At 38.5% G+C, this 72,089-nt stretch overlaps 1 pseudogene; it reads left to right on the top strand.

Moving 5' to 3' along the window:
* Window positions 1-21,898: 21,898 nt before the first annotated feature.
* Window positions 21,899-69,602, top strand: LOC136322386 (lactosylceramide 1,3-N-acetyl-beta-D-glucosaminyltransferase-like; annotated as a pseudogene).
* The last annotated feature ends 2,487 nt before the right edge of the window (window positions 69,603-72,089 follow it).

Below are 72,089 nucleotides of genomic sequence, written 5' to 3'. Positions count from 1 at the left end.
CCAGCTGCGGGCCGCCTGCAATTCAGCCTGCGGAGGAAGGGTGGAAACCCTGGAAGGGGTGGAGGAGCAGAGCCCTGCCCTGCCCACAGAACCCAGTCTTGTGGCCTGACTTGGAAGCCGGCTCCTCCCAGAGGGGTGGAGCCAGAACAGGTGAAGTCCCATTACTGAGCATTTCCCCCCAGCCTGTGGAGCCAAGGCTTGCAGCCTTCCCATGAGCGGGCTCCTCCTGCAAGGGTGGGGCGAAGGCCCAGAACCAGGCGGAGACTGCAGCTGAGCAAAGGTGCTCACCCCTGCCCTCAGGGCTGAGCATAATGCCACCTACATGGGGATGGGGTGAAGGCCAAGTCCACTGAGGCTTGTATACCTGAGCATGTGATCACAGCCACTCCTGTGAAGGAGAGGCAGAAACCACAGCAACAGCCCCAGTGGGAAGGCACCGGCAATGCCCATACCTGAGTGCCCTAGGCAGCAACAACAGAGGGGGTGGTGGGTCTGCAGACAGACCACACCTAAGAAACACAGAGGACACATCCAGTGGACTCCAGTGGCCAAAACTTTCTTTTACACAGACAAAATGAGAAGACAGAGAAATCAACACAAATGAATCAAGAGAAATCCCCAGAAAAGAACCTGAATGATATAACCAAATTACCAGATGCAGAGTTTAAAATAACAATTGTTAGGATGCTGAAAGATATTAGAACAATAGATAGTCATTACAAACACCTAAATAAACAGATAGCAAATATAAAAAAAAATTAAAATAATAAAAAAGAATTAGTCTAAAATGACAAATGCAATATAAGAAATGAAGAACACAATGGAAAGAATTAAAAGCAGGATGGAGGAAGCTGAGAATCAAATCAGCGAGTTAGAGGACAAGATAAATAAAGGCACAGAAGCAGAGCAGAAAAAGGAAAAGAGACTCAAAAAGTCTGAGAAAACTCTAAGAGAGCTCTGTGACAACATGAAGAGAAATAATATCCGCATCATAGGGGTTCCTGAAGAAGAAGAGAAAGAACAAGGGATAGAGACTTTGTTCAAACATATCATAGCTGAAAACTTCCCTCAATTAAGACAGAAAAACATCTCACAAGTTCAAGAAGCACAGAGAACTCCATTAAAGAGAAACTCAAAGAAATCTACACCAAGACACATCATAATTAAAATACCAAAGCTAAGTGATAAAGAGAAAATAAAAAACCTGCTAGAGAAAAACAAACTATTACTTACAAAGGAGCCCCCATAAGGATGACTTCCAAATTCTCAACAGAAACATTTGAGGCCAGAAGGAAATGGCAAGAAATATTCAAAGTAATGCAAAACAAGAGCCTACAACCAAGACTACCTTATCCAGCAAGGCAATCATTTAAAATTGAAGGAGAAATAAAAAGCTTTTCAGACAAAAAAAGAACCTCAAGGAATTAACTACAACCAAACCAAGGCTGCAAGAAATACTAAGGGGCCTGTTGTAAACAGGTCAAAGGAGAAAAAGAATATAGCAAAAGAGGAATACAGTTTTAAAGAATAAAATGACAATAAACAATTACATATCAATAATAATCTTAAATATAAATGGATTAAATGATCTGATCAAAAGACATAGGGTAGCTGAGTGGATTTCTTAAACAGGACCCATACATATGATGTCTACAAGAGAAACACCTTAAAACAAAAGATGGCCTGACCACGCAGTGATGCAGTGGATAGAAAGTCGGACTGGGATACCGAGGACCCAGGTTCGAGACGCCAAGGTCACCAGCTTGAGCAAGGGCTCATCTGGTTTGAGCAAAAGCTCACCAGCTTGGACCCAAGGTTGCTGGCTCCAGCAAGGGGTTACTCGGTCTTCTGAAGGCCTGCGGTCAAGGCACATATGAGAAAGCAATCAATGAACAACTAAGCTGTTGCAATGTGCAATAAAAAACTAATGATTGATGCTTCTCATTTCTCCGTTCCCATCTGTCTGTTCCTGTCTATTCCTTTCTCTGACTCTCTCTCTGTCTCTGTAATAAATAAATAAAAATAAAAATATAAAAACCAAAAGATGCACATAGACAGAAGATAAAAGGATGGGAAAAAATATTTCATGCTAATGGAAATGAAAATAAACCTGGGGTTGCAATATTTATATCAGACAAAATTTACTTTAAAACAAAGACTATAGTAAGAGATAAAGAAGTCACTACATAATGATAAAGGGAGCAATCCAACAGGAATATATAACCGTTATAAATACCTATGCACCTAATATAGGAGCACCTAAATATATAAAGCAGACTTTGATGGTCATAAAGGTCGAGATCAACAGCAATACTATAATAGTAGGGGATTTTAATACCCCACTAAAATCACTAGATAGATCCTCAAAAAAGAAAATTAACAAAGAAACAGCAGACTTAAAGAACATACTAGATCAACTCAATTTAATAGATATCCTCAGAACCTTTCACCCTAAAGCAGAAGAATATACATTCTTTTCAAGTGCTCATGTTACATTCTCTAGGATAGACCACATGTTAGGGCACAAAAGCAGCCTGAAAAAATTTAAGAAGATTGAAATCATATCGAGCACTTTCTCTGATCACAATGGCATGAAACTAGAAGTCAACCACACCAGAAAAACTGAAAAATACTCAAACACTTAGAAACTAAATAGCCTGTTATTAAATAATGAATGGGTTAACAATGAGATCAAAGAAGAAATTTAAAAATTCTTAGAAACAAATGATAACAAGTACATATCAACTCAAAATTTATGGGACACAGCAAAAGCAGTCCTAAAAGGGAAGTTTATAGCATTACAGGCATACCACAAGAAGCTAGAAAAAGCTCAAATAAAAAACTTGACCCTGCATCTAAAAGACTAGAAAAAGAACAGCAAGTAAAGCCCAGAGCTAGAAGGAAGGAAATAATAAAGATCAGAGCAGAAATCAATGACATAGAGTCTAAAGAAACAACACAGAGGATCAATGAAACCAGGAGCTGGTTCTTTGAAAAGGTAAACAAGATCGATGAACCTTTAACCAGACTCACCAAAAAAAAAAAGAAAGAAAGAGAGAGGACTCAAATAAATAAAATTAGAAATGAGAGTGGAGAAATAACAACTGACACAACAGAAATACAATATATTATAAGAAAATACTATGAAGAACCATATGCCAAAAAACTAGACAACCTAGATGAAATGAACAGATTCCTTGAAACATATAATCTTCCAAAAATTAATCTGAATCAGAAAACATAAACAGCCCATTTACAACAAGTGAGATTGAAACAGTTATCAAAAAACTCCCAAAAAAAAAGAAAAGTCCTAGGCCTGATGGCTTCACAAGTGAATTCTACCAAATAATCAAGAAGAATTAACTACTAAGCTTCTCAAGCTATTTCAAAAAATTCAAGAGGAAGGAAGACTTCCAAGCTCCTTTTATGAGACAAGTATAATTTTGATTTCAAAACCAGGCAAAGACAACACAAAGAAAGAAAATTATAGGCCAATATCCCTGATGAATTTAGATGCTAAAATCCTCAACAAAATATTAGCAAACCGGATCCAACAATATATGGAAAAAATCATACACCATGATCAAGTGGGATTTATTCTTGGAAGGCAAGGCTGGTACAATATTCGCAAATCAATCAATGTGACTCATCACATAAACAAAAGGAAGGAGAAAAACCACATGATAATTTCAATAGATGCAGAAAAGCATTTGATAAAATCCACCATCCATTCATGATCAAAACATACCTCAACATGATAAAGACCATCTATGACAAACCCACAGCCAACATCATACTCAATGGGCAAAAATTAAAAGCAATCCCCTTAAGATCAGGATAAGGCCCTGGCCAGTTGGCTCAGCGGTAGAGCATTGGCCTGGTGTGCGGGGGACCCGGGTTTGACTCCCGGCCAGGGCACATAGGAGAAGCGCCCATTTGCTTCTCCACCCCCCTTCTTCCTCTCTGTCTCTCTCTTCCCCTCCCGCAGCCAAGGCTCCATTGGAGCAAAGATGGCCTGGGCGCTGGGGATGGCTCCTTGGCCTCTGCCCCAGGCACTAGAGTGGCTCTGGTCGCAGCAGAGCAACGCCCTGGAGGGGCAGAGCATCACCCCCTGGTGGGCAGAGCGTTGCCCCTGGTGAGCGTGCCAGGTGGATCCCGGTCGGGCGCATGCGGGAGTCTGTCTGACTGTCTCTCCCCGTTCCCAGCTTCAGAAAAATACAAAAAAAAAAAAAAAAGATCAGGATCAAGGCGGGGTGCCCCCTTTCACCACTTATTCAACATAGTTCTGGAAGTCCTGGCCACAGCAATCAGACAAGAAGAAATAAAAGGCATCCAAATTGGAAAAGAAGAGGTAAAACTATCATTATTTGCAGATGATATGCTATTGTATATAGAAAACCCTAAAATCTCAGTCAAAAAACTACTAGACCTAATAAATGAATTCAGCAAGGTGGCAGAATATAAAATTAATACTCAGAAATCAGAGGTATTTTTATAACTAACAATGAACTGTCAGAAAGAGAAATTAAGGTAGCAATCCCCTTTACCATTGCAACCAAAACAATAAAGTACCTAGGAATAAATTTAACCAGGGAGATTAAGACTTGTACTCAGAAAATTATAAAACAATGATAAAAGAAATCAGGGAAGACACAAACAAGTGGAAGCATATATCATGCTTATGGTTAGGAAGAATAAACATCATTAAAATGTCTATATTACCCAAAGCAATCTATAAATTCAATGCAATACCTATTAAAATACCAATGACTTACTTCAAAGATATAGAACACATATTCCAAAACTTTATATGGAACCAAAACAGAGCACAAATAGCCATAGCAATCGTGAAAAGGAAGAATAAAGTGAAAGGTATCACACTTCCGGATATCAAGTTATAGTACAAGACCATTGTACTCAAAACAGCCTGGTACTGGCATAAGAACAGGCATATAGATCAATGGAACGGAACTAAGAACCCAGAAATAAACCCACAGCTCTACGGACAACTGATATTTGACAAAGGAGGTAAGAGCATACAATGGAGTAAAGACAGCCTCTTCAACAAATGGTGTTGGGAAAATTGGACAGCTACCTCAAAAAAAATGAAACTAGACCACCAACTTACACCATTCACAAAAATAAACTCAAAATGGATAAAAGACTTAAATGTAAGCCGTGAAACCATAAGTATCTTAGAAGAAAACATAGTCAATAAGCTCTCCGACATCTCTCAGAGCAATATATTTGCTGATTTATCTCCACGGGGAAGTGAAATAAAAGACAGGATAAACAAATGGGACTATATCAAACTAAAATGCTCTGCACAGCTAAAGACAATAAGAACAAAATAAAAAGACAAACTACACAATGGGAGAACATATTTGACAATACATCTGATAAGGGGTTAATAACCAAAATTTATAAAGAACTTCTAAAACTCAATGACAGGAAGACAAACAATCCAATCAAAAAATGGGAAAAAGAAATGAATATACACTTCTCCAAAGAGGACATACAAAGATGGCCAATAGGCATATGAAAAAATGCACATCATCACTAATCATTAGAGAAATGCAAATTAAAACCACAATGAGATATCACCTCACACCAGTCAGAAAGGCACTCATCAACAAAACAACACAGAATAAGTGCTGGCGAGGATGTGGAGAAAAGGGAACCCTCCTGCACTGCTGGTGGGAATGCAGACTGGTACAGCCACTGTGGAAAACAGTATGGAGATTTCTCAAGAAAATAAAAATCTAACTGCCTTTTGACCCAGCTATACCACTTAGGAATATACCCCAAGAACACCATAGCACAGTTTGAAAAGAAGAAATGCACCCCCATGTTTATGGCAGCATTGTTCTCAATAGCAAAGATCTGGAAACAGCCCAAGTGTCCGTCAGTGGATGAGTGGATTAAAAAGCTTTGGTACATATATGCTATGGAATACTACTCAGCCATAAGAAATGATGACATCGGATCATTTACAACATGGAAGGACCTTGATAACATTATACTGAGCGAAATAAGTAAATCAGAAAAAACTAAGAACTGTATGATTCCATACATACAGTGGGACATAAAAATGAGACTCAAAGACATGGAAAAGAGTGTGGGAGTTATGGGGAGCGGGGGAGGAGAGGGAGGGGCTGGGGGAGGGGAGGGGCACAAAGAAAACCAGTTAGAAGGTAGACAATTGGACTTTGGGTGATGGGAATGCAGCATAATCAAATGTCAAAATAACATAGAGATGCTTTTTCTGAACATATGTACCCTGATTTATCAATGTCACCCCATTAAAATTAATTTACAAAAAGAAAAAGAAATATTTGAACCAAAAAACATAGTGTCTAAAGAGTTACGGTTTATGTAAGGGAAAAATGTGATGAATCAAGGATCTTAGAGGAAACCATATTGTTGGGCCCAAAGAATATTTTTGAAAATATATGAAGCAATGGTGAAAATCAAAGGGGGAACAAGGGAACATCGATCATAAAATGTTGTCCATGATAAAAAAATAAAGTAACATGTGTAATAGTCCACTTCAGTATAATTAAACATGTGTGTGTATGTGTATGAAGAAATGCTAGTACATAAAATACGCTCATCAAAATGTGAATGGTGCCCAGTGCAGAGCAATCCAACCACAAGTAATCTCTTCTTCTACATACATTTATGCATCTTAGTTTATAATAAGCATATATAATTAGGAAAAAAAAACTTCCAATTGTGTCATTGAGATTTTACACAACTCTCTGTAGTCCCAGCTACTATTGAAATTTGAAAGATGTGGCATTGCTGGGCTCACATTTTCCCCTAGCAACACTGGAGCTAAATCTTGGCTGCCTCCTTTAAACATAGAGGATAGTCTTTAATCTATTGTTCTTTCTACTTGACATTTTTCACCCCTTGATATTTAGTACCTAGACTTGTTGAGGTTTAAGAGACTGCTCTTTATAGAAATGTTACACAGACTTGGCATTGGCAGCCAATGTGTTATGTGAAACCTAGAAAGGCCATGTAAGGTAAGATAAGCCATGAAAGCTTAGGATCTAGAGCAGTGCCATCTAAAAGAACTTTCTGCGATGATGAAAATGAACACTTGAAATGTAGCTAGTGCAACAGAGAAACTGAACTTTTAAGTTTAATTAAGTTAATTTTAAATAGCCACATGTGGCTTAAATAGTATAGATAAAGTTTTGAGATTGTGAGATAAAGAGAAGAAGAGATGAGAGAGTTTGTTGAGGATGGAGATATTCTGAAGAAAGTATCTATATAAGAATTAATAATAGGTGGACCAAAATCATGTATAGCCTACATTCAGACTGTATATTAGAAGAGAGTGATAAGAAAAGGGTACAAGACCGTCTCTTTAGAGAGAGCTGTCAGAGTGGTGTATATTTCTCTCCCTTTCCCCACCTGCTTCAAATGAAGTAAAGGAGGGTTCAAGAGGATTGCACAGATAGGTTACATATCTCCTGAGTTTGCAGGGCTCAGAAATAGGGGCTTGGCTGTCCTTGGGAAATGTCAAAAGAAAGATTGACTGGAGATGCCCCTGACCTCAGAGCAAGGAGATAGGTTTATAATGGGAGGCTATTGAGTTTGGTAAAAGAGTATCCTTTCTGCTGGAGAGGACTCTGTAGAAAGTAGCAGATAAGATGTCTGCAACAAGAAGGAATCTATGTCCAGAAACTGCTGCTAATGTGAAGGAGTAGAAGATCTTAAACACGTCCCTTGAAAGAGGGATCAAGCATCATACACTGCCATTTAGAGGATACCAGCCTCCAAAGACAGAGGCACCCCTCACAATAATGCCCTTTCTCCCCCTTTACTTCCCTTGTTTGCCCCTGCCTGGTGAGGAGATGAAACAAGAGAGCAAAGACAAACATCATCTATCTCCACAGAAGGTTTCCAATAGGAAGAATGGGTTGTCATTTACCTAAATGGACACTACTAAGGAAAATAATTGACTTGGGGTGGGGGGAGAATCAAGACTTTAGTTTGTTAATGTGGATAAGATTAGTCAATCAAGTGGAGATGTTGAGGAGACAGTTGCATAGCAATCTGGAGTGCAAGAGCAAAAGGAGATAGTAACTTGGCACTTGGCATATCAATGGCACTTAAAGCCACAAAAGTGGTAAAGCTCACTTAGGATATGAATTCAGATAGAGTAGAAGGCCAAGGACTGAGCCCTGAGTCACCCCAATGTTTAAAGGCTGGATGTAGGTGGATCCATGTTAAGTGCTTAGAATAAGGTCTAGCACATGGTGAGTACTCAATAGCTGCTATTATAGGAAGCAAACTCTTACCCTTGGCCTAAATGACTTGTTACAGCTACAAAAGGTGCCAGTGTTCCCCATAGGAAGAATAAGTGGCAAATTTGCTAATTCACGTTCTTTTTACATCCTTATTCCCAAGGCTAATTTACTCAAGGACATGTCCTATTCAAAATGTTGTATCTGGAAAGAGGAAAGATAAGGATGTCATCATAGGAGGCTAGCTGATCACCTGGACAAGCCTGGAGAGATAGAAGCTGAGTGTAGAGGTTCTAGTCCAGAGTGTACCCCTCAGCTTTTGAGATGCAGAACATAGTATTTTGACATTGCAGTCACAGTTGGGCATGGAATCCTTGTGGCCAGACTCTGAGAGTCTGATGGATAAATTGCACTGCCATGTTAATAATTTCTAATTGAGGATGTCTTCTCTCCATCCTGGCTCACGGCATCCTTACCTCCCACCTGGACTTCTACAATAGCTCCCAACTTGCTGCCCCACTTCCGCTCTTTCTCCTCTCAGTTCTTTCTCCACAGGGTGACCTGAGTGATCTTTAAAGATCATCAGTTGGAGCTTGTCCCTCTTAAACTTTTTTTTATTATTTTAGAGAGGCAGAGGGGAGGGAGAAGGAGATAGAGAGAGAAGGAGTAGGAGCAGGAAGCATCACCTCCCATATGTGCCTTGACCAGGCAAGCCCAGGGTTTCAAACCAGCGACCTCAGTGTTCCAGGTCAATACTTTATCCACTGCACCACCACAGGTCAGGCCTGTCCCTCTTAGACTTTAAATCCTCTTGTCTGGTCACTATGAGAATAAGTCTAAACTTTGAGAAGTTTGGCTTCTATGGCCTGAGCCTTGCCTCTCTCTCCAACTTCATCTCAAGCACCACTCCTCTTTTCTCCCTTCTCCTTTATTCACACTAGTTTTTTTTCAGATCCAGTTTCCCATGTGTTCCAAGCCCTTCCTGCTTTTGGTTCCTCTGACCTGCTGTTCCATCTGCCACTGATGCTTCTTCCTGGCCCTTCACCTGCTTATTGCATGTCTCAAATGTCAACTTAAACATCTCTTACACACAGAGAGCTTTTCTAACCTTCCAATCCAAATTAAGTCCTTTCAGTTATTGCTTTTTACCTTTCCTATGTAGCATTTAATAAAATTTATAATTATACATTTGTTTATATATCAATTTGTTTAATGTCTGCTCTCTGGCTAGACTTCCAGTCCACAGGGTAGTAGTTCACTACCGTGTGGCCCAGTGCTTGGCAGGGTACTTGATACATAGAAGTTTATCAATTAGTATTTGTTGAATAAATGAATGCCAGGGGGACCAGAATGCTAACTGTGTGGTTCAACAGTTGCTTCTGTAAAAAATTTGGAAAACCAAGTTACACCCCAGCAGAGGTAGCAGCATGGAAACAGAGTCAGAAGACTGACTGGTCAGGTGACTTTAGTGCCTGGCGTCTTTGAATTATGAGATCCTGGTGCATTGACCTCTACTCTACAGAAGTGTCTGCCAAGGGTTCTGGGCGCTAAATTTTTTGCATTTTTCTAGGCATCAGGCTTATTCTTCCACTAACACGTTCTTTTTGTTTATTTGTTTTGTTTTGTTTTTTGTATTTTTCTGCAGTGAGAAGTGGGGAAGCAGAGAGACAGACTCCTAAATTAACCCCGACCAGGATCCACCTGGCATGCCTACTAGGGGGAGATGCTCTGTGCATCTGGGGTGTTGCTCTGTTGCAACCGGAGCCATTGTAATGCCTGAGGCAGAGGCCACGGAGCCATCCTCAGTGCCTGGACCAACTTTGCTCCAATGGAGCCTTGGCTGCAGGAGGGGAAGAGAGAGACAGAGAGAAAGGAGAGGGGGAGGGGTGGAGAAGTAGATGGGCGCTTCTCCTGTGTGTCCTTGCTAGAAATCAAACCCGGGACATCCAAAAGTTGGGCAATGCTCTACCACTGAACCAACCGGCCAGGGCCGCTAACATGTACTTTCACCATGCAATTAACCATGCTGTAAATATAATCATGAGATTCGGAGATTATAACTTGAATTTGGGGTACTAAAACTTTTCAGCCATCTTTTTTTTTTAGAATATTGTTTAGAGTAGGTTACCTTTTCTGACAATTTATTTTAGTTATTAATCTTTTTCTAATTTCATGTTTAGCCTTATCTTCAAGTTATGGAAATATATTCTTGCTAATATGCCAATGACATAGTGGTATAAGACTTAGAAACACTTCCTGCTTCACCTGACCAGGCCATGACACAGTGGATAGAACGTCAGACTGGGACGTGGAAGACTCAGTTTCGAAACTCTGAGGTAGCTGGCTAGAGCATGGGCTCATCTGGTTTAAGCAAGGCTCACCAGCTTGAGCCTAAAGTTGCTGGCTTGAGCAAGGGGTCACTCAGTCTGCTGTAGCTCCCCTCCCCCAGTCAAGGCACATATGAGAAAGCAATCACTGAATAACTAAGGAGCTGCAACAAAGAATTGATGCTTCTCATCTCTCTCCCTTCGTGTCTGTCTGTCCCTATCTGTCCCTCTCTCTGTCTCTGTCACACACACACACATACACACACACACACACACAAAATATTTGCTGCTTTTGAATTTCTGAAGTAAAATTCAAATTTCTTTAATCTCTTGATTGATTCAATCAAGAGAGAGGTCTTAATTTATAACTCAGACCGTAACATACTTTGAAAATAAAAAGCTAAATAGAGGCATAATAATGCTTTTCTTAATGTTTCTCCCTTTCTATTAATTATATTTTCAGTCATATATAGTCTATAGCAAAAAAGTCAATTCTAGTTAAAACAGAAACTAGCTGGTCATTCTGGTGTATATCAAAATACAGAACTTACCATGTGTATTTGCTTAAATTTCCTCTTGCAGAAAATTATTTGAATACTATTACAGTAAGGACTATGGAAAAAGTTGGGGAGAACCCAAATAAGAAAATCATCTTTAAAGAAAATCTTAAGACTATTATTTCTATAATCTTATAAATATTTTTACATAAGACACACCCAGTAAGCTTTGCCAAGCCATGGTCAATAGTGGCACTATGTAGTTAATTCCTGCATACTGCATTTCTCACAGTTTGTGAATTATGAGATGCAAAGTGACAGAATTTATGCAACTTCATGAAACATGCCAGAGCAATGTAGCATTTAAGCAAAGGCATTTAAATGGCCCCATTTGTTCAGCCTGTTTAAGGATAAAAAGTGACTTCATAGGATTTATTACTATTAATCACTACAACCCTAGTAGTTAGTAGATTGTGGGCAGGTGTTTTCAGGATTATACTAATAACAAAAAAAAAGCAATAGACATGATTTTAATAGTTAAATTATAATTATAAATAATTAATGTAATAATTTTAATTAGAATGAAAGGGAAATGTTTGCATATTATAAAATATTTAATGGGTTAAAGGCAGACAATAATATTTCATCATTTTGCAATTATTTATTCTGCTTATAATAAGTAATTTGGTAACAGAGTCAGACTGAATTTCGGATAAAATGAAAGGCATCATTGCTTAACTCCTGGTGTCTCGAAAGGAGAGAGAATAAGCTACATTTTAAGAGACCTCTGAAATAAGTTCATTTAAAAAAATACCAGGACTCAGATTTATTATTACTTGCCTGGGGCACATACTATGAAATGATACTTTTTCTACAAGGTGGAGTCTGAAATTTGAATCCTGTCATAGCCACAAAATGCTGAAAGCTCAGATCTCACAGGGAATAACATTTAAATATTAAAAGTCATGTCCGAAGCAGATGTGACAAGAATAAAAATAATCCCATTTCACATGAGAACTCTGTCCTCTTTGTTTTTAAAACTGGGTTAAAATAGTATTTTTGTTCAGTTTGGTCTGAAAGAGTACAATATAAATATGATAAGGAGCAAAGGGTTTGGAACTATAATGTTTGTATGGTTAAAATTAGTCTCCATTTCCTGAATGCCCTCCTTTCCATGGAAGCATAAGATTGTTATTTATAGGCTGTGGGGCCAAAATGTCTGGTGCATCAGTCAAACTGGATGCTTATTGCAGTAGAAAAAATTAAAGAAATGATTAACTGCAATTTTTACTTTGCAACAAATTGTTTTGGTGCTAGAGAAGTAGTCTTACTGTTTGGTCCTTTCCTCCTTTTTTTTTTTTTTTTGTATTTTCCTGAAGTTGGAAACAGAGAGGCAGTCCGACAGACTCCCGCATGTGCCTGACCGGGATCCACCTGGCATGCTCACCAGGGGACGATGCTCTCCCCATCTGGAGCGTTGCTCTGTTGCAACCAGGGCCTTTCTAGTGCCTGAGGCAGAGGCCATGGAGCCATCCTCAGCACCCAGGCCAACTTTGCTTCAATAGAGCCTTGGTTGCGGGAGGGGAAGAGAGAAACAGAAAGGAAGGAGAGGGGGAGGGGTGGAGAAACATATGGGTGCTTCTCCTGTGTGCTCTGGCCGGGAATCAAACCAAGGACCCCTGTGCACCAGGCCAACGCTCTACCACTGAGCCAACCGGCCAGGGCCTCCTCCATTTTTAAGACCTATATCTCACTGGGTGTCCAGAAGAGCTTCAACCTACAGGGCTACCCTTTTCTTAAACATTTAAATAAGATTAACCAGAGTCTCACATTCCATGTGTTAGAGTATTTGAAAAGCACATAGTAGAGTGACGTCACGGAAATGGCGCCGTGAGAAGCACGTCCGACAGCTCTCCCCTAAATCACAACAAATTTATCAACTAGAAACAGAAAAATTTATCCTCGGAGCATTCCGGAGTTCCACACAAACTGAAAGCAAAAGGACTGTTATCACTTGAATCTGAGAGACGAGGGTGTGGAGGAAGCTACCGCAGCGATGCTCATTCAAGCCGCGAGGGAGTGCGCCTGCGGTGAGTCAGCCCATATACTTGGGAACCGCGAGCCGCCGCGAGCGGCCGACGCGAGCCGCCACCGCGAGCCGCCTTGAGCCCCCGCGAGCCGCCACCGAGAGCGGCCGCTGTTAACCGCCGCAAGCAGCCGAGCGCGCGCCCGGTCCGGTTGAGCACCGCTGACGTTCCCAGCAGCCCGCACACTGCGAGTGGGGGTCGCCGGCCACCGGTGCTCGGAGCACCCCATTCGTGTGCGTGCCTTGGGCATTCCACGCGCCCAGGGCGCCCTGCTGGCCCGCACACCCAGGGGGCTCCATTATCCTGCGCCTGGTGCGGTCCAGCCTCCAGCGGGGGGCGAGCAGGAGAGGCTTGGGAGATTCTCTCCGTGGGCGGAGCACCTCACCCAGCCATTCAAGCTAACAATCAAGCATTGGGGGAGGGGCGCGCGCAGGCAGCCTAAAATACCTTTGGAAGCACAGCTGCGACCCAATCACTGAAATTAGCTTAACCCATAAAATCTGCGCACCCTCGGTTCTAATTGATAAGATCTCACTCAGTTCAGCGATCCAAGACAAGAGGCGTGATATTTTTTAAGTGCCTCTCGCTAAAGGGGTGGGGGCAACTTCTGATTGATAGAGCCTCCATATTCAGGGATAAACGCTAACAAGAAGGACTTGGCAGATAATAAGGTCTATACTACACTAGTCATAAGCAGAAACTAGTGCCTCTTCTTCCCTGCAAAAACAGGCTACAAAGTGTGGAAAGCCTGGGTTGAGAGGTCCAACTAAATGATAGGCGCTGAACAGTCACCTTGACAACAATTGACTCCCACCCCCGCCTGATTACACTGGAGGCCCTGACTCTCAGAGCCTTTCCCAAAGCCTTGCACTGAGTGGGGATAGAGTGGGGATTTCTCAGCTCTTTGAGCCTCTTACTCCCCAGGCAGAAGCAGTTGCAGCCTTATAGCTGGATCACCAGGCTGCTAATTCAGAAAGGGGGGACTAGGAGAGAGAATCCAGGAAAGCAAACTCTCTCATCGTTGGACCCTGCAAACGCCAACAAGCCTTTACTTCCAGCAAGACTAAAGCCAATTATATGACATTGCCATAGAATCCCATCAACTGCAAATCCCTACCTAAGAGTGACACAGGGGCAGAGCCTGGGGTACAGAGTCACCGACTAGGAAGAGGGAGAGAAAAAAAAAGGAAGAAGTTAACCTCTCAAAATCAAGAAAAACCCACAGACTTTACAACTTGATCCACTAATTTTTTGTTGTTGTTGTTGTTGTTTGTTTCTTCTATCTTTTTGCCTTTATTTCCTCCACCTCGGTCCTTCTATTCTCTGCCCATCTTATGCTTCCCCTTTCTTGAACTACACTACCCATGAGTGTTGCATTTTATTTTTCTTCTTCATCCTCACCCTCCTTTAAGGTTATACTCCAAAACACTTAACTCTCACTCTCTCCTCTTTTGTTTTTTTTTTGTTTTTTTTTTGTCTTGCTTTATTTTGTTTTTTTCTCCTCCTATTTTATTTCTTCCTTCGTTTTTCTCTTTTTCTTATTTTTTCCTTTCTATTCGTTTTTTCTTTTCTCATTTTACTTTCCTCCCATATAATCCTCAATCACAAACAAATTAGTTAATTTGGGACTCAAGGCTTTTTTTTTGGCTTTATTTCTCTTTTTTGCTTTTGTTTTTATTTTTTTTTCTCTTGTTTGTTTATTTTTGTGGCATTTTGGGTCCTCCCAACCCAAGGTCTCCATTGTATTTAGTCTTCGCTCCACTTAATACAACAGATTTTTACTTATTATTTTTATTTTTTCTTCTTTATTATTCTTTTTTGGTCCTTTTTTCTGATTCCCTCTTATCCCTCTCATTATATCTCTTAGTTGACCATCACTTACAAGCAAATCATCTTATGCTTGTCTAAGATTTTCTTCCTTTTTTTTTTTTTTTTGCATTTAGTAGGTCCCTACTCCCTTTTTTTTTGCCCCTTGAACTCTTCACCCCAAATCAGGCCCTCCATTATAGGCACGATATTTCCCTGAGGAGGGGAGAGGGGGGAAAGAGAAGAGAGAAAAAAAGGGGGAAATAATAAATTATTATTGTTTTTTTTGTGGGGTGTTTTACCCTTTTTTTTGTTTGTTTCTTTTTACTCTTTATTAATTCTAATTAGTGCTATCAATAAGACCACCCTCAGATGCCGATAAGAAAGAGGAAATCGAATATTATGGATACAAAAGAAAGAGAGGTAACACAAATAGATGTGGAAAAATCTATGGAGAAAAGACTTAACATATTGGAAGCCTTGGAGCTAAATGACAGAGAATTTAAAAGAGAAATCTTAAAAATACTCAAAGATATACAAGAAAACACAGAAAGGCAATATAGGGAGATCAGAAAACAACTCAATGAACACAAAGAATATATTACCAAGGAAATTGAAACTATAAAAACAAATCAAACAGAAATGAAAAACTCAATTCACGAGCTGAAAAACGAGGTAACAAGCTTAGCTAACAGAACAGCCCAGATTGAAGATAGGATTAGTGAAATAGAAGACAAACAACTTGAGGCACAACAGAGAGAAGAAGAAAGAGACTCAAAAATAATAAAAAATGAGAAAGCCCTACAGGAATTGTGTGACTCCATCAGAAAGAATGACATAAGAATAATAGGTATATCAGAGGGAGAAGAGAAAGAAAATGGAATGGAGAATATACTCAAACAAATAATAGACGAGAACTTCCCAAGCCTGTGGAAGGAACTAAAGCCTCAAATTCAAGAAGCAAACAGAACTCTGAGTTTTCTTAACCCCAACAAACCCACTCCAAGGCACATCATAATAAAGATGACACAAACCAATGACAAAGAAAAAATTGTCAAGGCAGCCAGGGAAAAGAAGAGTACAACATATAAAGGAAGGCCTATTAGATTATCATCAGATTTCTCAGCAGAAACTCTACAAGCTAGAAGAGAGTGGACCCCAATATTTAAAGCCCTGAAAGAGAGGAACTTTCAGCCAAGAATACTATACCCATCAAAACTATCCTTCAAGTATGAAGGAGATATAAAAACATTCACAAATACAGAAAAGATGAGAGAATTTATCAACAGAAAGCCCCCACTCCAGGAAATACTAAGGGGGGTTTTCCAACCAGATTCAAAGAACAAAAGAAAACAACACCACAAGTAACAGCTCCACCAAGAACACAATAAAACCAAACTTAAACTGTGACAACAAAGGAAAAAAAGGGGGGGAGAGGATGGAGATTAACAGTAGCAAAGGATGATGAAGTGCAGAAATACTTATAAGATAGGGTACTACAATGAATATGGTAGGTACCCTTTTCATTACTTAATGGTAACCACCCTTAAAAGAACCACCACAAAAACACTTGACTTAAAAAAGGTAGCAACAGAGGAAAGAAGTATGGAACACAAACAAACAAAAACAAATGATAGAAAAACAAAAGAGAAGAATCAAACTAGATACAAAACTAACAGAAAGCAATTTATAAAATGGCAGTAGGGAACCCACAAGTGTCAATAATTGCACTAAATGTAAATGGATTAAACTTACCAATAAAAAGACACAGAGTAGCAGAATGGATTAAAAAAGAAAATCCAACTATATGCTGCCTACAAGAAACACATCTAAGCAACAAGGATAAAAACAAATTCAAAGTGAAAGGCTGGAAAACAATACTCCAAGCAAACAACACCCAAAAAAAAGCAGGTGTAGCAATACTCATATCTAATAATGCTGACTACAAGACAGAAAAAGTACTCAGAGACAAAAATGGTCATTTCATAATGATTAAGGGGAAGTTGAATCAAGAAGACATAACAATCCTTAATATATATGCACCAAAACAAGGAGCACCAAAATATATAACACAGCTAATTATTGACCTTAAAACAAAAACTAACAAAAATACAATCATACTTGGAGACCTCAATACACCGCTGACGGCTCTAGATCGGTCATCCAAACAGAGAATCAATAAAGATATAGTGGCCTTAAACGATATACTAGAACACCTGGATATGATAGACATCTACAGGACACTTCATCCCAAAGCGACAGAGTATACATTTTTCTCTAGTGTACATGGAACATTCTCAAGAATTGACCATATGTTGGGCCACAAAGACAATATCAGCAAATTTAGAAAAATTGAAATTGTACCAAGCATATTTTCTGATCATAAAGCCTTGAAACTAGAATTCAACTGCAAAAAAGAGGGGGAAAAACCCACAAAAATGTGGAAACTAAACAACATACTTCTAAAAAATGAATGGGTCAAAGAAGAAATAAGCGCAGAAATCAAAAGATATATACAGACAAATGAAAATGAAAATACGACATATCAGAATCTCTGGGATGCAGCAAAAGCAGTAATAAGAGGAAAGTTCATATCACTTCAGGCCTATATGAACAAACAAGAGAGAGCCGAAGTAAACCACTTAACTTCACACCTTAAGGAACTAGAAAAAGAAGAACAAAGACAACCCAAAACCAGCCGAAGAAAGGAGATAATAAAAATCAGAGCAGAAATAAATGAAATAGAGAACAGAAAAACTATAGAACAAATCAATAAAACAAGAAGCTGGTTCTTTGAAAAGATCAACAAAATTGACAAACCCTTGGCAAGACTCACCAAGGAAAAAAGACACAGGACTCAAATAAATAAAACCCAAAATGAAAGAGGAGAGATCACCACAGACATCATAGAAATACAAAGAATTATTGTAAAATACTATGAAAAATTATATGCCACCAAATACAACAATCTAGAAGAAATGGATAAATTCCTAGAACAATACAACCTTCCTAGACTGAGTCATGAAGAAGCAGAAAACCTAAACAGACCAATCAGCAGGGAGGAAATAGAAAAAACTATTAAAAACCTCCCCAAAAATAAAAGTCCAGGCCCAGACGGTTATACTAGTGAATTCTATCAAACATTCAAAGAAGACTTGGTTCCTATTCTACTCAAAGTCTTCCAAAAAATTGAAGAAGAAGCAATACTTCCAAACACATTTTATGAGGCCAACATAACCCTCATACCAAAACCTGGCAAGGATGGCACAAAGAAAGAAAACTACAGACCAATATCTCTAATGAATACAGATGCTAAAATACTAAACAAAATACTGGCAAACCGAATACAACAACATATTAAAAAAATAATACATCATGATCAAGTGGGATTCATCCCAGAATCTCAAGGATGGTTCAACATACGCAAAACGGTTAACGTAATACACCATATCAACAAAACAAAGAACAAAAACCACATGATCTTATCAATAGATGCAGAAAAGGCTTTTGATAAAATACAACACAATTTTATGTTTAAGACTCTCAACAAAATGGGTATAGAAGGAAAATATCTCAACATGATAAAGGCCATATATGATAAACCATCAGCCAACATCCTATTAAACGGCATAAAACTGAGGACTTTCTACCTTAAATCAGGAACAAGACAGGGTTGTCCACTCTCTCCACTCTTATTCAACGTGGTGCTAGAAGTTCTGGCCAGAGCAATCAGACAAGACAAAGAAATAAAAGGCATCCATATCGGAAAAGAAGAAGTAAAGCTATCACTTTTTGCTGATGATATGATCCTATACATCGAAAACCCGAAGGACTCCACAAAAAGATTATTAGAAACAATAAACCAATACAGTAAGGTCGCAGGATACAAAATTAACATACAAAAGTCCATAGCCTTTCTATATGCCAACAATGAAATAGTAGAAAACGAACTCAAAAAAATAATCCCCTTCACGATTGCAACAAAAAAAATAAAATACCTAGGAATAAACATAACAAAGAACGTAAAGGACCTATATAATGAAAATTACAAAGCATTGTTAAGGGAAATCGAAAAAGATACAATGAGATGGAAAAATATTCCTTGTTCTTGGATAGGAAGAATAAATATAATCAAAATGGCCATATTACCCAAAGCAATATACAAATTTAATGCAATTCCCATCAAAATCCCTATGAGATTTTTTAAAGAAATGGAACAAAAAATCATCAGATTTATATGGAACTATAAAAAACCCCGAATAGCCAAAACAATCCTAAGGAAAAAGAATGAAGCTGGGGGCATTACAATACCTGACTTTAAACTATATTATAGGGCCACGATAATCAAAACAGCATGGTATTGGCAGAAAAATAGACACTCAGACCAATGGAACAGAATAGAAAGCCCAGAAATAAAACCACATATATATGGTCAAATAATCTTTGATAAAGGGGCCAACAACACACAATGGAGAAAAGAAAGCCTCTTCAACAAATGGTGTTGGGAAAACTGGAAAGCCACATGCAAAAGAATGAAACTCGACTACAGCCTGTCCCCGTGTACTAAAATTAATTCAAAATGGATCAAAGACCTAAATATAAGACCTGAAACAATAAAGTACATAGAAGAAGACATAGGTACTAAAATCATGGACCTGGGTTTTAAAGAACATTTTATGAACTTGACTCCAATGGCAAGAGAAGTGAAGGCAAAGATAAATGAATGGGACTACATCAGAATTAAAAGTTTTTGCTCAGCAAGAGAAACTGATATCAAAATAAACAGACAGCCAACTATATGGGAACTGATATTTTCAAACGACAGCTCAGATAAGGGCCTAATATCCAAAATTTACAAAGAACTCATAAAACTCAACAACAAACAAACAAACAATCCAATAAAAAAATGGGAAGAGGACATGAACAGACACTTCTCCCAGGAAGAGATACAAATGGCCAACAGATATATGAAAAGATGCTCAGCTTCATTAGTTATTAGAGAAATGCAAATCAAAACTACAATGAGATACCACCTCACTCCTGTTAGATTAGCTATTATCAACAAGACGGGTAATAGCAAATGTTGGAGAGGCTGTGGAGAAAAAGGAACCCTCATTCACTGTTGGTGGGACTGTAAAGTAGTACAACCATTATGGAGGAAAGTATGGTGGTTCCTCAAAAAACTGCAAATAGAACTACCTTATGACCCAGCAATCCCTCTACTGGGTATATACCCCAAAACCTCAGAAACATTGATACGTGAAGACACATGTAGCCCCATGTTCATTGCAGCACTGTTCACAGTGGCCAAGACATGGAAACAACCAAAAAGCCCTTCAATAGAAGACTGGATAAAGAAGATGTGGCACATATACACTATGGAATACTACTCAGCCATAAGAAATGATGACATCAGATCATTTACAGCAAAATGGTGGGATCTTGATAACATTATAAGGAGTGAAATAAGTAAATCAGAAAAAAACAAGAAATACATGATTCCATACATTGGTGGAACATAAAAATGAGACTAAGAGACATGGACAAGAGTGTGGTGGTTACCAAGGGTGGGGGGGGGAGGGAGGACATGGGAGGGAGGGAGGGAGAGAGTTAGGGGGAGGGGGAGGGGCACAGAGAACTAGATAGAGGGTGACGGAGGACAATCTGACTTTGGGCGAGGGGTTTGCAACATAATTTGATGACAAAATAACCTAGACATGTTTTCTTTGAATATATGTACCCTGATTTATTAATGTCATCCCATTACCATTAATAAAAATTTATTAAAAAAAAAAAAAAAGAAAAGCACATAGTAAATAGCCCCTGTTTTCTTACTTAAGTTCTAAATAAGTGGAGAAAAAATATAAGTGACTATATATCATATGTATATTCAAGTGATTGCAAAAAGGGATCAAAATATCACCCAGAAAAAGAGAAGGCTGGGCATAGGTCCAGGTTGTTATGTACAGCGCTCATCCATGTGACCCAGTGATCTGGTGGTACTTGCAATGTCTGTGTATTTTGAGATGTGTATGGAGTCTTTGCAGGCCCCTACAGCTGAGTTACAGTGCATACCTCCATTAGAATTTAGATCAAAACTCTGCCATCCTTTGTAGATGGCTGTTCTTCTTTCGAGAAGCTTGTGGCTTGCTACTGGGCCTTCAAAGATACTCAATACTTGGTCAGGGGTCACCACATCAACATGAGCTGCCTATTATAAAGTGGGTGTTGGCTGACCCACCAAACCATAAAATTGGGCATGAAGTACAGCTTAAACAGGCCCTGAAGGCACAAGTAAGTTGAATGAGCAATTAACCAGATGTCTATGGCCCCTACTCTTGCTATCTTGCCTCCTCTTAACCCACACATATGGCCTCATGAGGAGTTTTTGATGGCAAATGTTGACTGAAAAAGAAAAAAAAAATTCAGACTTTATTTATAGATCTATATGATATGGTGGCACATCCCCAGAGCGGATAATCAGTACTGCTGGTCAACTCTGAGGTGGCTCTGAAGTACTATAACAGTGAAGGAAAATCCTAGTGTTGGAGAGTACTTCAAGGAGTGTATCTAGCTATTTATTTTTTCTTGGATGAAGAGATTGCCCAAGATATGGCTCCACACTGATTCATAGTGACTAATGGTTTGACTACATGGTCAGAGTTATGAATTGAATGTTTGTCTACACTCAAGAAGAAACACAACTGGAAAATTGGAAACAAGGTGGTGTGTGGATAGATTTTTCTGAATGGGCACAGAGCATGAAGAAGTTTGTCTCATGTGGCTTCTCATCAAAGAACAATCTCAGTATAGGAAGGTCTGAATAATAAGATGGACAAGATACCCAGCTCTGCAGATGTTAATAGATTCTTTCCCTAGCCACTCCATCCTTGCCTAACAAATCCTTAAACAAAGTGGCCATGGTGTCAGCTTTGGAGCTTATACATGGACTCAGCAACATGGTTTTCCACTCACGAAGGCTGATCTGCCTGGCTACCCAACCTTCCAACAAGCAGAGACCAACTCTATACCCCAATTTGGCACCATTCCTCAGGAGAATGAGACAGCCACCTGGTGGTAGGTTGATTGCAAAGGACCATATGCATCTTGGAAGAGACACTTGCCCTCAATAATTTTGCCAAAACCACCATCTGTGGACTTACATAATGTAATTCCCATCAGGATATTCTCACAGCATTGTCCCTGATTAAGGAACTCATTTAATAACAATTGAAATGCTGCAATGGACTCATGCTAATGGAATTCACTGATCTTACCATGTTCCCCATCACCCTGAAGTGGCTGGTTTGACAGTATGCTGGAATAACCTTTTCAAGATTTAGTTTCCATGCCATCTGGGTAGCAAAACCTTGCAGGGTTAAGATAAATCCCTACAAGATGTGGTATATGCTCTAAATCATTGACCAATGTATGTGCTATTTCTTGTATTACCAAGATCCATGGGCCCAGGAAAACCATGTGAAAATGGTAGTGATTCCTTTCATTATTACCCATAGCGAGCCACTATTTGTTGAAGTTCAGTGTGGGGTAACACTCACTCTTGGAGTTCATGCATGTTGGCACTGATCTGCTGATGCCTCTTGTTGGCATAAGGCAGCCAGGGTCACAGCTGCTCTAGCTCCTATTGGATCACCTCCTTCAGTTTCTTTGAATCCTAAGTCAGGTGTGTGTGCAGCTCTATGGTGCCAGCTCCTTCTGTACATAATCTGTGATGTCGAGGTTGGAGGGAAGGATGAAGGGATTGGGGGGGGGGGGGGGAGAGAGAGAGAGATAGGGGCTCAGTTTATCTATGATCTCCCCTTTCCATGTCTATTTTTTTCCCAACTGCTAGTCCTGAAGCTCTACAGACTTCAGACCCACAACAGACAAGGAGGCAATAGCCTTCCACAGAATTTCTAAACAGCTTTCACAATTTAGTAAGGTGTGATCCCAATAGTAAATTCCATATAATGGTTCTGCTTGTCTGATAACATCTAAGTGACACAGCATCCCTCTAACATTTCAGGGATTTCCAGGAGAGGACTTGTTCTTCTTAATCATTTATTGGCCAAATTTTCTGCTTCTTAGAATTTTCAAATTTATTGTCATCTTGGCTCCTGTGTCTGTTCCCTTGTCTATGCCTTGAGTCAATCAAAATGTGGAACACCATCTTTATTCCTTCATTTACTTCATTCAGATAACACTCATGAAAACAGAGAATTTTATAAAAAGTTGATGGTAAAAACAGCAGTTTCATTGAATCAAAATACCCACAGCAGATTACTTAAAATTGAATGTTAGTTTCCCCTGTTTTGAAAAGTCTGGCTCCCAGCCTTGCCAACTGCCAGTGTTCTCTCCCTCCTTCTTCTTCCATCTGTTTGTCTCTCTAACTTGCAATTTCTTCCTTGCTCTTGGCAGCTCAAAATTCCTCTTATAAAACAATGTACAACAATCTGGCTCTCTCATTGTCTTTTCCTTGATCATGCTATTGTGTGCTTTCTCTTTCATAACCAAAGAGACCATCAGAGAAAAGACAAGTTTCTCCTGAAGAGGAAGTTTACTGCCAGTGAAAAAATATAGTCCCCTCCTTCCCATCTCCATATCTTAAACTATCTTCCACTAGATCTCAATGGAAAGGGACACCATATTTTTTGTCATTCTGTCACAAATTTACTCTAAATCAGCTTTATAAAACCAAAACCTTAAAAGAAAGATTGGCAAAAGGAGTGTATTAGGAGATGTAGTTCCTGCTAAGACACAGCTTTGAGAAAGTTTTAAATGACATGCAGTTTGTGATAGCTGTGGATTGCAACATTTTCCCTGGTGAATTGTTTAAGGTGACCTTGTGTATATATTTTAAGCTTTATTCTATAATAGAAACTTTCATTTAGAAAGTTGGTAGTTCACTTATTTAAGAGCAAAAAGGAAACTGTAAGCTCTCTCTTGGTATGTAAAATTGTGGGCAAATGTCAAAGGAGCATGTCATTCTCTCCTTTGCATGTTTGCCAATTTTTAAATACAATTTAAGAAAACAACATAATTATAGCAAGGTGAGTATTTAAATTCAGAGACTGAGGTGAAGATACAAAGGGAAATTGAGGAAGGCAGAATTATTTTTTAATTTATCAAGACATGAATTCACCTTATTTTGACAAAAGCATGACTAGTTGTAGCAATGTGAATCTTTCATTATATCAAGAATTTTTATATAGTCCCATAGATTTCCAAATTGAGGGACTGCTAATGTTCCACCGCCTCTTTGCTATTTTTTTGCTACTGGCCCAAAGCCTCATTACAAAGTTTTGAAATTTAACAAATTAATATAAAAAGTGAAAGGGAGAATGTATCAAATCAATATCTTTTACATCTTAAGCTTACACAATATTGTATGTCAAATGTAACTGAATAAAAAATAAGTGAAAGGGAAACTTCATTTTTCTTAAAAAAAAAAACTTTTCCATTGATGAGAGAGAAAGAGAAGCATCAACTCATTCCACTTAGTTGTTCCATTTAGTTGTGCACTCACTGGTTACTTCTTAGATGTGCCCTGATGGGGATTCAAACCCACAACCTCTGTGTGGAGATGATGCTCTCACTGAGATACTCAACCAGGCATGGGAAACTTCTTTTTAATTGGAGAGATTCTACTCACAGATTTTTATGCTCTCAGTATGTGGATGCTTTGTCTACGTCTTCTGCTATGGAGAAGACTAGGAAGAGAAGTTTTGAGGGAAAGAAAGCCTATGAAAAATGCCTTCAGAAGCCACTGTGTGAGAAAGCAGACTGAAGATCTTGCAGGTTCAGTACTCACAGTGCTTTTGACATCCAAGTGACTTGATGTCTTGTAGTGATATGACCAGAGCCACAGAATTCAGAGTGTGATCAAACCGCTATCAGATTTCACCTTAGGAGTTTGTTCTTTAGAAACTGCTCTAAAATGGTAGTTTCCTAACCATTTTTGGCTTGTGATGGTCTCTAAATTCAAATGATGTTATAGACCCTTTCCAGAGAAAAATGCACATATGCATATATATACCAATATTTTCAAATAATATTAGAAGATTTGTAGTCTCCATGAAAGCTATCCAAGGAGTGTAGGCTATCATAGGCTCTTGGAGCTCCTATGATAGATAGGACATGAAATTGGCTGGGTCCTTGGCCCCTCAGAGACCTTAGGCTAACCAATAAATAAGGGACTCTCAGTCTTCCTCTAGCCTTGCTAGTCATGGTAGCAAACCTGGGTTGCATAAAAAATTTAAGCTATAGGTAAGGCTTCTGGAGGACCAAGAAAACCTAGGGAGAAGTTGCTATAATGATGGCCCAGGTGTTGAGAAAGAAAGGCTAGTCCTTGGATAGGGAGGTATGAATGCTCCCTAATTGAGCTTAGTGACCCCAGTGCTATTCCCATTCAGGTGAGGATGTATATGTCCCCAGAAATAAATTGGCAGGAAAAGGATATTTAATTTTTAATCCTTTATCTTACTTCAGTAGAATTGGACCAGGTTAGTGTTGGAGTTTCTGAGAGAGCCATTATTTATAAACCTTTCCTTTTCAAAATATGAACCAACTGAGAAGTAAACACAAGAGTCAGATAGGAATTAACAAACACTTTAAAAATTAAATTAATAAACAATTTAAAGTTTAAAATTCAGCTAGTAAGTTGTCTTGACCCATACATCAAAATGGACTATTAAAAACTTTGTCCCCCTTCCCTTCCCCACACACTTCCCCCACAGCCATCTCCGGGTCATGGGACCCACTTGAGAGCATCAGAACAGACTTACCTGAGTTAGAAGCCCAGCTTTGCTACATACTAGTTTATTTTCTATGTAATCCTTGGCAAATTACCATATTTTCCCATGTATAAGACTCACCCTTTTTTGAAAATTTGGGTGTCTAAAAACTGGATGTGTCTTATATAGTGATTGTGGCATTTCAAATGCCATAAATGGAACTGAGGATGAGGCAATATATGAAGACAGCGATTCATCATCAGACACAGATGAGGACAAGCTAATAGATATAAATTTTATGTTTAATAAAACTTGAGTTCAATAACTTTATGTAATACACTTTTTTCAAATTTCGGGCCCCAAAATTAGGGTGTCTCTTATACAGGGAGAAATATGGTACTTTTTCTCTTTATGCCTCAGGTTTTCTATATATAAAGTGAAGAGAATTGTATCTGAATTATAGAGTTATCATGAAAATTAAAATGTTTAGAATAGAGCCTGACACAAAGTAAGCTATGATTATGATGATGGTTGTTATTATTGGATAGACAGAACAGACACTTACTGAGCCACTGTGTAGGGGACTGTGGCTGGTTTTAAGCCCAGAGAGACAGGTCACAGGTGAGCAGTAACATGAACACATTAACTTTATCTAATGAGGGAACTTGAGCCAATGCATGTTAGACTCTTGCTTCATCATCAGTGAGATTACTCTCTGAGAGAGAAAGAGGAGCCTGTGAGTGTGGGAAGTTCCTGCTCTGTGCATTGAGAGTGTTTCCTCTACATTGAGCAGCAACAGGGTGTTTCCTCTGGGAAGCTCATTCACTGACACAGAGGCTATGAGCATTGAACTCCAACAGGAGTGATTTTACAGCCCACAGAATCCCTTGGTATAAGCAGATGATCCTTTAGCTGCCTCATGCAAGAGCTTGTGTCTAGACAGAGCACAGTTAGGACCTGAGCACCACGGAGGAGAAGAGTATGATCAGGGGAGGACAGGGAGAGCACCTGCTGGTGGCAGAGGTTCATATAGAGAACCTAGTAAGTCAGGCAGAGGTATCTGGACCTGAAGGGCAAGAATATAGACCCTTGACATTCATAATAATGTGTCTAAAATATTTCCAAGTTATCTCATTTATATGGGTCACAATTGTACATAATCCTTCATCCTCAATTTCTGTTTCATGTCCTAAAATCATCATCTCCTTCTGTGCCTTCCCTGACTGTAAGGACTGGCCTTCCTTTGGAAACAAATTCTGTTGTTAAAAATCCTACTTCTCAGGTATGAACAAATGGCATTGAGAGTGGATCCTAGATGGTCAGTTGGCTTTATTCATTAGCTAAATAAGTCAGTCATGCACAGTTGCTTTTTTTTTATAGAGACAGAGAGAGAGGGGGGGACAGATAGGAACAAACAGGAATGGAGAGAGATGAGAAGCACCAATCATTAGTATTTTGTTGCGACACCTTAGTTGTTCATTGATTGCTTTCTCATATGTGCCTTGACTGGGGGGCCTTCAGCAGACTGTGTAACCCCTTGCTTGAGCCAGCGACCTTGGGTCCAAGCTGGTGAGCTTTGCTCAAACCAGATGAACCTATGCTCAAGCTGATGTCCTTGGGGTCTCGAACCTGGGTCCTCCGCATCCCAGTCCAACACTCTATCCACTGTGCCACCGCCTGGTCAGGCCTCCACAGTCGCTTTATAGTGTGTATAATTCAGATTCGTGTCTAAGGAATATTACAAACCACCGCACGTTCGTGAGTCTTTGCAGACACTTGAAAATAGTTTACACTGAGAACACTAATCTAAATTTATTTTTAGCTCATTCAGAGATGGGAACCCCACTGCCAGGTGTTGAGTGTGTCTACAGCTCATGTGCAGCACTTCAAAACGAGTTCTACACGTTTTTCCCCCACACATGCTGCTCTTCCTGTGATCCCTGCCTCCGATGCCTGAAACAAAATCAGAGTAGTCATCTTGGACTTCTCTTTTCTATGATGCTTTTGTTAACTCTTGATGCTAATCCAGCTACTGCCCCGTGCTTCTACTTCCCTTTAAAGCAAAACTTTTCCAGAAGGTTTTGTCTCTACCACCTCCACTTGCTCACCTCCTTTTCTCTCCTGAGGAGACTGCAGTCAGGCTGTGAAAACATCCCTCTGGTCAAAGTCACTGATTCTCACTCCTCAGCACCCTTGTCACATTTCTCTTCTCCTGAGAAGCCTGGCTTTGGGACACACTTCCCTTTTCTAACACTCTCCTTCGTCACTGGCTATTTCCTCTTAGGCTCCTTTCTCACTCTTTCTCATTTCCCTTCTTTCTTTTCTTCATTTCTTGAATCTCTAGATTTTGGAATTTTGAGCCTCTTTTATCTACCCTTTACTCCCATTATAACTGATTTTATATCTTTTAAAATAACATTTACATTCTGATGACTTTAAATGTTTTATCTCCAGTTCTAACTTTTCCTGCATTCCACATTTGTTTTCTCAGCTGCCCACTTGACAACTGCACTTGGATATTGAATAGTCATCATAGACTTAAGACAGCCAAAGGAAAACTTGATTTCTCCCCAAATATGCTCCTTCTCCAGTGTTTCCTAGCTCAGTAAATTATACCACCATTTCCTATTCAGGAAAAATTCTTTCACATTTGTCATTGCTTTTGTTATAATGTCACATCCAATTCATGAGCAAATCCTTTCAGTATTGCATTTAAAGTACATTCTGAATGCAAGCACTTCTCACCATTTCTTCTGCTTCCAACCTGGTCCAAACCAGCACCACCTCCCTTCTAGACCACACCCACTATGGCCTATTCTTCACTCCCCACCCCTACAGTCTATTTTATACACTGCAGCCAGATAATCCCTTAAAACTGTGAATTTGCCGGACCAGGCAGTGGCGCAGTGGATAGAGCATTGGACTGGGACATGGAAGATCCACATTCTAAACTCAAAGTCACAGGCTTGAGCACAGGCTCAACAGTTTGAGCAAGGGGTCCCTGGCTTGAGAGTGAGATCATAGACATGACACTATGGTCACTGGCTTGAGCCCAAGGTTGCTGGTTTGAGCAAAGGGTCAACTCGCTCTACTGTAAGCACCCCCCCCAGGCAAGGCACATATGAGAAAGCAATCAGTGAACAACTAAGGTGCAGAATGAAGAATTGATGCTTCTCATCTCTCTCCCTTCCTGTCTGTCCCTATCTGTCCCTCTCTCTGACTCCCTCTCTGTCTCTGTCAAAAAATATAGAAGAAAAAAACTGTGAATTTGATCTTCCCATTCCCATGTTTTGCTTACCTCCCACACTCAATATATGCCACCAACTAGATCAGCGCATGTGGCATAGTGAGTACTAATATATATTTGTTGAGTAAAAGAAGGAAGAGGAGCATGAGGCCGAATGTCTTTTTGCTCAGAATGTTAAATATCCTGTGATCAGATTCTGTCCAATAAAAAAAGAGGTTATTTTATTTTCCAGTTGCATGAAGAGATTGGTGTTCCACCTCCTTCCTTTCTACAGAGAGAGTTCTGCATTCATCTGCTTTGTTTCTTCTCTTTTAAGTAAGAAGAATCTTTGCCCCAGAGGGAAGGAAGTACATTTAAGTCATAAGTGAAAGAGAGATATGTAGAGGGAAGACAGGAGAACAACTGCAGGGTCAGCGTGTTAAGAGAGAGTTTTGGAAGAAAGAAACCTTGGAGAACACAGACCTGGAAATACAAATCACAGATTATTCTTCAGGACAGATTCCTTAAAGTGAAATTAAAATTATAGACATTTTTAAGGCTCTTGATAGAAAATTGCTTTGGGGAAAAGTCATATCATTATACTTTCTCTATTTCCTACCCCAGAAACATAAAAAGCACCCTAAATGTTGTTGGTATTCTTTCATTTTATAACTGAAGAAACAACATTTTTTTTTATATAATTTTATTTTTTTAATGGGGTGACATCAATAAATCAGGATACATATATTCAAAGATAACAAGTCCAGGTTATCTTGTCGTTCAATTATGTTGCATACCCACCACCCAAAGTCAGATTGTCCTCCGTCACCCTCTATCCTGTTCTCTCTGTGCCCCTCCCCCTCCCCCTTTCCCTCCCCCATTCTCCCCTCCCCCCCGTAACCACCACACTCTTATCAATGTCTCTTAGTTTCACTATTATGTCCCACCTACGTATGGAATAATACAGTTCCTGTTTTTTTCTGATTTACTTATTTCGCTTCGTATCATGTTATCAAGATCCCACCATTTTGCTGTAAATGTTCCGATGTCATCATTTCTTATGGCTGAGTAGTATTCCATAGTGTATATGTGCCACATCTTCTTTATCCAGTCATCTATTGATGGGCTTTTTGGTTGTTTCCATGTCCTGGCCACTGTGAACAATGCTGCAATAAACATGGGGCTGCATGTGTCTTTATGTATCAATGTTTCTGAGTTTTGGGGATATATACCCAGTAGAGGAATTGCTGGGTCATAAGGTAGTTCTATTTGCAGTTTTTTGAGGAACCACCATACTTTCTTCCATAATGGTTGTACTACTTTACATTCCCACCAACAGTGGATGAGGGTTCCTTTTTCTCCACAGCCTCTCCAACATTTGCTATTACCTGACTTGCTAATAACAGCTAATCGAACAGGTGTGAGGTGGTATCTCATTGCCGAGAAACAACATTTTTTGTTTAGTTTTGTTTTTTGTATTTTTCCAAAGTTAGAAGTGGGTAGGCAGTCAGACAGACTCCCGCATGCGCCCGACCAGCATCTACCTGGCATGCCCACTAGGGGGCGATGCTCGGCTCATCTGGGGTGTTGCTCCTTTGCAACTGGAGCCATTCTAGCACCTGAGGCAGAGGCCACAGAGCCATCCTCAGCACCCAGGCCAACTTTGCTCCAATGGAGCCTTGGCTGTGGGAGGGGAAGAGAGAGCTGAGAGAAAGGAAAGGGGGAAGGGTGGAGAAGCAGGTGGGCGCTTCTCCTGTGTGCCCTGGCCCAGAATCAAACCTGGGACTTCCACATGCTGAGCCAACACTCTACCACTGAGCCAACTGGTCAGGGCCAAGAAACAACATTTTTAAGGAGGTAAGTAGTTGCCCAAGTTGGTCAGTAACCTTTCTGTCCAAATCCAAATGACTTGTTTTCCCCTGCAGCATTATGACTCTGTTGAGAACTAACAGAAAATGTGACAAGATGAGCCTTTGGCTAAGGACTAGGTATCCTAGTGACATCTGGGGAGTAAGGCAGTGGGCTGGATTTAGGCCTCAATGATGGGAGAAGGGCTATAAACACCCTTCTCTTACAGGCTTGGGACCATCCAGACACTTCTCTGTCCAAATCCAGGACAGGCTTATATCTAGACACAAGAGAGCTCCCAGTCTGCTCCCACACTTACCCAGTCTGCTTTCAGCCAAATTTCATGTTCTCAAGTTTAACCTTGTCAGGCTTGATGATCCACAAGGTTGTGATGAGTATTTATAGAAATTGGTACAAAAGTTAATATCCAGATTCACATGAAATGTAAGCAGAAATGAAGACAGTGACACTTACCAACCTTGACAGAAGGGATAAGAGCTTAAACTCTACCAGGAAATGCTTGTAATTCTCATCACCATAGTGCTACATTTTACAGACATACATGCACTTTAAAATCACAGGATCTAAGCATTATGGAAATGACAGTGACAACTTAAGGAGAGCTGTTGTCACTGCGGGAAGATGCTTAGAAACATGAACTGCTTTTCAACATCTTTAGGATATCTCCAAATCCTGGTTCTTGGGAACTTTCTCCTGTAAGTTTGTAAGATATATCTCAGATTTTTTTACAATTCATAGTTCCTGAGTATTTATGGCCAATTATTCACAAGTGGGAAAATGAAAGGAGGAAAGGGAACACAAATTTTACAAATACTTTTTTTATAGTTTCTGAAAAATTATGGGACACACTCATGTAACCTAGAGGATCGTCTCTATTCAAGGGACAGAGAAGAACAGATGAATTCACAGTTATGCAAAGTGAAAGAAATCCCCTTAATGAATATTTAAAATATGCTCACTAGAAAATTTTTGGTTTTCTGGTTTTAGTTGGTTTTGGGTGCTTGGTTTTTTAGGTCATATGTGGAAGTGGTGGTGTTCACTTGTGCTTCACTGGTATGGACTTGTATTATCAAACCATCCAACCCAGGACCAGAAGAATTCATAGGGGCTCTCCAAGCTCACCTCTAATTAGAATTGAGTTCCACAGGAAAAGTAACTTCTAGCACCTTTACCTTATCTTTTGCCTGAAAATGGTTAGGATGCTATTACCAAAACACAGAAAATACATTCAGAAAAGAAATTAGTTAAAAATGCATTTTTATTTAACAGAGAAGGAACTCTTCTCTGAGATAATTATTATGGCCAATAACAACTTCATATGCTTTTTCATTGAATGCTAACTGCAACTGTGAGTAGACATTAGTGTTATGCCTATTTGATAGAGAAGGAAACTGAAGCTTGGAGAGGTTTAGGTGACTTTCTCATAGCTATACAACTAGTGAGTAATGAAGAGAGGGCTCAAATCTACAGAAAAATTTCTCAATCAAATGAAATCCTTGGAGTTAAACAATAGAAAATTCAAAATTAAAGTTCTGAAAATACTAAATGAGATGTGAGAAAACACAAATAGGCAATTTAATGAGCTCAGACAACAAAATGAATACCTCACCAAGGAGAATAAAACTTTAAAAATGAGATAAAGAACTCAATACAGGAATTGAAAACTGAGGCAGCAAATTTAGCTAATAGAACAGGACAGATAGAGGAAAGAATTAGTAACATCAAAGACAGGCAATAGGAGATGCTACAGAGAGAAGAGGAGAGAGACTCACAAGTTTAAAATATTGAGAAACCTCTACTACAAGAATTGTCTGACTCCATCAGAAAGAACAATATAAGAATAATGAGTATATCAGAAGAAAAAGAGAGGGAGAAGGGAATGGAGAGCCTATTCAAACAAATAATTGATGAGAACTTCCCAAGACTGGAAAGAGTTAGAGCCTCAAATCGAAGAAAAAAACAGAACACAGAGTTACGTCAACACAAACAGCCCTACTCCAAGGCACATAGTAATAAAATTGTCAAAAATCAATGACAAAAAAAATCTTCAAGCCAGTTAGAGAAAAGAACATAATATACAAAGGAAAACCCAATAGGTTCTCATCAGACTTCACAGCAGCAACTCTACAAGCCAGAAGAGAGTGAATCCAAAGATTCAAAGTACTGAAATATAAAAATTATCAGCCAAGAATACTATATCCATCAAAGTTATCCTTCAAATATAAAAGAGATATAAAGCTTTTACATACATACAGAAGCTGAGAGAATTTATCACCAGAAAACCCCACTGCAGGAAATACTCAAGTGAGTCATTCGACCAGACACAAATAACAAAACAAATCAAAACTACAAGTAAAAGCTCCAACAAGGTCACAATAAAAGCAATGATAATCTGTGACAAAAATAACATAAAAGGGGAGAGGATAAAGATCTGCAGAAGCAAAGGAGGATGAGGGCAGAAGTATTCATAAGACAAAGGACTCTTGTGCATATGAACATTTTTTCCCTTAATAACCTAGTGTTAACCACCCATGGAAAAGCCACTATTGAAATACACAGTTTAGAAAAAGAAAAAACATGTTGAATTCTACCTAGAAAATAAATAAATAAATAAGAAAAGGGGAAAGAAATATGAAATACCACCAAACAAAAACAACTGACAGAAACACAGAAGAGAAGAACCAAACAAGACACAGAACTATCACAAAACAAAACATTAAATGGCTATAGGAAATCCTCAAATGTCAATAATTCCCCTGTCACACATACACACACAAAAAAAGACAACAAATAAAAACAGCAACAAAGATGAATATTTTATGATGATAATGGGGACATTGTATTAAGAAGACATAACACTTCTTAATATATATGCACTGAACCAGGGAGCACCAAAATTATGACATCTACTAACTATTCTAAAAATAGAAGCAGACAAAAACCCAATCATACTTGGAGATCTCAACACACCATTTAGATAGATCATCCAAAAAGAAAATCAATAAAGAAATATCGGCCTTAAAATACACACTAGACCAAATGGACATAATAGACATTTACAGCACATTTTATCCCAGAATATCAACTTATACATTCTTTTCTGGTGTACATGAAATATTCTCAAGGATACACCATATGTTGGATTACAAAACTAACATCAACAAATTCAAGAGGGTGACGTCACGGAAATGGCGCCGTGAGAAGCGCGTCCGACAGCTCTCCCCTAAATCACAACAAATTTATCAACTAGAAACAGAAAAATTTATCCTCGGAGCATTCCGGAGTTCCACACAAACTGAAAGCAAAAGGACTGTTATCACTTGAATCTGAGAGACGAGGGTGTGGAGGAAGATACCACAGTGACGCTCATTCAAGCCGCCAGGGAGTGTGCCTGCGTGCTATCAATAAGACTACCCTCAGATGCCGATAAGAAAGAGGAAATCGAATATTATGGATACAAAAGAAAGAGAGGTAACACAAATAGATGTGGAAAAATCTATGGAGAAAAGACTTAACATATTGGAAGCCTTGGAGCTAAATGACAGAGAATTTAAAATAGAAATCTTAAAAATACTCAGAGATATACAAGAAAACACAGAAAGGCAATATAGGGAGATCAGAAAACAACTCAATGAACACAAAGAATATATTACCAAGGAAATTGAAACTATTAAAACAAACCAAACAGAAATGAAAAACTCAATTCACGAGCTGAAAAACGAGGTAACAAGCTTAGCTAACAGAACAGCCCAGATTGAAGATAGGATTAGTGAAATAGAAGACAAACAACTTGAGGCACAACAGAGAGAAGAAGAAAGAGACTCAAAAATAATAAAAAACGAGAAAGCCCTACAGGAATTGTCTGACTCCATCAGAAAGAATAACATAAGAATAATAGGTATATCAGAGGGAGAAGAGAAAGAAAATGGAATGGAGAATATACTCAAACAAATAATAGACAAGAACTTCCCAAGCCTGTGGAAGGAACTAAAGCCTCAAATTCAAGAAGCAAACAGAACACCAAGTTTTCTTAACCCCAACAAACCCACTCCAAGGCACATCATAATAAAGATGACACAAACCAATGACAAAGAAAAAATTCTCAAGGCAGCCAGGGAAAAGAAGAGTACAACATATAAAGGAAGGCCTATTAGATTATCATCAGATTTCTCAGCAGAAACTCTACAAGCTAGAAGAGAGTGGACCCCAATATTTAAAGCCCTGAAAGAGAGGAACTTTCAGCCAAGAATACTATACCCATCAAAGCTATCCTTCAAGTATGAAGGAGATATAAAAACATTCACAAATACAGAAAAGATGAGAGAATTTATCAACAGAAAGCCCCCACTCCAGGAAATACTAAGGGGGGTTTTCCAACCAGATTCAAAGAACAAAAGAAAACAACACCACAAGTAACAGCTCCACCAAGAACACAATAAAACCAAACTTAAACTGTGACAACAAAGGAAAAAAAGGGGGGAGAGGATGGAGATTAACAGTAGCAAAGGATGATGAAGTGCAGAAATACTTATAAGATAGGGTACTACAATGAATATGGTAGGTACCCTTTTCATTACTTAATGGTAACCACCCTTAAAAAAACCACCACAAAAACACTTGACTTAAAAAAGGTAGCAACAGAGGAAAGAAGTATGGAACACAAACAAACAAAAACAAATGATAGAAAAACAAAAGAGAAGAATCAAACTAGATACAAAACTAACAGAAAGCAATTTATAAAATGGCAGTAGGGAACCCACAAGTATCAATAATTACACTAAATGTAAATGGATTAAACTTACCAATAAAAAGACACAGAGTAGCAGAATGGATTAAAAAAGAAAATCCAACTATATGCTGCCTACAAGAAACACATCTAAGCAACAAGGATAAAAACAAATTCAAAGTGAAAGGCTGGAAAACAATACTCCAAGCAAACAACACCCAAAAAAAAGCAGGTGTAGCAATACTCATATCTAATAATGCTGACTACAAGACAGAAAAAGTACTCAGAGACAAAAATGGTCATTTCATAATGATTAAGGGGAAGTTGAATCAAGAAGACATAACAATCCTTAATATATATGTACCAAACCAAGGAGCACCAAAATATATAAGACAGCTACTTATTGACCTTAAAACAAAAACTAACAAAAATACAATCATACTTGGAGACCTCAATACACCGCTGACGGCTCTAGATCGGTCATCCAAACAGAGAATCAATAAAGATATAGTGGCCTTAAACGAAATACTAGAACACCTGGATATGATAGACATCTACAGGACTCTTCATCCCAAAGCGACAGAGTATACATTTTTCTCTAGTGTACATGGAACATTCTCAAGAATTGACCATATGTTGGGCCACAAAGACAATATCAGCAAATTTAGAAAAATTGAAATTGTAACAAGCATATTTTCTGATCATAAAGCCTTGAAACTAGAATTCAACTGCAAAAAAGAGGGGGGAAAATACACAAAAATGTGGAAACTAAACAACATACTTCTAAAAAATGAATGGGTCAAAGAAGAAATAAGTGCAGAAATCAAAAGATATATACAGACAAATGAAAATGAAAATACGACATATCAGAATCTCTGGGATGCAGCAAAAGCAGTAATAAGAGGAAAGTTCATATCACTTCAGGCCTATATGAACAAACAAGAGAGAGCCGAAGTAAACCACTTAACTTCACACCTTAAGGAACTAGAAAAAGAAGAACAAAGACAACCCAAAACCAGCCGAAGAAAGGAGATAATAAAAATCAGAGCAGAAATAAATGAAATAGAGAACAGAAAAACTATAGAACAAATCAATAAAACAAGGAGCTGGTTCTTTGAAAAGATCAACAAAATTGACAAACCCTTGGCAAGACTCACCAAGGAAAAAAGACACAGGACTCAAATAAATAAAATCCAAAATGAAAGAGGAGAGATCACCACAGACATCATAGAAATACAAAGAATTATTGTAGAATACTATGAAAAATTATATGCCACCAAATACAACAATCTAGAAGAAATGGATAAATTCCTAGAACAATACAACCTTCCTAGACTGAGTCATGAAGAAGCAGAAAGCCTAAACAGACCAATCAGCAGGGAGGAAATAGAAAAAACTATTAAAAACCTCCCCAAAAATAAAAGTCCAGGCCCAGACGGTTATACTAGTGAATTCTATCAAACATTCAAAGAAGACTTGGTTCCTATTCTACTCAAAGTCTTCCAAAAAATTGAAGAAGAAGCAATACTTCCAAACACATTTTATGAGGCCAACATAACCCTCATACCAAAACCTGGCAAGGATGGCACAAAGAAAGAAAACTACAGACCAATATCTCTAATGAATACAGATGCTAAAATACTAAACAAAATACTGGCAAACTGAATACAACAACATATTAAAAAAATAATACATCATGATCAAGTGGGATTCATCCCAGAATCTCAAGGATGGTTCAACATACGCAAAACGGTTAACGTAATACACCATATCAACAAAACAAAGAACAAAAACCACATGATCTTATCAATAGATGCAGAAAAGGCTTTTGATAAAATACAACACAATTTTATGTTTAAGACTCTCAACAAAATGGGTATAGAAGGAAAATATCTCAACATGATAAAGGCCATATATGATAAACCATCAGCCAACATCCTATTAAACGGCATAAAACTGAGGACTTTCTACCTTAAATCAGGAACAAGACAGGGTTGTCCACTCTCTCCACTCTTATTCAACGTGGTGCTAGAAGTTCTGGCCAGAGCAATCAGACAAGACAAAGAAATAAAAGGCATCCATATCGGAAAAGAAGAAGTAAAGCTATCACTTTTTGCTGATGATATGATCCTATACATCGAAAACCCGAAGGACTCCACAAAAAGATTATTAGAAACAATAAACCAATACAGTAAGGTCGCAGGATACAAAATTAACATACAAAAGTCCATAGCCTTTCTATATGCCAACAATGAAATAGTAGAAAACGAACTCAAAAAAATAATCCCCTTCACGATTGCAACAAAAAAAATAAAATACCTAGGAATAAACATAACAAAGAACGTAAAGGACCTATATAATGAAAATTACAAAGCATTGTTAAGGGAAATCGAAAAAGATACAATGAGATGGAAAAATATTCCTTGTTCCTGGATAGGAAGAATAAATATAATCAAAATGGCCATATTACCCAAAGCAATATACAAATTTAATGCAATTCCCATCAAAATCCCTATGAGATTTTTTAAAGAAATAGAACAAAAAATCATCAGATTTATATGGAACTATAAAAAACCCCGAATAACCAAAACAATCCTAAGGAAAAAGAATGAAGCTGGGGGCATTACAATACCTGACTTTAAACTATATTATAGGGCCACGATAATCAAAACAGCATGGTATTGGCAAAAAAATAGACACTCAGACCAATGGAACAGAATAGAAAGCCCAGAAATAAAACCACATATATATGGTCAAATAATCTTTGATAAAGGGGCCAACAACACACAATGGAGAAAAGAAAGCCTCTTCAACAAATGGTGTTGGGAAAACTGGAAAGCCACATGCAAAAGAATGAAACTCGACTACAGCCTGTCCCCGTGTACTAAAATTAATTCAAAATGGATCAAAGACCTAAATATAAGACCTGAAACAATAAAGTGCATAGAAGAAGACATAGGTACTAAAATCATGGACCTGGGTTTTAAAGAACATTTTATGAACTTGACTCCAATGGCAAGAGAAGTGAAGGCAAAGATAAATGAATGGGACTACATCAGAATTAAAAGTTTTTGCTCAGCAAGAGAAACTGATATCAAAATAAACAGACAGCCAACTATATGGGAACTGATATTTTCAAACGACAGCTCAGATAAGGGCCTAATATCCAAAATTTACAAAGAACTCATAAAACTCAACAACAAACAAACAAACAATCCAATAAAAAAATGGGAAGAGGACATGAACAGACACTTCTCCCAGGAAGAGATACAAATGGCCAACAGATATATGAAAAGATGCTCAGCTTCATTAGTTATTAGAGAAATGCAAATCAAAACTACAATGAGATACCACCTCACTCCTGTTAGATTAGCTATTATCAACAAGACGGGTAATAGCAAATGTTGGAGAGGCTGTGGAGAAAAAGGAACCCTCATTCACTGTTGGTGGGACTGTAAAGTAGTACAACCATTATGGAGGAAAGTATGGTGGTTCCTCAAAAAACTGCAAATAGAACTACCTTATGACCCAGCAATCCCTCTACTGGGTATATACCCCAAAACCTCAGAAACATTGATACGTGAAGACACATGTAGCCCCATGTTCATTGCAGCACTGTTCACAGTGGCCAAGACATGGAAACAACCAAAAAGCCCTTCAATAGAAGACTGGATAAAGAAGATGTGGCACATATACACTATGGAATACTACTCAGCCATAAGAAATGATGACATCAGATCATTTACAGCAAAATGGTGGGATCTTGATAACATTATAAGAAGTGAAATAAGTAAATCAGAAAAAAACAAGAACTACATGATTCCATACATTGGTGGAACATAAAAATGAGACTAAGAGACATGGACAAGAGTGTGGTGGTTACCAAGGGTGGGGGGGAGGGAGGACATGGGAGGGAGGGAGGGAGAGAGTTAGGGGGAGGGGGAGGGGCACAGAGAACTAGATAGAGGGTGACGGAGGACAATCTGACTTTGGGCGAGGGGTTTGCAACATAATTTGATGACAAAATAACCTAGACATGTTTTCTTTGAATATATGTACCCTGATTTATTAATGTCATCCCATTACCATTAATAAAAATTTATTAAAAAAAAAAAAAATTCAAGAAGATTGAAATTATACCAAGCATATTTTCTGAACATAAGGCCTTGGAATTAGAATTCAATTGCATAAAGGAAGTAAACAAACCCACAAATATGTAGTAATTAAATAACACGCTTCTGAAAAAAATAACTAGGTCAAAAAGATATAAGAGATGAAAAAATATAGAGAGACAAACAAGAATGATAATGCAATATTAAAATTTCTGGAATGCAGTGAAAGCAATCAAAAGAGGGAAGTTTATATTTTTACAGGCTTATATCTAGACACAAGAGAGCTCCCAAGTAAACAACCTAGCATCACTCTTTAAGGACCTAGAAAAGAAGAACAAAGGCAACTCAGTCAGCAGAAGAAATAATAGTAAAAATTAGAGCAGAATTAAATAAAATAGAAAACAAACTAACTATAAAAAAATTATTATAACAAAGAATTGGTTCTTTGAAAAGATCAGTAAAATTGACAGACCACTGGCCAGACCACTAAGGAAAAAAGAGAAATGACTCATATAAACAAAATTCAAAATGAAAAACAAGAAGTTACCACAGACACAATATATATACAAAGGATCATAGTAGAATACTATGAAAACATATATGCCACCAAATTCAATAATTCTAGAAAAAATGGATAAATTCCTAGAACTATACAATCTTCCTAGACTGAGTCACAAAGACATGGAAAACCTAAATAGACCTATAAGCAGGGAGTAAACAGAAACAACTATCAAAAATCTCCCCCAAAATAAACGTCTAGGACCAGATGGCTACACTAGTGAATTTGAAAGAAATTTTCAGAGAAGATTTGCTACCTACCTTCGCAAAGTCTCCAAAAAAATAGAAGAAGAAGCAATACTCCCTTACACATTGTATGAGAAAAATATAACCCTCATACCAAAACTTGGCAAGGACTACACAAAAAGAAAATTACAAACTAATATCTCTAATGAGTACAAATGCAAAAATTCTAAGCAAAATATTAGCATTTCAAATACAGCAACACATTAAAAAAATAATTCATCACAAGCAAGTGGAATTAATTCCAGGAGCACAAGAATGGTTCGACATAAGGAAATTGTTAACGTAATACCTCACATCAACAAAACAAAGAACAAATATCATAAGATCCTATCAATAGATGCTGAAAAGGCATTCAGTAAGATACAACATCCCTTTATGTTTAAACATTCAATAAAATTGAAATAGAAGAAATGTACCTCAACATACTAAAGGCCCTATATGACAAACCATCAAGTAATATTATACTAAATGTTAAAAAATAGTGACATCAGAGAAATGGCACCATGAGGAGCAATACCAATAAATCTCCCCAAAATTTCAACAAGTTCTTCAACCAGAGACAGATAAATCTATCCTTGGAGCATCTAGAAGTCCCACACTGAAGACGAAGGTATGATCGAGTGAAAAATTGACTAAGTATATAATCAACCCTGAAGGTAATAAGATGGAGAAAGGAACAGTCGCTTTCCTCACTAACCTAAATAAGGACTGCTTTCACTTGGAACTGAGAGAATAGGAACTAAGGCGGCCAAAAGGTCAGTGAATAGAGCCAGGCTGCGGCACAGACATCCAAGCTGAGGAAAGACTGTGCTTGTGGCGACCCAGTCAACACAAGCTAATGCCCACGCCAACCCAGACAAAGACAGGCAAGTGCGGCAGCCATTAGCCCTGATATCCTGGTCGGTGAGCACAGATAGTGTGTGAGAGGTTCCTCCTAGCACCCAGGGAGTGGGCACCTGTGTTACCAGACAGAGGGGCAGAGTCAGAGGCCTTTGTGTGGGCTGAGACCAGAGTCTTGGGGTCGCCCCTGCACCCTGAAGAGTGACAGGTGGGGAGTGCATGAAAGTGAACTTCCCTATGCTCAAACTTCTCTGGGTGGGAAGGGTGCCTCACCCTGGCAAGGGGCAGCCGCCCCGATATCCTGGTCAGTGAGCACGAATAGTGTGCGAGAGGTTCCTCCTAGTGGCCCAGGAGTGGGTGCCCATGTTCCCAGACAGAGGGGCAGAGTCAGAGGCCTTTTCATGGGCTGTGACCAGAGTCTTGGTGTCGCCCCTGTGCCCTGATGAGTGGTGCACAGGGAGTGCACGAAAGCGAAATTCCCTACACTCTAACTTCTCCAGGCGGGTGGGGTGCTTCACCCAGCCATACAAGCTAACAGACCCGGGAAGGATTACCTTAACCCACAGTCTGCTTGCCTCCCAACGGACCTATGCAACACTAACTGACAAGATCTCTCTCAGGTCAGCGATCTAAGACAAGAGGCGTGATATTTTTTAGTGCCTCTTGCTATGCACGTAGGGGTGGGAGCAACTTCTGATTGGCAGAGCTTTCATACTCAGGGCTATATGTTAAAAAGAGGGATTTGGCAGCTTGTAAATCCTCCTGTTTTGCAAACAGCGACTAGGGTATCTTCTACCCAAATGAAACAGGTTACAAAGTGCCAAAAAGCCTGGGGAAAGTGGTCCCACAGAGCACTGAGGCATTCTGGACACACCTAGAGGCACATAGACAGACACCTTGAAAACAATTAGCTACCAGCCCTGCCTGATTATGCTAGCGGCTATGACTGATAGAGCTTTATCCAGAGCCCTATGCTGAGTAAAAATAGAGTGGGGATTTGCCAGCTTTTTGAGACTTTTACTCTCCAGGCAAAAGCAGTAGCTACCCCATAGTTGGATCATCAGGCTGCTAATTCAGGAAGGAAAAACTAGGAGAGAGGCTCCAGGAAAACAGACTCTCTCATTGTCGAAGCCTACAAATGCTAACAAGCCTCAACTGCCAATGAGACTGAAGTCTAATATATGACATCGCCATAGAGACTTATCAACTGCAAAACTCTACCTAAGCATGCCACAGGGACAGAGCCCAGGGTACAGAGTCACTGACCAGGAAGAAGGAGAGAAAAGAAAAAGCAAAAAGATAACCTCTCAAAACAAAGAAAAATCCACAGACTTTATAACCTTTTCCATTTTATTTTATTTGTTTGTTTGTTTCTTCCATCTTCTTGTCTTGATTATTTTCTTCTTCTTCCACTTCAGTCACTTTATTCTCTGCCAGTCTTACTCTTTCCTCTTCTTGAATTACACTAACCATAGTGTTACATTTCCATTTTCTTTCCTTTCTTCTTTCTTTCTTTCTATGAGGGTTTCACTCCAAAATCCTTAACTCTCTCTCTCTCTCTCTCTTTGTTCTTTTTTCTTTTTTCTTCTTTTAGTTTTTTTCTCTTTCCTTTTTTCTCCCTCTATATTAGTTTGTTCTATTCTCCTTTACTTCTCCTCTCATACAATCCTCAATTACAAACAAATTCTTTTACTTGGGACTCAGATTTTTCTATGTGGCATTTTGGGTGTTTTGTACTTCACTTTTTAACTCATTAGCAGTGCTCCAAACCCTGGCTTTCCATTTTATCTAGTTTTTGCTCCACTAATACAATAGTAATTTTTTTATTTTTTCCCTTTTTCCTGTTTCCCTCTTATCCCTCTCATTATATCTCTTAGTCGACCTTCACTTAAAAGCAAATCATTTTACTCTTGACCCAAATTTTTTACTTTTTTGCATTTTGTGGGTCCATATGCTCTTTTTTGCCCCTTTATCACTTCTCCCCAACTCAGGCCCTTCATTATAGCTAGTTTCTGTTCTATTTAGCACAATATAATTCACAGTTCATCACAATTTTTTTCTCAAGAAGGAGGGGAGAGAAGAGGAGAGGGGAAAAAAAGGGAAATAATAATTTTTTTTACTTTTTATTCTTTATTAATTCTCATTAGTACTATCAACAAAACCACCCTCAGATGCCATTAAGAAAAAGGAAATCGAATATCATGGATACAAAAGACAGAGAGGTACCACAGATAGATGAGAAAAAAAATCTATGGAGAAAAAATTTAATATATTGGAAACCTTGGAGCTAAATGACAGAGAATTTAAAATATAAATGCTAAAAATACTCAGAGATATACAGAAAACACAGAAAGGAAATTTAGGGAGCTCAGAAAACAACTCAAAAACACAAAGAATATATTACAAGAAAATTGAAACTATAAGAACAAATCCAAACAGAGATGAAAAACTCAATTAACGAACTGAAAAACGAGGTAAAAAGCTTAGCTAATAGAACAGGCCAGATAGAAGGTAGGATTAGTGAAATAGAAGACAAGTAACTTGAGGAACAACAAAGAGAAGAAGAAAGAGACTCAAAATTTATATTTAAAAATGAGAAAGCCCTACAGGAATTGTCTGACTCCATCAAAAAGATTAACATAAGAATAAAAGGTATATCAGAGGGAGAAGAGAGAGAAAATGGAATGGACAACATATTCAAACAAATAATAGATGAGAACTTCCCAAGCCTGTGGAAAGAACTAAAGCCTCAAATTAAGGGAGCAAACAGAACACCAAGTTTTCTTAACCCCAACAAACCTACTCCAAGGCACATCATAATGAAATTGGCACAAACCAACAACAAAGAAAAAATTCTCAAGGCAGCCAGGGAAAAGAAGAATACAACATATAAAGGAAGGCCTATTAGATTATCATCAAAATTCTCAACAGAAACTCTACAAGTTGGAAGAAAGTCTACCCCAATATTTAAAGTCTTGAAAGAGAAGAACTTTCAGCCAAGAATACTATACCCATCAAAACTATTCTTCAAATACGAAGGAGAAATAAAAACATTCACAGATACAGAAAAGATGAGGGAATTTATCATCAGAAAAACCCCACACCAGGAATTACTAAAGGGGGTTTTCAAACCAGATACAAAGAACAAAACTAAACAAAACCACAAGTAAAAGCTCCACCAAGAACACAATAAAACCAAATTTAAACTGTGACAAGAACAACAAAAATAAAGGGGAGGGAGAGGATGGAGATTAACAGTAGCAAAGGACAATGAAGTGCAGAAGTACTCACAAGATAGTTTACTACAATGAACAGGGTACGAACCCTTTTCATTACTTAATGGTAACCAACCTTTCCAAAACCATCACAGAAGCACATGACTTTAAAAAGATAGCTACAGAAGACAGAAGTATGGAATACAACCAAACAAAAACAAATGATAGAAAAAAGAAAGAGAAGAATCAAACTAGATACAAAACTAACAGAAAGCAAACTATAAAATGGCAATAGGAAACTCACAAGTGGCAATACTTACACTAAATGTAAATGGATTAAACTCACCAATAAAAAGACACAGAGTAGCAGAATGGATTAAAAAAGAAAATCCAACTGTATGCTGTCTACAAGAAACACATCTAAGCAACAAGGATAAAAATAATTCAAAGTGAAAGGCTGGAAAACAATACTCCAAGTAAATAACATCCAAGAAAAAGCAGGCATAGCAATACTCATATCTCATAATGCTGACTACAAGACAGCAAAAGTACTCAGAGACAAAAATGATCATTTTGTAATGATTAAGGGGACACTGAATCAAGAAGACATAACAATTCTTAATATATATGCCCCAAACCAAGGAGCACCAAACTATATAAGACAGCTACTCATTAACCTTAAAACAAAAACTGATGAAAATAAAATCATACAATCATACTTGCAGACGTAAATACATTGCTGACAACTCTAGATAGTTCATCCAAACAGAATCAATAAAGATATATTGTCCTTAAACAAAACACTAGAGCACCTGGATATGATAGACATCTACAGGACATTTCATCCCAAAGTGACAGAGTACACATTTTTCTCTAGTGTATATGAAACATTCTCAAAAATTGACCATATGTTAGGCCACGAAAATAACATCAGCAAATTCAGAAAAATTGAAATTGTACCAAGCATATTTTCTGATCATAAAGCCTTGAAACTAGAATTCAACAGCAAAATAGAGGGAAAAAACCCACAAAAATGTGGAAACTAAACAACATACTTTTAAAAAATGAATGGGTCAAAGAAGAAAAAAGCACAGAGATCAAAAGATATATACAGACAAATAAAAATGACAATACGACATATTAGAATCTTTGAGATGCAGCAAAAGCAGTGATAAGAGGGAAGTTTATATCACTTAAGGCCTATAAAACAAACGAGAGCCCAAGTGAACCACTTAACTTCACACCTCAAGTAACTAGAAATAGAACAAAGACAATCCAAAACCAGCCAAAGAAAGGAAATAATAAAAATCAGAGCAGAAATAAATAAAATAGAAAACTGAAAAACAATAGAAAAAATTAATAAAACAAGGAGCTGGTTCTCTGAAAAGATCAACAAAATTGACAAACCCTTGGCAAGACTCACCAAGGAAAAAAGAGAAAGGACTCATATAAACAAAATCCAAAATGAAAGAGGAGAAATCACCACGGATATCATAGATATACAAAGAATTATTGTAGAATACTACAAAAAACTATATGCCACTAAATTCAATAATCTAGAAGAAATTAATAAATTCCTAGAACAATACAACCTTCCTAGACTGAGTCAAGAAGAAGCAGAAAGCCTAAACAGATCAATTAGCAGGGAAGAAATAGAAAAAACTATTATAAACCCCCCAAAAATAAAAGTCCAGGCCCAGACGGTTATACTAGTGAATTCTATCAAACATTCAAAGAAGACTTGGTTCCTATACTTCTCAAAGTCTTATAAAAAATTGAAGAAGAAACAATACTTCCAAACACATTTTATGAGGCCAACGTAACCCTCATACCAAAGCCTGGCAAGGATGGCAAAAAAAAAAGAAAACTACAGGCCTGACCTGCAGTGGCACAGTGGATAAAGTTTCGACCTGGAATGCTGAGGTTGCAGGTTCAAAACCCTGGGATTACCTGGTCAAGGCACATATGGGAGTTGATGCTTCCTGGTCCTCCCCTCTTCTTTCTCTCTCTCTCTCTCTCCTTCTCTCCTCTCTAAAATGAATAAATAAAGTCTTTAAAAAAATGTCTCTGTACATATCAGAATCTCTGGGATGCAGCAAAAGCAGTAATAAGAGGAAAGTTCATATCACTTCAGGCCTATATGAACAAACAAGAGAGAGCCGAAGTAAACCACTTAACTTCACACCTTAAGGAACTAGAAAAAGAAGAACAAAGACAACCCAAAACCAGCCGAAGAAAGGAGATAATAAAAATCAGAGCAGAAATAAATGAAATAGAGAACAGAAAAACTATAGAACAAATCAATAAAACAAGGAGCTGGTTCTTTGAAAAGATCAACAAAATTGACAAACCCTTGGCAAGACTCACCAAGGAAAAAAGACACAGGACTCAAATAAATAAAATCCAAAATGAAAGAGGAGAGATCACCACAGACATCATAGAAATACAAAGAATTATTGTAGAATACTATGAAAAATTATATGCCACCAAATACAACAACCTAGAAGAAATGGATAAATTCCTAGAACAATACAACCTTCCTAGACTGAGTCATGAAGAAGCAGAAAGCCTAAACAGACCAATCAGCAGGGAGGAAATAGAAAAAACTATTAAAAATCTCCCCAAAAATAAAAGTCCAGGCCCAGACGGTTATACTAGTGAATTCTATCAAACATTCAAAGAAGACTTGGTTCCTATTCTACTCAAAGTCTTCCAAAAAATTGAAGAAGAAGCAATACTTCCAAACACATTTTATGAGGCCAACATAACCCTCATACCAAAACCTGGCAAGGATGGCACAAAGAAAGAAAACTACAGACCAATATCTCTAATGAATACAGATGCTAAAATACTAAACAAAATACTGGCAAACCGAATACAACAACATATTAAAAAAATAATACATCATGATCAAGTGGGATTCATCCCAGAATCTCAAGGATGGTTCAACATACGCAAAACGGTTAACGTAATACACCATATCAACAAAACAAAGAACAAAAACCACATGATCTTATCAATAGATGCAGAAAAGGCTTTTGATAAAATACAACACAATTTTATGTTTAAGACTCTCAACAAAATGGGTATAGAAGGAAAATATCTCAACATGATAAAGGCCATATATGATAAACCATCAGCCAACATCCTATTAAACGGCATAAAACTGAGGACTTTCTACCTTAAATCAGGAACAAGACAGGGTTGTCCACTCTCTCCACTCTTATTCAACGTGGTGCTAGAAGTTCTGGCCAGAGCAATCAGACAAGACAAAGAAATAAAAGGCATCCATATCGGAAAAGAAGAAGTAAAGCTATCACTTTTTGCTGATGATATGATCCTATACATCGAAAACCCGAAGGACTCCACAAAAAGATTATTAGAAACAATAAACCAATACAGTAAGGTCGCAGGATACAAAATTAACATACAAAAGTCCATAGCCTTTCTATATGCCAACAATGAAATAGTAGAAAACGAACTCAAAAAAATAATCCCCTTCACGATTGCAACAAAAAAAATAAAATACCTAGGAATAAACATAACAAAGAACGTAAAGGACCTATATAATGAAAATTACAAAGCATTGTTAAGGGAAATCGAAAAAGATACAATGAGATGGAAAAATATTCCTTGTTCCTGGATAGGAAGAATAAATATAATCAAAATGGCCATATTACCCAAAGCAATATACAAATTTAATGCAATTCCCATCAAAATCCCTATGAGATTTTTTAAAGAAATAGAACAAAAAATCATCAGATTTATATGGAACTATAAAAAACCCCGAATAACCAAAACAATCCTAAGGAAAAAGAATGAAGCTGGGGGCATTACAATACCTGACTTTAAACTATATTATAGGGCCACGATAATCAAAACAGCATGGTATTGGCAAAAAAATAGACACTCAGACCAATGGAACAGAATAGAAAGCCCAGAAATAAAACCACATATATATGGTCAAATAATCTTTGATAAAGGGGCCAACAACACACAATGGAGAAAAGAAAGCCTCTTCAACAAATGGTGTTGGGAAAACTGGAAAGCCACATGCAAAAGAATGAAACTCGACTACAGCCTGTCCCCGTGTACTAAAATTAATTCAAAATGGATCAAAGACCTAAATATAAGACCTGAAACAATAAAGTGCATAGAAGAAGACATAGGTACTAAAATCATGGACCTGGGTTTTAAAGAACATTTTATGAACTTGACTCCAATGGCAAGAGAAGTGAAGGCAAAGATAAATGAATGGGACTACATCAGAATTAAAAGTTTTTGCTCAGCAAGAGAAACTGATATCAAAATAAACAGACAGCCAACTATATGGGAACTGATATTTTCAAACGACAGCTCAGATAAGGGCCTAATATCCAAAATTTACAAAGAACTCATAAAACTCAACAACAAACAAACAAACAATCCAATAAAAAAATGGGAAGAGGACATGAACAGACACTTCTCCCAGGAAGAGATACAAATGGCCAACAGATATATGAAAAGATGCTCAGCTTCATTAGTTATTAGAGAAATGCAAATCAAAACTACAATGAGATACCACCTCACTCCTGTTAGATTAGCTATTATCAACAAGACGGGTAATAGCAAATGTTGGAGAGGCTGTGGAGAAAAAGGAACCCTCATTCACTGTTGGTGGGACCGTAAAGTAGTACAACCATTATGGAGGAAAGTATGGTGGTTCCTTAAAAAACTGCAAATAGAACTACCTTATGACCCAGCAATCCCTCTACTGGGTATATACCCCAAAACCTCAGAAACATTGATACGTGAAGACACATGTAGCCCCATGTTCATTGCAGCACTGTTCACAGTGGCCAAGACATGGAAACAACCAAAAAGCCCTTCAATAGAAGACTGGATAAAGAAGATGTGGCACATATACACTATGGAATACTACTCAGCCATAAGAAATGATGACATCAGATCATTTACAGCAAAATGGTGGGATCTTGATAACATTATAAGGAGTGAAATAAGTAAATCAGAAAAAAACAAGAAATACATGATTCCATACATTGGTGGAACATAAAAATGAGACTAAGAGACATGGACAAGAGTGTGGTGGTTACCAATTGTGGGGGGGGGGAGGACATAGGAGGGAGGGAGGGAGAGGGTTAGGGGGAGGGGGAGGGGCACAGAGAACTAGATGGAGGGTGACGGAGGACAATCAGACTTTGGGCGAGGGGTTTGCAACATAATTTGATGACAAAATAACCTAGACATGTTTTCTTTGAATATATGTACCCTGATTTATTAATGTCATCCCATTACCATTAATAAAAATTTATTTTAAAAAAAAATGTCTCTGTAGATTTTAAAAAAAAAAAGAAAACTACAGACCAATATTTCTAATGAATACAGATGCTAAAATACTAAACAAAATTCTAGGAAATCAGATATAACAACATATTAAAAAAAATAATATATCATGAACAAGTGGGATTCATCCCAGAATCTCAAGGATGGTTCAACATACGCAAAACGGTTAACGTAATATGCCATATCAACAAAACAAAGAAAAAAAAAACATATGATCTTATCAATAGATGCAGAAAAGTCATTCGATAAAATACAACACAATTTTATGTTTAAGACACTCAACAAAATGAGTATAGAAGGAAAATATCTCAACATGATAAAGGCCGTATATGATAAACCATCAGCTAACATCAGATTAAATGGCACAAAACTGAAGGCTTCCCCCTGAAATCAGGAACAAGACAGAGTTGTCCACTCTCTCCACTCTTATTTAACGTGGTGCTAGAGGTTCTAGCCAGAGCAATCAGACAAGATAAAGAAACAAAAGGCATCCATATCAAAAAAGAAGTAAAGGTATCACTTTTTGCAGATAATATGATCTTATACATCGAAAACCCCAAAGAATCTACAGAAAGTCTACTAGAAAAAATAAGCCAATACAGTAAGGTCGCAGGATACAAAATTAATATACAAAAGTTCATAGCCTTTCTATATGCCAACAATGAAACATTAGAAAATGAACTCAAAAAAATAATCCCTTTCATTATTGCAACAAAAAAAAATAAAATACCTAGAAATAAACATAACAAAGAATGTAAAGGACCTATGTAATGAAAACTACAAAACATTGTTAAGGGAAATCAAAAAAGATACAATGAAATGAAAAAATATTCCTTGTTCTTGGAGAAGAAGAATAAATATGTCAAAATGGCCATATTATCCAAATTTAATGCAATTCCCATCAAAATTCCAATGACATTTTTTAAAGAAATAGAGCAAAAAATCATCAGATTTATATGGAACTAAAAAAAAAAACAAATAGCCAAAGCAATCCTAAAGAAAAAGAATGAAGCTAGGGCATTACAATATCTGACTTCAAAATACATTAGAGAGCCACGACAATCAAAACAGCATGGTATTGGCAGAAAAATAGACACTCAGACCAATGGAATAGAATAGAAAGTCCAGAAATAAAACCACATATATATGGTCAAATAATTTTTGATAAAGGGGCCAACAACACACAATGGAGAAAAGAAAACCTCTTCAACAAATGGTGCTGGGAGAACTGAAAAGCTACATGCAAAAGAACGAAACTTGACTACAGTTTGTCCCCTTGTACTAAAATTAATTCAAAATGGATCAAAGACCTAAATATAAGACCTGAAACAATAAAGTACATAGAAGAAGACATACATTCTAAACTCATGGACCTTGGTTTTAAAGAGCATTTTATGAATTTGACTCCAAAGGCAGGAGAAGTGAAGGCAAAGATAAATTAATGGGACCACATCAGACTGAGAAGTTTCTGCTCAGCAAGAGAAACTGACAACAAAATAAACAGACAGCCAACTAAATGGGAAATGATATTTTCAAACAACAGCTCAGATAAGGGCCTAGTATCCAAAATATACAAAGAACTCATAAAACTCAACAACAAACAAACAAACAATCCAATAAAAAAATGGGAAGAGGACATGAACAGACACTTCTCTCAGGAAGAAATACTAATGGCCAACAGATATATGAAAAGATGCTCAGCTTCATTAGTTATTAGAGAAATGCAAATCAAAACTGCAATGAGATACCACCTCACACCTGTTAGATTAGCTATTATTAACAAGACAGGTAATAGCAAATGTTGGAGAGGCTGTGGAGAAAAAGGAACCCTCATTCACTGTTGGTGGGAATGTAAAGTAGTACAACCATTATGGAAGAAAGTGTGCTGGTTCCTCAAAAAACTGAAAATAGAACCACCTTATGACCCAGAAATCCCTCTACTGGGTATATACCCCCAAAACTCAGAAACATTGATACATAAAGAAACATGCAGCCTCATGTTCACTGCAGCATTGTTCACAGTGGCCAAGACATGGAAACAACCAAAAAGCCCTTCAATAGATGACTGGATAAAGATGTGGCACATATACACTATGGTATACTACTCAGCCATAAGAAATGATGACATCGGATCACTTTCAACAAAATGGTGGGATCTTGATAACATTATACGGAGTGAAATAAGTAAATCAGAATAAACCAATTCCAGCTCCTCTCTCTCTCCTCTCTCTCTCTCTCTCTCCTCTCTAAAATGAATAAATTTTAAAAAAAAATGACTACAGAAGAAACCAAGAACTGTATTATTCCATACGTAGGTGGGACATAAAAACGAGACTAAGAGACATGGACAAGAGTGTAGTGGTTACGGGTTGGGGGGGAAGAGGAGAGTGAGGGAGAGGGGAAGGGGGAGGGGGAGGGGCACATGCAACATAATTGTTTGACAAGAAGACCTGGACATGTTTTCTTTGAACATATGTACCCTGATTTATTGATGTCACTCTGTTAAAATTAATTAAAAATTTTTTTTAAATGGTAAAAAATGAATGCTTTTTCTCTAAAATCAGGAACAAGACAAGGCTGCCCAGTCTCTCTACTCTTATTCAACATAGTTCTGAAATATTTAACCAGAGCAATCAGGCAAGAGAAAGAAATATAAGGCATCCATATTGGGAAAGACGAGTAAAAATATCACTTTTTGCAGATGACATGATCCTGTATATAGAAAATCTCAAAGCCTCTACTGAAAAACTGTTAGAAACAATAAACCAATACTGTAAAGTCACAGGAAACAAAATAAACATAGAAAATTCTATTGTTTTCCTATACACCAACAATAAAACTTTGGAAAATAAACCCAAATAATTTCTTCTACAATTGCAACAAAAAATAAAATTCCTAGGAATAAACTGAACAAAGGATATGAATGAAGGACCTATATACCGAAAACTGCAAAACATTATTGAAATTGAAAAAGACACATTGATGGCCCTGGCCGGTTGGCTCAGCGGTAGAGCGTCGGCCTGGCACGCGGGAGACCCAGGTTTGATTCCTGACCAGGGCACATAGGAGAAGTGCCCATTTGCTTCTCCACCCCCCCTCCTTCCTCTCTGTCTCTCTCTTCCCCTCCCACAGCCAAGGCTCCATTGGAGCAAAGATGGCCCGGGCACTGGGGATGGCTCCTTGGCCTCTGCCCCAGGTGCTAGAGTGGCTCTGGTTGCAACAGAGCGACACCCTGGAGGGGCAGAGCATCGCCCCCTGGTGGGCAGAGCGTCGCCCCTGGTGGGCGTGCCGGGTGGATCCTGGTCGGGCGCATGCAGGAGTCTGTCTGACTGTCTCTCCCGTTTCCAGCTTCAGAAAAATACAAAAAACAAAAAACAAAAACAAAAAAAAGAAAAAGAAAAGACACATTGAAATGGAAAAATATTCCATGTTCATGGATTGGAAGAACCAACATGGTTAAAATAGTGATATTACAAAGTAATATACAAATTTAATGCAATTCCCATCAAAATCCCAATGTCATTCTTTAAAGAAATAGAACAAAAAATCAGCAGTTTTGTATGGAATCATAAAAAAACACCCAAATAGCAAAAGCAATTTTGAGAAAAAAGAATGAAGTTGGAAGTATCACACTACCTGACTTCAAATTATACTATAGAACCACAAAAATCAAAACAGCTTGATATTGGCAGAAAAACAGAGCTACAGACCAATGGGAAAGAATCGAGAGCACAGAAATAAAACCACATATATATGGACAAAGAATCTTCTACAAAGGAGTCAAAAACACACAATGGAGAAAAGAAAACCTCTTCAATAAATGTTGTTGGGAATATTGGAAAGCCACATGTAAAAGAATGATACTTGACTATAGTATGTTCCCTGCACAAAAATTAATTCAAAATAGATCAAGGACCTAAATATAAGACTTGAAACAATAAATTACATAGATAAAAATATAAGGTACTAAACTCATGGACCTTGGTCATGGAGAACAATTTTTGAATTTGATCCCAAAGCAAGGGAAGTAAAGTCAAAAATAAATGCATGGGACTATATCATACTAAAAGGCTTCTGCACAACAAAAGAAACTGACAACAAAACAGACAGCCAACCAAATGAGAGTTGATATTCACAAAAAACAGCTCTGATAAGGGGTTAATATTCAAAATATATAAAGAACTCACAAAGCTCAGCAACAAAGAAGCAAACAATCCAATTTAAAAATGGGGAGAGTACCTGAACAGACACGTCTCTCAAGAAGACATACAGATGGCCAACAGGTATATGAAAAAATGCTCATCTTCACTGGCAATTAGAGAAATTTAAATCTAAACTACAATGAATACCACCTCACACCTCTTAGATTGGCTATTATCAACAAGACAGGTAATAACAAATGTTTGAGAGGCTGTGAAAAAAAAGAAACCCTCATTCACTGCTGGTGGAAATTCAAACTAGTACAACCATTATGGAAGAAAGTATGGTGGTTCCTCAAAAAAATAAGAGTAGAATTACCATATGACTCAGCAGTCCTTACTGGATATCTACCCCAAAAACTCAAAAATATTGGTATATGAAGACACATGCACTCCCATGTTCATCCCAACATTATTTATAGTGGCCAAGACATGGGAACAACCAAAATGTCTCTCAATAGAGAACTAAAGAAGATGTGGTACATATATACTATGGAATACTACTCAGACATAAGAAATGATGACATAGTACCATTTACAACATGAATGGACCTTGAGAACATTATACTGAGTGAAATAAGTAAATCAGAAAAAACTAAGAACTATATGATTTCACACATAGGTGGGATATAAAACTGAGATTTATGGACATAGATAAAAGTGAAGTCATTACCAGAAAGAGGGGGATGTGGGGGAGGGGTGTGGGTAAGGGCATAAATGGGGACAAATATACAGTGACAGAAAATTATTTGACTTTGGGTGATGGAGACACAACATAATCAACAGTTCAAATGCTATAGAAATGTTTACCTGAAACCTATGTACTCTTATTGATCAATGTCACCTCATTAAATGTAAGTTTTTAAATAAATTTTTAAAACTGAAAAAAAAATTTTTTTAAGCCAAGGAATGTAAAAAGTAAGGCCCTGAGCTTTGACCATTAGGATGTGAAAATATCGGTCTAGTCAAAATTCAATGGGGAAAAGGAGAGCAATGTATCTGGTAAGAATGAAATTTGGCTACAAATAATAGAAAAATAGAAAGCTCTGACCAAACAGGGGTTGTTTTTTTTTCTGTAACAGGAAGTCCAGAGGTGGGCAGTCCATGCCTGGAAAGCATCCCCTCAGTGCATCAGAGTTCCAGCTTTCTGTTTTTCCACACTGCCATCCTTAGCATGGGGCTCTTGTCTTCAGCTTTGTTGCCTAATGATTGAGATTGGCTTTTCCATCTCCAGTTCCATATGCACATTCATTCTAAAAGAAGAAGGGCCCAACTTGTTTGTCTCCGAGTCTATCTTTTTATTTGAAAAGGGATGTTCTCTCCAAAGACTTCCTTCTGCATTTCATCTCCAGAACTGGCTCCCAGGGCCCTAACTGCTCAGGAGTCAGGGAAGGAGAATATTTTCAGCTTGGCCTACTTTCATATTGAGCAAAATTAGGGTTATTTTAGAAAGAAAAAATAGGAAAATAGCTGTTTGGTGAATCTATCTATCTATCTATCTGTCTGTCTATCTATCTATATGCATCTTTTTTTTCTTTTTTTTTTCTTTTTTTTTTGGGGGGGGGGTTGGAGATGTTGGGAGTGAGAGCGCTAATGGGTGGTAATGATTGAAAATCACTTAACCAAACACTGAGTTGAAATAGACTGCTGAGGAGGGAACTAGAACATTGTACTTGGATGTATTCTGATGAATGAGGAACTACATGAGTCAGCCTGGCCACAGCTCACTGGCAGCTAACATTGAAGAGCAAGCAGAGCCAAGTGGTGGAATGGTGGCCACAGGTTAATGGAAGAAAGGTGGAGCCAGTCAGAAAATGGCCAGGGACAGTCTGATCAGGCGGTGGCACAGTGGATAGAGCTTCGAACTGGGCCATGGAGGACCCAGGTTTGAAACCTCGAAGTCTCCAGTTTGAGCGCGGGCTCATCTGTTTTGAGCAAGGCTCACCAGCTTGAAACCAAGGTCACTGGCTTGAGCAAGGGGTCACTTAGTTTGCTGTAGCCCCCCAGTCAAGGCACATACAAGAAAGCAATCACTGAGAAACTAAAGTGCCGCAACAAAGAATTGAGGCTTCTCATCTCTCTCCCCTCCAGTCTGTCTGTTCCTCTCTCTGTCTCTCTCTGTCACACATTTCCCCTGGAAATGGCCAGGGACAATCAGCACAGAAGAAATGCCAGAGTTCATAGGGCATATTTTTACTTATTATTTATTCATTTATTTTGAGAGACAGAGAGACACATAAAGAGAGTGAGAAAGAGAGAGAAGCATCAACTTGTTGTTACACTTAGTTGTAATTGATTGCTTCTCATATGTGCCCTGACTAGGGCTTTAACCAATGACTTCAGGGTCGAACTGGTGACCCTGAGATCGAACAAGTGACCCTGGGCTGGAGTCTGTGACCCTGGCACTCCAGGCTAATGCCACTATTACTATGCCACTAGCCAGGGCTCTGGGACATATTTTTAAAGACCAGTTCAAATAGTTGAGATGGCTTCTGGAGGCTAGGTTCTACTTTTTAAGAGGTATTATCTTGCCTGTCTTAAAGTGGTCTTGTTTGCAAGCTGCTCACTAACACAACTCAGAGTGACTCAGGAAACTAGTATCTTGCTCAGAAAAGTCCCACACAGAGTTAGTTAGTTAGTTAGTTAGTTAGTTAGTTAGTTAGTTAGTTAGTTATTTTTAATGTAGATTATTGCAGGAGCAATACAGCCATGATGCTGGATTAGGACCCAGAGATCATGATTATATAATGCCCAGCTCCATTGCTTGCAGACATGCATTTTGGAGTTATCTGTCCAGCTGCTAATCACCCTCACTTTTTCCTTCTGTCACCTGTGAAGAGCTTTAAGTTTTTGCAGCAATGCTGGCAAGTCACCAGGCAGTACACTGTGGCCACAGTAAGGCAGGGTTGCTGGGGTCTTGGTCTGTGACTCTGTTCTCCTTAGTCCCATTTTCAGGCCATCAGTGTCACATAGAAAGACACTAGACTTCACTGCTAGAGGAGCTACTTGTGTTGGAGTGGAGCTGGGGCCATGGGCATCCAGCTCGCTGATAGGCTGGCTAGGGTTTGTCCTGTGGAATCATGGTTGGAAGTGTTGAGCCTTGGCAGGGTTCATGGATGACTAGCAGCCCCCATGCTGAAGGCAAAGCCAGGAAGGAAAACGAAGGCACAGAAATCAAAGTCGAGGAGGAAAGTCCTGTGGTTAGATAAGTCAGTCCAAAGGAATAAGCGGAGAAGATCCAGTTTGTAGAAACCCAAGTCCAGGAAGATCAGAACCTTTGGGGGCTGAGGCAAGAGATGGGTGCTAGGCCCCAGAAGCTACAGTCCTGACACAGAGTCAACTTGAATGGTAGTGATTGGTAGTGGGCCAGCTTGGAAAAGGTGTTGGGGGAAGAGGTTGAGAATGTATAGATTTGGTTCTTCCAATACTGATGTTTGTCTGACAATGGTGGCCTGATGCTGCCACTGTAGAAATGTAGTGCCTTCACAAGGTCATTAGAAGCTGTGCACTTGGAGTCTGTTTGTGGGGATCATTGGGAGTTCTGCCATTATTAGGGAAGTACTTTCTAATGTGGCACAAGCTATGGTTGGATCTCTGTCTGTCTCCCCTTCTGTTGTTTAAAATAGAGACATTTTCTACTTGGTGGCTCCTAGGAAAGATGTTATAAGTCTAAATGAGATTATGCAGTTCTTGGAATTCCACTGAGGAAATCGCTATGTAAATTAAATGTATTGTTATTCATGACAGGTGTGGTTGAGCTGAAAGCTCTAGCTACTCCTCAACCATGCAAACCATAAAATTGGACTTCATATGCTCTGCACAATAATTCTCCTTCATACAGTAGAAACCACAAACCAATTTTGCCTTATAGAAATGTTCTGTCATCCAAACTTTTTAATACACATTTAAAGACTGGCTCAGTTTTACTGTTAAGTTACATCTGAGCAAAGTGATATCCGCAAAGAAATATGCCTTACATATAGGACCTTGTATATTTAATATGCTCATCAGGAGCTGATTATGAAGATCATCAATCCAAATTATCAAACAACTTTCTTTTTTATATCATTAGTTTAATTAAGAAATAATTTTCAATAATACGATTGCTATATACATCCATGCTGTGGGCCTTATCTGCTTTTTTTAATTATGCCTTAATTCCTTAACAGTTGCAATTTTTTTTCTTTTGCAAATGCATTGTGAGTATTTTATGTTGTTTTGACAGTTTATTTCTTTCATGTAATTTGCAATTCTGACCCCAAAGTTGTAATTACTATAGTTTAGATAAATGGCATGGAAATACAAGTTATATATATAAAATGATTAATATTTCAAAATAGGGATGTCTGTAAAATTTAAAATATATATATTGCTATTAATAACAAATTTTTACATTATTTTTTTTCTTGACTGAGATTTGTCACATTTACTATTGTAACATATTTCCAAAACACATTAGTTAAATGGAGCTGAAAATCATGCATGCATATTTTATGAAAAAAGTGTGCAGATATATTTTCAATTTTAAGCTATAAACTATGACTTTACTTAGATGATTAAAATATTCTGGCTCATTTAAAATGAGCTACATAATAAAAGTGATGTAAAATAATAATTTTATAATACTTAATAATACATTATCTGAAAGATTCCTTTTAAAAGGTTTTATGCATAACTCAAGTACTTCTATATAGAAAATAAGAAAATAAGTGAGTGACATGCAAGCAAAATCAGAAATGGGAAAGAATTTAAAAATTAATTTTAAAAATCAGACTTGGAGATTTCCGCCTGTTGGCAAGAGTTAAGAAGTAGTAACATGTTAGTAACGGTTTTCTGTTGTTGTCAACTGGGGGAAATAGGGCAGAGTGACACAATAGAAAACATTAAGTCTAAACTTTCTCTAATAACAGTATTGTGGCTTTAAAAAGGGGGGGGTACAAAAGGTTATTTAAGTTTGTTGAATATGCTTCTTATTGTCAATTCATGTCACTGAAGGGAGTTTGCCCTTGCTCATCAGAGAGAGGAGCTTTTAGATCTTCAACCAGACATCTTCCAGAAGTACCTTTAACATGTAAACTAGCTAAGGGAGTTTGCCTGCTTCTAGTCACCATCAAAGCAGAGAAAGATTGCATAGGTCCACCCGGAGCTGTCCCTGAGCTATCCCTAACAAAGAGGCAAGAAAACCAGGTTAGAACATTGAGATGTGTTTATTAATGGAGATTGGGCTATATATAGTTCATTTAGAATCATCCAAAAGATTTAAATAATTTTGGAAGAAGCTAACAGTATGAAAAGTGGTATGGAAAATCAGCCGCACTAGGAACCGATTAATTACTTAATCCACAGTGAAAATCACGATCCACAGTTTTGGGGTTTTTTGTAACCTGAAGATATGGTGAAATAGATTTATTTATTTATTTATTTTTTAGGTGAGAGGAGGGGTGATAGAGAGACAGACTCCCACATGCACCCCAACTGGGTTCCACCCAGCAACCCTCATCTTGGACCAAGGCTCTGCCCATCTGGGGCCATGCTCACAACTAAGCTATTTTTAGCACCTGAGACAGAGGTTCCATGGAGCCATCCTCAATGCCTGAGCGATATACTCAAACCGGTCAAGCCATGGCTGCAAGAGGGGAAGAGATAAGGGAGAGAGGAAGAGGTAGAGAAGCAAATGGTTGTTTCTCCTTGTGAACCCTGACTGGGAATTGAACCAGGGATATCTGCATGCTGGGCTGAAGCTCTACTACTGAGCCAACTGGGCAGGGCCAATAATAGTAAATAAAAAATTGCATATTAACCAATGACTAGCTGATCAAATGTAATCAAATTCCAGAATATCCTAACTGTTTCAGTACAAATATTTAGTATGTTTCTTGTATGTTTTATTTACCACACACCACAATTCTGTTTTGGTGAATTTTTCTTTGCATTTGAAGCTACTCAGGTTGGGCAGCCTTATATCTTTTGTTTTGATTCAATCTCTTATCAACAAATTTTTTTTTATATATAAATAAATTTTTATTTTAATAAGGTGACATCAATAAATCAGGGTACATATACTCAAAGAAAACATTTCCAGGTTATCTTGTCATTTAGTTCTGTTTCATACCCATCACCCAAAGAGAGATCATCCTCCATCACCCTCTATCCAGTTTTCTTTGTACCCCTCCCCCTCTCCCTCTCCCTCCTCCCCTCCCCCTACCCCCCGTAACCACCCCATGCCTGTCCATGTCTCTTAGTCTCATTTTTATGTCCCACCAATGTATGGAATCCTGCAGTTCTTGTTTTTTTCAGATTCACTTATTTTACTCTGCTTAATGTTATCAAGATTCCACCATTCTGCTGTAAGTGCTCCGATGTCATCATTTCTTCTAGCTGAATAGTATACCATGGTGTATATGTGCCCCATCTTTTTTATCCAGTCTTCTATTTTTTTTACAGTGATTAAAAGCCTTTAAGCAAACTCTTGGCCAATACAGCAAGATTCCATAAAAGAGTAGTGTCCTTAACATGTTCATCAAGTCCAAGTTGGCCCCTTCACCATGCCAAATTCCTGAAAAATGCAACCCAACCACAGTTCAGTCTGTTAGGAGCAGGAGTCCAGGAAAAGTCCACATCCAGGAAAAGTCCTCATGGCACTGGAATTGTTGTCACCATTCTATACTTTGCAGCTCATGTCCAAGTCCCAATGACTGCTGCTTCTAGCTGGTAATGATTCAGGTAGACTGAAAAAGCCATTTGCAGCATGCGTGCATATGGAGCTTCTGTTCTCCTCTGCCTGGAGAGTTGAGACCAGGTTGCTTTTCTCTGGAGCTCTGTGACTGTGGCATGGTAAAGAGAACCTTGGGATACACTAAGCTGGGTGGCAAAGGTAGATTCATAATAGAAATTTGCAAAAGGGGGAAAGAGAGCTCTAAATTAGGAGTAGGTCCCAGCCTGAAATATGAGTGGGGCATTGAGGTAGGAGGGATAAAGGAAACACTGTGTATTAAGCAAAGCAGCAGCAAATAGGACTGTCAACACCCACAACAGAGATCTTTGAGGGAAGAATAAAAAACCTGACTATTCAGGCAAAACATAGTTAAGTGGCCCTTGTGCAAATGAGATCAGTTTGCCTGCTTCTTGGAAGAAATACCCTAGGCTCGTCCACAGTGTCGTAGATGGGGCTGACGGCCCTGGGCACCTTCAGCCTTCAGTGGCTAACCCCAGCATTCTGGGCAAGGTTAGGTCATAGGTGGCTGGAGCAGGGCTGGAAGGGACTGAACCCTCCCTTAGAGGAGCGAGGGGGAAGCCTACCTTCCAGTGTCCCTGTTTCCTCACAGCAGAGGCATGTAAGCCTGGCAGGCTTTAGCTCAATGATCTTCCTTTCCACTATTGAAGCAGGACCCAGATGGCATCCTATGAGACCCCTTTGGGGTGTTGGAGCCTTTAAGGGTGCATCTTAAAAGCTGGCAGTTCCCCTGATCTCCATTGGGCTTTTTCTGCCTCTAGGTATCTTAAAGGCCATGCTCAGAAGATCTCACTGAGGGGTTTGAGGATCCCCATCCACCTATATAAATCTCTTCCATATATCTGGAGCTATTTGGAAAAAGACAAAACAGTGTTGCCGGGATCCAGCCCCGGGGGGGAATCCAGGGGTCCCACAGGAAGAGACGGCGTCGGCACGAATCGAGTGAGAGAGCCGAATTCTTTTCTTTCTCTTTATTCTCTTGTTAGCATTTACTGCCAGGCATCTCCACCAATGGCTGATCTAACTTTACTTTTCATGCACACAAACTAAGTTACAATCACATGGTATTTTGAATACATCATTGTTTTAGTTTCACTATGGTTACATATTTCCAGATAACAGTTAATTCATATCTATAAGCTACAAATCAGGTGGTAAGTCATTCAAAGTACAGTTATACAATAACTTGAATAGTAATAACAATATCGGTACAAACTTCTAAAAGATTAGTACTAATTAATAACTCTATTTTACTTTTGTTGTGAGTCAAGGGCGCAGAGAGAGATAGCAGACAAAATCATCAAGGACTAGCAAAGGACCACCGCTTGCTCAGGCAAATAGCCTTGAGTTCATGTAGTGTCCTAATTCTTTTTTCACAAGACTACAAAAGGCTTGCTATTTAAGAAACTGACATAGCATTAAGAGTAACTTTTACTTAAAGATACATAGAGTGCACCTGCAAGATAGCTAGTAGCAACATAATATCAGAAGGCATTAATTGCTATTGCTGCTATGAATCCTACCACATTCCTCTCCTTATTCTTGGAAAATACAAAAATCTCATGAGAATGTTTTACTGAGAAAAGCCCAGCAACTGCCTTCAGTCACAAAACAAGTCTTTTAACAAAACATTCTTTACTTGCCAGCTGCGCTCCCATCCAAGGCCACGCAACAGGCCACTCTACCACACTTTACCTAAGATTCTAATGTCTAGTTAAACTTTATTCATTTACTATATTCATACACTAGTTAAGTTCTAACTTTATTCTTTCTAACATGATTAATGAGAAGAAATTCTCCTACAAACTTAACCCTTTATGAGGGATATCATGGCCAGCCTCTTATGTTTATGAGCCCAGTTCAAGGGGTTTACAGGCTTTTCTGTGGAACTTACACCTTCTGTCTCATTTCCAAAGAAATTACTACAAATCTACAGGGAAAGCACGGTACTATTATCCCTGTGCCATAAATAATAGCACACACCCAGGAAAGGGGGGATATAAGGCCAGATTAATTCAAAAGGTCAAAGGGAGAAGTATCATTGTGCCTTTCCTTTGCGGTGACTTTGTCAACCCGCAGCCGTTGGTCTTCACTGCGGTGACTCTATCAACCAGTAGCCATTGATCTTCTTTTGCTGTGACTTTGTCAATCAGCAGTTGTGGATCTTCTCCTGCTGTGACCTAGTTAGCCAGCATTAGTGGATCGGCTCCCGACACAGTGTTATTAGCTGAATCTAATAAAGAAGGTAGTAGTTTGCAGGCAAAAAAGATTTGGTGTCTCCTGTTCATCAGCATTCAAAAGAAATGTAAATTTTTTTTTAAGTAAGAAGCATAATATGGTAGACTCGTAGGAGTTCCAGGATATGACTATCCCCTTTTAATTTTTTTTTAATTGACCTTTAAATGTTTGCTGAGTACACTTTAATAATACCTTAACTTTAAAGATTGTAAGCATGACAAAATACAGTAAATGCTTTTGCTCCATATGCAGGAGCATTTTCAGTTTAGCCAGTTTAGGAAATCCAATAATAAAACAATGCATACAGACAATGAGCTATAACATGCTTAGCAGCCTCTCCTGTTCTGACAGAGGTTACTATAGATCCGGAATATGTATCCACTGTAATGTGGACATACGACTGTTTGCCAAATGAAGATATATGAGTGACACCTATCTGAACAAATTTCTAAAAGACTACAATTTATAGATTTTTTTGCTTCTCAGAGATCATTTTTTTAATATTGTAAATTTTTTGAAAAGGCAAAATAAAGAATGAACCTGCTAAACATGATCTAGTTACAATCTCTCCTGTAGGCTGGATTGATTGTGTGAGTGTGCAAATTATTTCATTAGAGCCTTAGAAAATTCAGACAGAGCTTTATAAATAGCCTCTTTGAAGACTTGTTGGTGGGAAAAGTTTGGTCTTCTGGTTCCTATGACCTCATTTTATCCCTGCTCAATAACCTTTAGTGTCATCAATGTCCTGATGGATCAAGCTTAAGATTTACACTGGTTATGGGTGAGAGAGCTATAGAGAAAGGACAGAGAAAATAGATGTAAAAATATGCCTCTCTTTCCCTCCCTGATTTCCAGGCTTTTATATTTGGTCTTTTTTTTTATTTTTTAATTATTTTTTATTTATTCATTTTTTAGAGAGGAGAGGGAGAGACAGAGAGAGAGAGGGAGGGAGGAGAGACAGAGAGAGAGAAGGGAGGAGGAGCAGGAAGCATCAACTCCCATATGTGCCTTGACCAGGCAAACCCAGGGTTTCAAACCAGCGACCTCAGCATTTCCAGGTCGATGCTTTATCCACTGCACCACCACAGGTCAGGCCTGTATTTGGTCTTTTACTTGACCTTGTCATCTTTGTGTTGAAGGGTCTACTATCATCTTTCCCTTCGGCAGCAATTATGACATTCTGTATACCTCTCAACACAAAACAAAGTAAACAATGGCACTCAATAAATAATTGTTGGTTGGTTTAACCTTAAAGAAAATGACATTGCCCCTTTTTAATATAGCCTAAGTGGACAAATGGGTTTTGTTGTATTGGAGTAAAATTTACAAAATACTCAATATAGCTTAAAGCAGGGGTCCCCAAACTTTTTACACAGGGGGTCAGTTCACTATCCCTCAGACCATTGGAGGGCCGGACTATAAAAAAGACTATGAACAAATCCCTATGCACACTGCACATATCTTATTTTAAAGTGATAAAACAAAATGGGAACAAATACAATATTTAAAATAAAGAATAAGTAAATTTAAATCAACAAACTGAGCAGTATTTCAGTGGGAACTATGCTCTTCTCACTGACCACCAATGAAAGAGGTGCCCCTTCCAGAAGTGCAGTGGGGGCTGGATAAATGGCCTCAGGGGGCCGCATGCAGCCCACAGGCCATAGTTTGGGGACCCCTGGCTTAAACAGTAAAAATATAGCCCACTCCCCAAGGGGAAAGTGAGGGAGCCCATCCAGCTCTGGATGCCCAGTCCTTGTCCAAAATAAAGCAAGCAAGTTTTTTTTCATTTTTAATTGAATTTATTGAGGTGACATTGTTTAATAAAATTATACTGGTTTCAAGTGCACAACTTTACACTATGTCATCTGTACATGGCATTGTGTGTTCACCACCCCAAGTCAAGTCTCCCTCTATCATCCATCTTCCCTCTTCCTTCCTCCACCTCCCGGTACCTCCTTTCCCTCCTGCAATTCCCACACTGTTGTCTGTGTCTATAAGTATTTTTTCTTTGCTTAATCCCTTTACCTTTTTTTACCCAGCCTCTCAACACCATTCCCCTGACAGCTGTTCTCCATGTCTATGAGTCTGCTTCTATTTTGTTTGTTAGCTCATTTTGTTCATTACGTTCCACATATACATGAATCATATAGAACTTGTCTTTCTCTAACTGGCTTATTTCACTTAGCATAATACTCTCCAGGTTCATCCATGCTGTTGCAAAAGCATGTTTCTTCTTTTCTACAGCTGAGTAGTATTTCATTGTGTAAATGTACTACAACTTTTTTATCCACTAATCTACTGATGGGCACTTGGGCTGCTTCCAGATCCTGGCTACTGTAAATACCACTGCAACAAACATAGGGGTGCATATATTCTTTCAAATTGGTGTTTCAGGTTTTGTCTGATAAATATCCAGAAGTGAAATTTCTGGGTCATAAGACAGTTCTATTTTTAATTTTTTGAGGTAACACCATACTGCTTTCCACAGAGGCTGCACCAGTCTGCATTCCCACCAACAGTGCAGGAGGGTTCCCTTTTCTCCACATCCTCACCAGCACTTGTTTGTTGACTTATTGATGTCAGCCATTCTGACAGGTGAGAGGTGATATCTCATTGTGGTTTTAATTTGCATTTCTCTGATGATTAGTGACATTGAACATCTCTTCATATGTCATTGGTCATCTGTATATCTTCTTTGGAGAAGTGTCTATTCAGGTCCTTTACCTACTTATTTATTTTCTTTCTTTCTTTCTTTCTTTCTTTCTTTCCTTCCTTCCTTCCTTTTTAGGTGAGAAGAGGGAAGATAGTGAGGTAGAGTCCTGCATGCACCTGACCAGGATCCACCTGCAATCCCATCTAGGCCAATGCTCAAATCAACCAAGCTATTTTTAGCACTTGAGGCTGATGTGCTTGGACCAGCAGAGCTATCTTCAGTGCCTGGGATCACACTCCAACAAATTGAGCCACTGGCTGCCAATGAGAGGCAGAAGAGGGGGAGAAGAAGGGGGAAAGAAGCAGATGGTTGCTTCTCCTGTGTGCCCTGACTGGGAATCAAGCCTAGGACATTCATACACTGGCTGACACTCTATCCACTGAGCAACTGGCCAGCCATCTCTTAACTGGATTGTTTGTATTTTGGGTGTTGAATTTTATAAGTTTCTTGTAAGTTTTGGATATTAAACCCTTATAGATGAATTGGTGAATATGTTCTCCCATTCAGTGGGTTGTCTTTTCATTTTATTGATGGTTTCTGTTACTGTTCAAAAACTTTTTAATTTGATGTAATTGCATTTGTTTATTTTTTTGTTTTGTTTCCCTTGCCTGAGAAGATATATCAGAAAAAATATTACTATGAGAAATATTAGCCTGACCAGATGGTGGCGCAGTGGATAGAGTGTCAGACTGGGATGTGGAAGACCCAGGTTCGAGACCCCGAGGTCTCCAGCTTGAGTGAGGGCTCATCTGGTTTAATCAAAAGCTCACCAGCTTGAGCCCAACGTCGCTGGCTCAAGCAAGGGGTTACTCAGTCTGCTGAAGGCCCACAGTCAAGGCACATAAAAAAAAATATGTGAGAAATATCTGAAATTTTATTGCCTATATTTTCTTCTAGAATTTTTATGGTTTTGAGTGTAACATTTAAGTTTTTAATTCATTTTAAGTTTATTCTTGTGTATGGTGTAAGAAAGTGGTTCAGTTTAATTTTTTTTTGCATGTATCTGTCCAGTTTTCCCAAAACCATTTATTGAATAGACTATCTTTACTCTATTGTATGTTTTTACACCTTTGTCAAATATTAATTGAGTATAAAGGTGTGGGTTTATTTCTGGGCTCTCAATTCTGTTTTGTTGATTTATATGTCCATTTTTATGACAGTATCATGCTGTTTTTATTACTATGGCCTTGTAGTAAAATTTGATATCAGATAGTGATTCTTCCAACTTTTTCTTTTGTTTTCAAGATTGCTGTGGCTATTCAGGGTTATTTGTGGTTCTATATAAGTTTTTTGAATATTTTTTGTAGTTCTATGAAATATAACATTGATATCTTGATAGGAATTATGTTGAATCTATGGAGATGTTAATTTCTCCTATCCATGAACACTGAATATGTTCTTTTTCTCCTTCTTCTTCTTCTTATTCTTCTTCTTCTTCTTCTTCTTTGTATTTTTCTGACGTGATAAGTGAGGAGGCAGAGAGACAGACTCCTACATGTGCCTGACGGGGATCCACCTGGCATGCTCACCAGGGGGTGAGCTTCTCCACCCTTCACCCTCACCTTTCTCTCTATCTCTCTCTTCCCCTCCTGAAGCCAAGGCTCCATTGGAGCAAAGTTGACCTGGGCACTGAGGATGGTTCCATGGCCTCCACCTCAGGTGCTAGATGGCTACAGTTGCAATGGAGCAACAACCCAGATGGGCAGAGCATCACCCCCTGATGAGCATGCCAGGTGGATCCCCGTCAGGCGCATGTGGGAGTCTGTCTCTCTGCCTTCTCACTTCTCACTTCAGAAAAATACAAATTAGAAGAAGAAGAAGAAGAAGAAGAAGAAGAAGAAGAAGAAGAAGAGGAGGAGGAGGGAGGAGGGGGGGAGGAGGAGGAGGAGGAGGAGGAAGAAGAGAAAAGAAAAAGAAGCTGGGCTTGAACTTGGTCAATTCCAGGTTGCACTGGAATTCTTACTTACTCTGATAGGGAATTAACAGTGAAACATCACTAGCCTTCCCAGTATCCCACCTGTGTCCTACCACACAATTACACTTACTTTCACCAAAGGAAGTACATAGAATACCTGCACAAAGCCAGTCACTGAACTAATGAAGGATGCTGATATGGGAACATGTTGATGTGCCAGTGTCCTCGTTCTGCAGTGTGTTCCATTCTTTTGTAATCACAGCAAAAATGTTACTGAAAGAAAATATTTTATGAAATAAGAAGTTGCTTTTACATTTTTAATGACCAACTTCTCTTTTTTTTTTAAGTGAGAGGAGCGAAGATAATGAGACCAACTCCCACATGCACCCCAACTGGGATCCACCTGGCAACACCCATCTGGGGCTGATGCTCGAATCAACCAAGTTATTTTTAACACCTGAGGCTGATGCGCTTGAACTAACAGAGCTAGCCTCAGTGCCAGGGGCCAACACTCAAACTAATTGAGCCACGGGCTATGGGAGGGGACGAGGGAGAGGAAGAGAAGCAGATGGTCTCTTCTCTTCTGTGCTCTGACCCTCTGACCAGAAATTAAATGTAGGACATCCGAACATCAGGCTGATGTTCTATCCACTGAGCCAACCAGCCAGGGCCCATTTTTAATGACCAATCTATCTTAAGAGGGACATCTGTTCTACAGAATATGAAGTTCTATGGTCTCAAAGGAGCAAATGCCCATTTAACACTGATCCTGAATAAAAGTGGATGTCAGAATATTTGTTAGTGGCAGAGAATGAAAAAATGGCAGTTCATCCACTTATTTGCCACTTGTTTTATACTGAGCCTCGTGTTTTTATGGTGAGCCATATGAAGTCCTGCTCTTAAAGACACCTCATAAATATCTATGACTTTATGAATGAGAACCTATCTTCAAAGTACAACGAGGTTGGGGCTACCCATTACCAATACTTGATTAACCACGAAGAGAACTGTCAAGCACAAGATGTTCTCCTTTTACTGTTTATAAATACTGCTCCTGAAAATATGATTGATGTTCTACAATAAAAAAAAAAAGTGGGGCAATGAAAATGTTCAGTCACAACTCAATGCCAACATCAAAACTCTGTTTGCCTTAGGAACACCTTCTAATCCACTGACTAGAGAAGAACTTCAAAGGAAACTGGTCTGGGAAGACCAGATGTACAATGATATGTCTCAGCAAGACTTTACTGATTCTTCCTATAATCTTACTCTTAAATTACTTCCACAGTTCAGTTGAGCAAATACCTTTTGTCCACATGCCAAATTCCTTATGACTGTTGATGGTGACATATTTATTCACATGCCAAAACTACCTCCAAAGTTCAGAACAAATTGATGTTAAAGACTTTTGAATTGGTCATATTCATCATGGTGCCCCTCCTGTTAGAGGTAAACGTAGCAAATACTGCATCTCCTATGAAATATACCAGTAGCCAGCTTACCCCGACTATACCTCTGAAGCTGCCGATGTGATGCTAATGATGCAGCTGCCACAGTCTGTGAGGTGTCACACACCCTTAACTCTAGTCTTTATATAGTTGATGTGTTTGTGGGCTTTTGTGCCAATAAAACGGGGATAGTACCACAACACCATCATTCTCCTCTGAAGAAGGTAAAACTCCTTATCACTCTGTATTGACAATAAAATGATGATATCTCATGGACATGTATAAGATCTTCAAGATGTTTGGGAAGTTGCCACAAACCCTAAAGTAAAAACAATTTCAAAAGGTTTTCTTTCTTGTTGTTGTTGTTGTTGTTGCTGCTGCTGCTGCTGCTGCTGCTGCTGCTGTTTTTGCCAGATACACTGCAGAATAATTAAAATAGTTCTCCTTTGCAAATTGACCTATCTGGAGACATATCCTTATAGTGCTGCATTTGCCTATAGTATTTAGACGATGCATATTTTCACTGTGAGCCAAACCTGGATGAAAAACCTTTCTATCTTTGTCTATACCTTAAGTGAAATACAAATATGAAAAAAAAACAGAAAATATTTTGAAAAAAATTAAAAATGTATTTTTACCATTGTTTGTCTTTGATCCATCCTTTTATAAGTGAAAACTGAGGCATTTTAGTTGAGGATCACTTTGTTCCTTCTCCCCTTTATGTATAACACTCACTTTTGAAATGAGATTTTCTGAACTCCTTAGCCAAGTTTAAATCAACTGAAGAATACTTGTTTAATATTGCCTTTTTTCCACCCATTGTCATTCATTTTGCTTGCATTTATTTATTTTTAACCCAGAGCCACTCCTTAGGAGAGCATTACATGGGTGAAAATAATGGCTGGTTGATTGATTGTGATTAGAAAATGTACATTCTGAAGCTGGAGGCTAAAGCAAGTCAGTACTACAGCTCTAAATGGGAAGTATTGGGGTTGATTTGATAAAGAACCCAATCCACTACAGAGAGGGCCAGGTGAGATGCCTATAGGACATTGGACTACTCCTGATTCCTAGTATACATAAAGTACTTCGGAACTGACTGTAAACTAATTAAATGGTTGGCTGGTGACAAAAAGATGATGAAAATAATGAATGCATAGGAGGCTGCACAGTAGATTTAGAGGGATTTGTATCAGCTTTGTAACCAGACTGACAAGTGGGAAATAAGGTTTATTGTTGCTAAACATTGAACATTACTCCTGAGGACTAAAGTAATGAACACAAGTAAAAATAAATAGCACTGAACTAACTAGAGCAGCAAAACTTTCAAAAGAACACTCAGGAGAGAGTTCTCTAACACTGTCAAGATAATATAGAGCCACAATTCACCTATGCAATAGCATTAGAGTAATTAGAGCTGCCTAGAGGGCAGGTCAAAGTATTTAGTTATACCCAACTTATTGACTCTTTTCTCCTAAATTCCAAAAAGCATCAATATTAAAATATACTCATCAAGATTCTATATCCTCAAGTTTTGAAAACATAACAAAAAATTATAATACAGTTAGAATATTATGAGACAGGTTTCAATTCGGCATCTGTATTGAGTGGTGAATAAACCCATTAGACCTTGAAATATTGCCTTGGAAAACATGAATGACAATGAAAAGTATTAGTTTAGAGAGTAGTCTTCCCAGGAAAGAGTCAGAAACTCTTACCACTTGAGACATTCAACATGGGTATAAAATGAACCAAGCAAATTACTTTCTCTCTGATGTAATTCTGAGCACACATAGTGAAAGAAATTTATTTTTATTTTGTCAGTGTGCTTTTCTCTCTGTTTACCATTAGGTATACCACAAATCACTTTTGAACCTCGCAGTGAACATATTGTTCAGTGTCTGCATCAGGCCCATACCATGAGAGATTAATTATTTAGGATAATGTCAGTTTTGTCACTTACCCAAAGATTGAATAAGATTCTTTTTTTTTCCAGAGTTTCCGACTGAGTGCATTTTTCTCTTTTCATTAAAGTATACTCTGAATAGCTGTTCCTTTGTACTTACTGAAGCGCAGAGGTTGATGAGTTTGATTGAAAGAGATTTCAAAGGGTGATATACTGCTTTATGTCGGCATCACTAGATCAGGTGGTTTTGCAGTGAAGTTTCTAGTTTTAGCTCTGCCACTAAACACTGCTGGACCTGGGCTTTCCAATCCTTAGCTTTTTTGTCTACAAATGAGAAAAATATCTTCCCCTTGATTGGGATGTTCTTTTAGAACTTTCTTTTAGCCACCCAACCATCAAGCTAATGGTAACCTGGATCCAACACATGAAACACGAGCAATGCTGCCTCTTGGAGGTCTCATTTAGAACAAGGACTGGAAAACTTTTTCTTTAAGGGCCCCAGAGTTAATATTTTAGATTTAGTGGGCCAAGAGGCCAAATTGAAATTATGATATAAGTATTTTTTTAACCATTAAAAAATGTAAAAACGCCCTGGCCGGTTGGCTCAGTGGTAGAGCATCGGCCTGGCGTGCAGAAGTCCCGGGTTCGATTCCTGGCCAGGGCACACAGGAGAAGCGCCCATCTGCTTCTCCACCCCTTCCCCTCTCCTTCCTCTCTGTCTCTCTCTTCCCCTCCTGCAGCGAGGCTCCATTGGAGCAAAGATGGCCCGGGCGCTGGGGATGGCTCCTTGGCCTCTGTCCCAGGCGCTAGAGTGGCTCTGGTCTTGACAGAGCGACGCCCCGGAGGGGCAGAGCATCGCCCCTGGTGGGCAGAGCATCGCCCCTGGTGGGCGTGCCGGGTGGATCCTGGTCGGGCGCATGCGGGAGTCTGTCTGACTGTCTCTCCCCGTTTCCAGCTTCCGAAAAATACAAAAAAAAAAAAAAAAAAGTAAAAACTATTCTTGAAGGTGGCACAATAACAGGTGGTGGTCTGGATTAGGCCCTACTGTAGTTGCCCACCTCTGGTCTAGAGGAATACAAACAGATAAT

The sequence above is a fragment of the Saccopteryx bilineata genome, chromosome 2 (genome assembly GCF_036850765.1).
Source record: "Saccopteryx bilineata isolate mSacBil1 chromosome 2, mSacBil1_pri_phased_curated, whole genome shotgun sequence".
Taxonomy (NCBI): Eukaryota; Metazoa; Chordata; class Mammalia; order Chiroptera; family Emballonuridae; genus Saccopteryx; species Saccopteryx bilineata.
This window is presented reverse-complemented; position numbering and strand designations above follow the sequence as displayed.